General features: G+C 38.7%; 1 pseudogene; it reads left to right on the top strand.

The window, feature by feature from the left end:
- The first annotated feature begins 16,415 nt into the window (after positions 1-16,415).
- LOC127517784 (DLA class II histocompatibility antigen, DR-1 beta chain-like) lies at positions 16,416-60,620 on the top strand (annotated as a pseudogene).
- Positions 60,621-71,849: the final 11,229 nt, after the last annotated feature.

Here is a 71,849-nt window from a genome sequence, read left to right on the forward strand (position 1 = left end):
AACTGAAACTGGGTTCTGCCAAGTTATGAGTGAGTAAATAATCCACCTCCTTCTGAAGTAATTCCCTTTTTATAGGATTTACTCGATACGCATGTTGTTTTACACGTTGAGCTGTACCGACATCAATATCATGCTCAATGATATGACTTCGGGTAGGGACATCAGAAAAAAGAGAGGGGAAAGAACTTACCAATTTCATTATATAAGTCTTCTCTGATTCAGACAAATGAGACCAATGGTGAGTAAAATTAGCAAAAATTTCAGAATTGTTAAGTCATTCCTCCACTACTCCTCAAAAAGGACCATTCATTTCTTCCTTAGCTATTGGACCTGACTTTCCCACCATCTCTTCAGATATTTCTGAAGTGCTCTGACCAGCAATCGCAGTGGTTGACAACATCAACAGATAGAGAAGTCACAGGAGTCACATAAGATTTTAATAAATTAACATGACAAACCTGTAATTTAACCTAGTGTTTAATAGATAGTTGTTATTGGGAAAACATTTCGTGATCATACAAGGTCCAGTAAACTTAGCCTGGAAAGGACTAGTAAACGGGTAATAAACCCAACACTTGGTCACCTACCTGAAATTCTCTGGACTTAACCTTGCGGTCAAACAATCTCTGCATCTTCCCCTGAGACTTACCTAGTTTTCATTGGGCAATAGCTCTAGCTTCATAAAGTCGATAACGAAAGCTACTTACATAGTTTAAAACATACTCTGGTGGGTTAAAGGTCTTCCATTCGTCAGCAAGAACAGCAATAGGGCCCCTGACAGTGTGTCCGAACACCAATTCATTAGGACTGAAACCTATGCTCTCTTGTACGACTTCACGGATTGCTAATAGCATCCAAGGAAGTCCCTCTTCCCAGTCACAGTCAAGTTCAACACAATAAGATCTCAAAAGTGACTTCAGGGTCTGATGGAATCTTTCTAGCTCCCCCTGACTCTGAGGATGATAAGCACTTGAGATGTTATGTGTTACTTTAAGTTGTCGCATGACTTTAGAGAAATGTCGAGACATAAAGTTCAAGCCCTGATCAGACTGAATATTTTTCGGAATGCCAAAAATAGACATGAAACTTGTTAGAGCTTTTAAAATCGATTTGGTAGTAATTGATCTCAAGGGATAGGCTGCAGGATAGCGTGTGGACTGACACATTACCATCAATAAATAAGCATGTCCAGCTTTAGATCGCGGTAAAGGACCAAAACAAAGAAAACCAAAGAAAATAGATCTTGGAGGGTGCAATCCAACTGCTGTTCTTTGATTGGTTCATCTCGAGTTGCACTACACAGTGGAGATAAAGAACAAGCATTAACATGGTCATCAAAGTAAAATGGACTTTCAAGCTTGGAACCAGATTTTTCCACATTGTCAAAGACAGATGGTAACTCAGACACAGGGATCTCAACTTCAACACTAGTGCACACAGTATTATGTTCTGGCTGGGAAGAATTCACAGAGGAAATAAAAGTGTCACTAAGAATACTTTCCTTTTCATCTGATATCATTTTCTTGGCCTTGGCTGGGGTTATCGCACATGCAGGGAATAAGTTAGGACAGTCAGGGGAGTCATCTATTTTGCCTACATCAAGAACCACTATAGGCGGAACTCCACCATCTGACTTTTCGCACACATTTCCCCCTGCTAAATCATTGCCAAGTATAAAAGTGACACCAGGAACAGGAAGCACAGCACGAACTCCAATGACAACATTACCTGACACCAGTTTTGAGGTGAGATGTATGCGGTGTAAAGGAACTTCCATAAACCCCATCTCAAACCCTCTAACTAGTACATGAGTTCCAGTAGCAGTACTATCAGACAAAGGCAGAAGTCCTTGCAATAAAAAGGACTGCGTGACCCCAGTATCTTGGAGGATACAAACAGGAGGATACAAAGCCAGGCAAAGACACAGTCCCCTCTGTAAGAAATGGTGCATAATCATTATGACTCTTAACCTCCTCAATCTCCACCTCTCTTAACATCCTCAATCTCCACCTCAGAGATATCCCTCTGCTTAGGCTGTGTTTTCACAGATTGGGCAGGACTATGGTTCTCAGATGATGTAGAAATTAAACCGACAGTTTTAGCAGATCTCTCCGTTTTCTGAAATTTTATGCCCCACCTTTTGAAAATAAAAAGAAAACAATCTCTCCTTTTATGCGTGTATTAGCAACAGCATGATCAGTGGAAGAACTAGAAATAACATTCTGACGTACTACAGTCGCTTTGCTCTTACCAAAGACACTCATTTTAGGTCTATGCAAATCATTTAAATGGCTAGTCGAACCTCGGTGAGTAAGAACAAATTCATCGGCCACGAGAGCAGCATCGGATAATTTATCACCTTTTGCTCATTTAAATACATAGCAACAGCATTCGGTATGCAATGTTTAAACTCTTCCAAAAGAATCAGTTCTCTAAGCTGTTCTTTAGTGGTTACTTTCATCGAGGTACACCAACGATCAAACATGTTTTCTTTTTCTCTGGCAAATTCAAGATAAGTGCACTTCTCAGGTTTTAAAAAACTTCTAAATCTCTGACGATATGTCTCAGGTGCGAATTCATATGCTTGCAATAGTGCAGATTTAACAATTTTGTAGTCACCGCTTTGCTCAACAGTCAGCGCTGAATACACTTCCTGTGCTCTCCCTGTCAACACACATTGCAGCAATAATGACCAAAATTCTCTGGGCCATTTCAGCGACTCTGCGACATGAGAAAAATGAGAAAAATATTTCTCTACCTCCCTCAGAAAACGTACCATTCTAATGTTTTTAAAAACATTAAAATCAGGTACAATAGAGATTCATTAGATGGCACAGAAAGTGGAGTTTCAACCGTTTTTGCAGTCATTTCTAAAGTCTGATTTATACTTCTGCGTCGAGTGTACACCGTAGCTACGGTGTAGGCTGTGTGTAGCACGTGTAGCCTACGACGTAGCCTGACGTGCACCTCTTCAAAAATGTAACAAGGCGTCAATTCTACGCGGACCGCAAGCGCTGTGATTGGTCTGCTAGAACCCCTCCCTCAGGTCAAAAAACTGGCCCGGAGCAATCGGAGAAGAGCGAGCATTTCCAACCTCCATATGAATGAAAAAACACTCTGTTTCAGGGGACACATTCAGTCAAACTGCATCAAAAGTCGTTACCTATTTGCCGCTTCTCTGCCGCTTCTATTTAAAAGCTTCTCTGACAACGTACATGACAAGCTGCTTCTTCTTCGGCTTTTGCCTTGATCCTCAACATGACCGCGGACACTGCCTCCTAGAGCTCTGCATGCATGTCGACGCAGACAACGACACAGAAGTATAAATGAAAACAGACGCATAGCCTACGGCGCAGAGGCTCCGGCGTAGGTCCAACGCAGAAGTATAAATCAGCCTTAACACACAACAAAACGCATGTGAGAACGCCACTATAAACTACAACGTTGAAACTACAAATCCAATAAGCCACTTCGCCAGGGATCGTCGCAGGGATCAGTAGTGTAATATTTAGTTTATAATCAGAATATAGTCATTTAAATAGTCAGGCATAGCATTAATTTAGTTATTCAAACGTAAGAAGGCATAAAAAATAAATAAATAAAGACGTATCGCATTGTTCCTCCTTTGGCTAAATTCAATTCGACCATCAGTTTTCACACTTTTATGTGAAAAAAGCTTCAAAAATTAAATATGTATTGTGCACTTTAGTTAGATTAATTGAATAAAATGTGTTTTTACAAGTGTGCTGAAATCATTGATCTTGCGCTGCACTGACTGACAGCTGCTCGCTTTCTGTCATGAATCACAAGAAAAGTTAATGTTTTTCTTAAGATTTTTTGAGTATTTCATACTTCACATTGACAAAATGTATTTTTTAAACCTAGTTATTTTAAAATGTTTAATATTTAGTCAAAAACGAAGTGAAAAACGATTAGAGGAAATGGCTGATATATGCGCAAATAAATGCTACTTTGCCGCCACCTGCTGGTTAAAGTGGTAATTATTGTCTGTTTTTATTTTTAAACAAGTGTTTTCTTACGGAAGCCCTAACAGGCAATGGATTATTATTTTTTTCCTATCTTGTTTTGTCGTGATCACGACTTTTTTTTTTCTCGTGATCTCGAGATAACAAAAGTTGTTTTGTCGTGATCACGACTTAATCTCTGCTGTAAATTACACAAATGTGCCAACAGGTGTCAGTATTACCAAATATAACTGATGATGTGCAGTAAATTTCCACTTTACTGTATTAGTTCATATTGGCCCAGATTGTACGAGTTTCGGACAGAGGGAGTCTTCGTGATCGCTTTATTTTGTGCAGTATTGTGTGCGTTAAGTACTTAACTTAACTGCTAAATGCTTGAATATGATTATTTTGCTTGAAAGTGTATCTGTTATCGTTCTGACTAGTGCATGACTCACCACAGTTTCACGACCACAATAGTTCGGTGTGATACTAAACTTACTGCTTATTAAAACTAATTTTGATGTCACTGTAGTATTCTGTTTGCACCTTATTGTGTATCTTTAAGACGCCATTTTAATCATCGCAGTTTCAGTGTTCGTTTCACTCACTCAATGTATATTGATAAGAAATATGATTTATAGCCTATGTCATTTAATTCAGTGATAGTGTGTAACCTATTTTCTACATTTCTTTGTTGGAAACAACACACATACATAAACACTCTTCTCAAACAGCATCCCAAGATTGTTTTAGCCTATATCAACTGGATTAAAGTTTTGTTTTTTGGAAATCTGGAGTATTGCACCTCTTTTTAATGGAAACTGGAGGAAGACAGTTTAATGATATCACATCCTACATGACGAATAAAAATAACAAACACATTATGTAATATAATTTTATTTAAAACGAATGAGGAAAATAAAGTGGGTTTAATCGAATAATTTATAGAATTATAGAATAATCTGGCATCTTTCTGAAGGTATACTCTGGCTGCGCTTGAGATGTTGAATGCTCTGTTGATCATTAAACATGTTAATTATTACAGTTTATTTTTTTGTTAGGAAAACCCAAATTCGCGTGAATATGTTAGTTTCTTTATTTTATATGCAAAAATGTTCATCCACACTCAAAAGTGGCATAAATCTCCTTTATGTTTTCCTATTTTTCTTGTTGAATTAGCTCTAATTCCATCCCTCAGGCTTATAAATAATAAACAAACAAACAAAATAAATAAATAAATAACATGAATACTTTTTATGCATTATGATGATGTATGCAAAGATATTTAACCTCATCATAATTCTTTATGTCTGTGTATATAATCTCAAACTATGATGTATACAAACCCATATTTTTTTTTTTTTTTTTTTTCATTATTATTGTTCATTGTTAAAGATACAACCATGGTATTTTCCCTGATCTTGTATGTACTTATAGGTCCTGCAATAAAAAATAAAGATATGAGCAACAGGTGCACTAACACCTCACAGCACCAGGAACTCCACAATCCTACCTAGTGCATTTTTCCTCAGTGTTAGCAATGTCTGCACAAAGAAAACTTCGGACAGCTGCTCGAAAATCTCGTCTTCTCGCCTTTGGAGAAGACTGTTGATTTTATACTCAGAAAATCTAAGTATAAACTACTTAAAAATTAAGATTATCCCAGAATGAATTGCATTGCTAGCCCACCCCAACACTTACGCACAATAATGATGATAAATGCTGACCAAATGATGATAAATGCTGGGATAGTTCACCCAAAAATGAAAATTTACCTGCTTACCCCCAGGGCATCCAAGATGTAGGTGACTTTGTTACTTCAGTAAAACACAAATGATGATTTTTAACTCCAACCATTGCGATCTGTCAGTCATATAATGCATGTCAATGGGAACTCCTTCTATAAGAGTCAAAAAAACATGCACAGAAAAATCCAAATTAAACCCTGCGGTTTGTGATGACACATTGATGTCCTAAGACACGAAACGTTCGGTTGGTGCGAGAAACTGAACAGTATTTATATCATTTTTCACCTCTAAAACACCACTATGTCCAACTGCCTTGCGCATCCGGTTAGTGAGGTCTGAACGCACTCTGACAACGGAAGTGATGTCTCGCACTCATTGAAGTATAAGCGCGAGACATCACTTCCGTCATCAGAGCGCGTGTCTGTGCATGTTTTTTTGACTCTTATAGATGGAGTTACCATTGACAAGCATTATACGACTGACAGACCGCAACAGTTGGAGTTAAAAATCATCATTTGTGTTCTACTGAAGAAACAAAGTCAGCTACATCTTGGATGTCCTGGGGGTAAGCAGATAAACATCAAATTTTAATTTTTGGGTGAACTATAAAGTTTTGTCATATGACATAGCTATGCATGCATAGACAAATACAGCTGATGTGAATATGTCTCAATTTACAGTCAAGCAATGAATTAATGCATGAAGTAATAAAATAAATTTACTGATAATAGCATAATTAATAAAAAAAAAGTAAAAGAAAATAAAAGTAACAAAGACAATAAATAAATGCATATAAAAGTAAATAACACATGAAACAAAGCTTTATTCAAACTTATTGTTCTAACAATCACGTATTTGCAGGCGGTGAACCCCACATCCTACTGCCATCTCAACACAGCTGTGCCAATTCTGCGGCTGACCACCGTGAACACCTTCACCTGTCTTTGCCATCCATCATGTCCCTCACTGCTGCTCTTCTCAATGGGGACATTGTTGATCCAGAGGATGAGGAAGATGATGCTGGACCCCTGAACCCCACAACCTTGAAGCAAGAGTGGGAGAAGATGTGCGGGACAATCTGGCTGCCGCTGTGTCTGCTCCAAACATCTGTGTGCTCTCTATGAGCAAGACTACCTGTAAACATTTAAACAGATTAAAACATTTTACAATTCATGTCAGCATACTGTTTCTTGCCATGTTTCATTTCATATTTTTACAATTACATGCTAATTTTTGTTGTAGCTTCATTACTTTTGTGGAGTAGTGGGCTAAACCACTGAACTGGTAAGCAGAAGGTTGCTGGTTCAATCTCTGCAGCCGTCACCACCAGTGTGTCCTTGAGCAAGACACTACTCTAGGTTACTCCACGGGGATCATCCCTGTAATAAGAGCACTCTAAGTCACTTTGGATAAAAGCATCTGCCAAATGTACAAATGTAAATTTGATTTTTGTAAATGCTTTTTTGTTAGTGAGACTCTCTCTCTCTCTCTCTCTCTCTCTCTCTGTGTGTGTGTGTGTGTGTGTGTGTTGTTTTTACTACTTTGTGAGGACCAAATGTCTGCACAAAGATAGTAAAATGAGGAAAGTTTGACAAGACAACATCTTTTATATAAGACTAAATATGACTCCATAAACCATGCCCCTTCACTACAATCTCCTTAAACCTATACAATGGGTCTTAATTTTAACATTCTTATAAGAATTTATTTCTGTGATCAAAGCTGAATTGTCATCATTATTACTCCAGTCATCAGTCACATGATCCCTCAGAAAACATTCTAGTATGCTGATTTTTATTATCATCATTGTTGGAAACTACTTGGTTTTGTATGTTTGTTTGTTTGTTTGTTTGTTTGTTTGTTTTTTTAACCTGTGATGCTTTTTCAGGATTATTTGATGAATAAAAAGTAAAAGAAATCAATACTTTTATTCTTCAAGGATGAGCAAAATTCATAAAAAGGGACAGTAAAGACTTATATTGTCACAAAAGATTATATATATATATATATATATATATATATATATTCAGCAAAACAGTTTCTAACATTGATAATAAATCAGCATATTAGAATGATTTCTGAAGGATCATGTGACACTGAAGAGTATGATGCTGAAAAATCAGCTTTGATAATAAATCGGATAAATTATATTTTAAAGTATATTAAAATAGAACAGTTATTTTAAATTGCAATAATATTTTACAATTTTACTTTTTTTTCTGTATTTTTGACCAAATAAATGCAGCCATGATGAGAAGAAGAGACTTCTTTAAAAAGTGTATATATATATATATATATATATAGAATGTTAAAATTAAGACAGTTCTCTGTGATGGATAAGTGTAGTACATTCTTTGATGTTGTCTTTTTGGAGTCCAACTGAAGAACCCAACAACATCATAAATTCCTTATTTTACTATTTTTGTGGAGATATTTGGACCCCACAAACTAGTATAAACAAGGATGTGTGTGTGTGTGTGTGTGTGTGTGTATGTGTGTGTGTGTGTGTGAGAGAGAGAGAGAGAGAGAGAGAGAGAGAGAGAGAGAGAGAGAGAGAGAGAGAGTAAGAGAGAGAGGATTCACTATTTACCTGGATTAAGCCCAGGAAACAGAATAACATAAGGTTCTTGTCCAAAAAGATGCCATCAAAGTTGCCTTCATCTTTAATTTGGTAAAAAAAATTCAAGCCAAAGTTCCACACACTCTTTTCTAAGGATACCCCACCAGCTCTCAATTCTCTGGTTGGGCGTACTTTTGCCATAGATAAAGCTTTTTCTCCAGCCAGTGAATCAGCATCCCTACGTCGCAAGTACCGCTGTATATCCCTAATGGTGCTGTTTTCTGTTCCTATATCTGCTCTCAAGATTCGAGGACAGTCACCAAGACTTCTTACTGTCTGATAATAATCCCATGTTTAACACTTAAAATATGAAGAATTTCTTCATGCTTTAGACCTAGGTCATAGTAATGTTGAATTAGTCCAAATCTGTTTATCCTATAGGGCAGGGATTCCCAAAGTGTGGTACGCGCACCCCCAGTGTTACGCGAGCTGCCACCAGGGGGTGCGCGAGAGGAAAAATGTAATGGCGGTCTGTTTTTTTAAGTGGGATTTTTCCATACAATAAAAAAACATGAACAGTAAACATTTCCTTTGTAATCGCTTTTATTTTAAATAAAAAACTATAATTTATTAGTTTTTGATAGAAACGTAGAAGAAGACAGCTACTGTATTCTTCTACGCACTGCTCTTCTTTTATGCACTGCGGGCTAGGCTATATGCGTGCCAACTCGTTTCATTCATTCCATATATATATATTATAAATATGCTTAACTGGCTGAAATCAGGGAAACTGTCAAGTGGGACGTCTTATGATAAAGTTGTTAGTCACGAAGGAGGAGAGGGACCAAGAGAGAGTGAGGATTTGGAGGCAACAGAGACGGAGAGAATAGAGAAAGAAAATGAGCGGGAGTCAGAAGATGCGCCGGAGGAAACTTTCGTTTGTAACTTCGTTGCAATTTAATTCAATGTACTGTCGTTCTAATTTCCATAACCGTTGTGTTATGATGATGATGATGCTAGCTCCACGGTCATTTAATAGGCTTATTGCTGCAAAGTTTCTTTTACGCGGCTGAAAATAACCGTGCTTTCTGTTACTGAGCCTGTGTCTGTCACTCGTCCTCTTAAAAGTGGAAGCTTGTGCGTAGCTTTGTTGCATTATATTGAAACTTTGTTGATGTTGTTATTGTCATGCGTGTTCTGGTTATTTGCGCATGATTAAACATGAGTCTTTATATGGCGATAAAACAAAGCTTTGTTGCGTTTTTTTTTTTTTTTTTTTTTGAAGTGGGGATTGGGGGTGCGCCAACCCGGTTGGGACATAGAAGGGGGTGCGCAGGAAAAAAAGTTTGGGAACCGCTGCTATAGGGCAAGGAATAAATGTGAGCTCAAGGTGGATGGAAGTCTAAGGGCAGACACAGAGAGAGAGAGAGAGAGAGAGAGAGAGAGAGAGAGAGAGAGTCATTATTTCTATCTTTTAAAGTCCATTTTGAGCAAAAAGCTTAGTATAATAAAATCACCAAAACAAGTCTTCATGTTAAGAATGAATAGTACACAAACATTTCTAAAACTGTAAAAAGTTTTTTTTTTTTTTTAAATAAAGCATTCATTAATTATTTTATGATAAACATACTGTCTTAAGTGCACTCATTTATAGTCATAAATTAAAAATAATTGATAAATAAATACATTTAAAAAATAAATACAATAAATAATAATAATTGTTGTTGTTATTATTATTAGCCTATTGTTGCATTGAGGGAACGATTGTTTTTTTTTTGTTTGTTTTTTTTTCTCCTATAGGTGACGTGCCGGGCTCCGTATTAACACGTACCTGGGAGTTTGCTGTTCTTCTTCTAGAATCCGTGAGTACACTTTTTACAAACTTCGTGGGTACGGTTTATTAATCCGTGGGCATGATTTGTAAAACCGAGGGAACAGTTTAAGAATTCGTGAGCACGGTTTATAAACTGAGGGAACGGATTGCAAAACCGTCGGCACGGATTGTTTTTTTTTTCTCCTATAGGTGACGTGCCGGGCTCCGTACCTTATCCACCTTATTCCTACGCCCCATGACGCTTTGCGCGAATTATGAGTGTAACTTCCGTTAAGCTGTAAACAGTCAGTGAAAGGCTCGCTCTAAGAACGCAATAATACGTTTTTTTTTTAAACTGGGTACAATGAGATGACATTATTCTACTCACCCTTCAACCAACGAACATGAAAAGGACATTTAAAAGTGTAAAAGCATCAACAAGGTACTTTCAACAGGCCATGAAAAAGCGTGATTCTTTCCGCAGCAATAACGGATGGGTTAAATATATCTTTAGTGATATATATCTGTATTATGTAATATACGTTGCCTTAATAAAAAATGTTCATGAACTTCAGCATTGCGTGATACTATTTCAAAGTGATTTCCATCATTTTTAGATAATAAATTGTATTTACCTGTGAAAACAAACCTGGAAAGAGACGTGAGGCTTTGAGGAGAAAAATTCTTGTTATAACATGTTATGTTAAAATACCAAGCGTTACACATTATTCTCATGATGCCTGAAAATAAAACATGAAAGAAAAATTGACAGCTCATTCCAGTCAAACTGCTTTATTTGTAGGGCAACCTTATGATTTGAAACGATTCATTTCAGTCTTTTTAAATGGAAGTTCCCCAAACCGGAAGTGCAACCCATAATTCGAAACGCAGTAGGCTAGTCAGGAATAAGGTGGTGTCAGATGGGTGTGTGTAGAGTATGGTGCACGATTGTGACCATCCTGCCAATTTTGGGATTTATGGTCTCTGACACCCTTACACTTCGGTGCTCAGATCCATGATTATATAAATTGGTCACACTGAATAATGTAACAATTCATCAGACTGATAACTTGATTTTTGTCTTCAAATGAAAGCAGTATGCTGCCTAGCAACACTTGACACTTATCCCTGCACTAATAGAGAATGAGAAGGTTGCGTCACAGCATTTTCACTCGCGTTGCATTTCGGGAAGGCGTCGCCATATTAGAAGGATATGCTGTCCATTGCCATGGTTACTTTGACAGTGAGACCGAGAGAAATAGCGTGATATTTGTTTGCATTTTTGCGATACGCCGCAGTTTCTTGGAAAGAAATGGATAATGAGGAAGTGAAAGGAAAGGGGCTCTGTCAGGAGAGACTAAATAACACCGCCAAGCATCGCCAAGGGACATTCTAAAACGCTTAACGTGGCTTAATGTACTAATACAGTGATATTAACAGACCAAACTCACTAAACATCATAGGGCCTACTAATAAAGTAGCTATACTATGAAATATTATTGTGTACAGAAAAGCAGTTGAGCTCATAATGTGAACGCAATGTGTTTAAATTCACAAGCGTTTTCCTCAGAAAACTGTTATAAAGAAAACGTTTAAGGTCACTTAATGTAGCCTATAAGTGATATTAAAAGATCAAATTCGGCACAAACCAATTTTTCTGTATATTATCTTTATTAGTATAGTGTTTACTAAGTTTGGTCTTTTATTTGCACTGTCTTTTTCTTTATGGGAGGAAAACGTGTAATTAAATGTGTTGCGTTCATATTCTGGGCCTATCTGGTTTTCTGTCCGTAGTACTATGTTTTATTATTATGGTGTTTACTAAGTTTGGTTCGTTAATAACACTGTCTTTGTAAATTAAGGCACGTTAAGTTTTTTCACATTAAGTTTAAGTTATTAGCAAGAAGCATTCATTGTTGCTTATATTATCATTACCTTATATCTAATATTGCCTACCACATTAATCTGACGTCGCTAGCTTTTAATCTTTTAATCTAAATCGCTATTACAACGCGTTTGCATCTTGCTAGCTTGTTAACTTGTCGACAGTCTCTCGCGCGCTCATTTTCTTTTCTACGCGTTCATCAAACAGCTGTGGTAAGTCGGATCAGTCTATAAACACGGTGAGTCATGTCATCCTCTCCCAGTATTATATCATGTTCTGTTTGTCACATGTTCAGTATAGCTTTCTCTGTCAGTGACGAGGGATTTACATGTCATAAATGTAGGGAAATAGTCAGGCTGACAGAGAAAATCTCAGAATTAGAGACACGCATCCAAACTTTAATTGAGGATAGTAAGAATGCAAGGGCTTCAGATATTGTTTTGGATGTGACTAGCTTAGTGAACTCTGTACATTGTTCGGTTCCGGCTGTAGAGCCCGTGCAGCAGGGCACTTGGGTAACGGTGAGGCAGCCTAGCCGCGGAAAACACCACTCTTCCGTTCCAATAAGAACATCAAACAGGTTGTCCCCACTCAGTGACTCACCCACTGAGAATCCTGTTGAAAATGCCCTAGTTATTGGCAATTTTATTACACGGAACGTGAAAATAGAGACACCAGCCACCATAGTCACATGTTTGCCTTGAGCCAGAGCACCTGACATCAAAGCAAATTTAAAAGTGCTGGCTAATGCTAATCGTAAATACTCTAAAATTATTATTCACGTCGGCACTAATGATGTTCGACTTCGCCAGTCGGAAATCACTAAAATTCACATTAAAGAGATGTGTGAACTCGCAAATACAATGTCAGGAAAAGTAATTTGCTCTGGCCCTCTTCCTGTTCGTCGGAGTGATGAGATAGTTAGCAGATTGTCATCACTCAATGGCTGGCTGTCTAAGTGGTGTCTGCAGAATAATATACGTTTCTTAGACAATTGGAAAAGTTTTTGGGGGAGACCTGACCTGTTGAAAAGAGATGGTATTCATCCCTCCTGGGATGGTGCTGCTCTTCTCTCTAGTAATATGGCACATATTCTTACTACAGCCCAGGTCAGGAAGCAGACATAACGGCTAAACCGACCATCTGCTAGCTGCCTCACGTTACAGAAGCCAGATAATTCCCAACACATAGAAACTCTTACACCTAGATATTATCACATAGAGACTGTGTCTGTACCCCGAATTAGTAAAAACAAAAAACTTCCAAACCCATTTAATGGTAAAAATTTAATTGATGTTCAACAAATAAAAAATAGAGATACTGATAAACAAATGATAAAGCTTGGGTTGCTAAATATTAGATCCCTTTCTTCAAAAACACTTATTGTAAATTATATTATCACAGACAATAATCTAGACGTGCTGTGTTTGACAGAAACTTGGCTAAAACTGGACGATTACATTACTTTAAATGAGTCTAGCCCTCAAGGTTACGATTATCGACACAAACCTTGTCAGAAAGGCAAAGGGGGAGGTGTTGCTGTAATTTTTAGTAATATTAACAGTATTAGTCAAAAGTCTTTCAAATATAATTCCTTCGAAGTGATGGTACTTTATGTAACATTATGTAAGTTGACATTTGTGCTGGCTACTGTATACAGGCCACCGGGACACCATACAGACTTTATCAAAGAATTTGCTGATTTTCTATCGGACTTAGTACTAGCTGCAGATAAAGTCCTTGTTGTTGGTGACTTTAATATCCATGTAGATAATGAAAAAGACGCATTAGGATTGGCATTTACAGACATTCTTTTAATGAAAAACTTAAAAAACTTTTAAGCTGGCTATTATTAAACCTCTTATTAAAAAACCACAACTTGATCCTAGAGAATTAGTCAATTACAGGCCGATCTCAAATCTCACTTTTCTGTCAAAAATACTAGAAAAGGCAGTATCATCACAGCTATGTTCCTTTTTAGAAAGAAATGGTATCTGTGAGGATTTCCAGTCAGGATTTAGACCGTACCATAGTACTGAGACTGCTCTCATTAGAGTTACTAATGATTTGCTCTTATCATCAGATCGTGGTTGTATCTCTCTATTAGTGTTACTGGATCTTAGTGCAGCATTTGACACTATTGATCACAATATTCTTTTAAATAGACTCGAAAATTATGTTGGCATTAGTGGAATTGCATTGTCATGGTTCAAATCATACTTATCTGACCGTTATCAGTTTGTAGTAGTAAACGAAGACATGTCATATCGATCACAAGTTCAATATGGAGTACCACAAGGCTCAGTACTAGGACCGTTACTGTTCACTCTGTACATGCTACCCTTGGGAGATATCATTAGGAAGCATGGCGTTAGTTTTCACTGTTACGCTGATGATACTCAGCTCTATATTTCTTCGCGCCCTGACGAAACTTACCAATTCACAAAATTAACGGAATGCATAGCTGATATAAAAAATTGGATGACCAGTAATTTCCTACTACTAAATTCAGAAAAAACAGAGATTCTAATTTTTGGACCAAAAACTTCTTCACGTAATAACCTAGAATATTGTCTAACACTTGATGGCTGCTCTGTTAAGTCTTCGTCGTCAGTTAGGAACCTGGGTGTGCTCTTTGATACCAATCTTTCATTTGAAGGCCATGTTACTAGCATCTGTAAAACCGCATTCTTCCATCTTAAAAATATATCTAAACTACGGCATATGCTCTCAATGAAAAATGCAGAACAGTTAGTTCATGCGTTCATGACCTCAAGGCTAGATTACTGTAATGCTCTACTGGGTGGTTGTTCTGCTCGCCTGATAAATAAACTACAGCTCGTACAAAATGCAGCAGCTAGAGTTCTTACTAGAACCAGGAAGTATGACCATATTAGCCCAGTTCTGTCAACACTCCATTGGCTTCCTGTTAAACATCGTATAGATTTTAAAATCTTGCTAATTACTTACAAAGCACTAAATGGTTTAGCTCCCCAGTACCTGAGCGAGCTCCTAATTCATTATAGTCCTTCACGTCTATTGCGATCTCAGAATTCAGGCCAGCTGATAATACCTAGAATATCAAAATCAACTGCAGGTGGTAGATCCTTCTCCTATTTGGCACCTAAACTCTGGAACAATCTTCCTAGCATTGTTCGGGAAGCAGACACACTCTGTCAGTTTAAATCTAGACTAAAAACGCATCTCTTTAACCTGGCATACACATAACACATTACCAATTTATATTTTCAAATCCGTTAAAGGATTATTAGGCTGCATAAATTAGGTCAGCCGGAACCGGGAACACTTCCTATAACACCTGATGTACTCGTTACATCAGAAGAAGAATGGCATCTACGCTAATATTAGTCTTTCTGTTTATCCCGAGGTTCACCGTAGTCAACCGGATCCGGGCCGTATCCAGGTGAGACCAAGGACCTGCACCTTGACACGACCACAACGCAGCCCTGACGTATCAGCAGAGATTGAGTCAACTAGATCATCCACTGTGAGGGCCTCATCGATACGACAGCCACGACACAGTTCCTCAACAACCGTCCATACCGGCGTGATGAATACGATCCTCAATTGGATGGAACTGAAATAAATACTTTTAATGTTGCGATCCTATCGGACTTATGATAGCAACCTGAATCGTAACAAAGCACTGTTGGCCAGAGGAGAACTGGCACCCCGACTAAGCCTGGTTTCTCCCAAGGTTTTTTTCTCCATTTTAACACCTATTTGCCACCTGTTTGGCACCTGATGTCACCTGTTGGAGTTTGGGTTCCTTGCCGCTGTCGCCTTTGGCTTGCTTAGTTGGGGACACTTGACATTTGACTTGACATTTGATATTCAACAGTGCTTTGATCTGCCTGCATTGACAGCATTCTTTAAGAGCTGCTGTGCAGACAAAATTATATACCAGATATCACTCTAAAGCTGCTTTGACACAATCTGCATTGTATTGCATTGCTATATAAATAAAGGTGACTTGACTTGACTTGACATTATTTAGAGAAACTGCTTGACATCACTAACCAGTCTATGACTCAGTAGGCAAAAATATTATTTTTACAATAATAAGCATCACAACTGTAATAAAAGTGGAGTGCAACCTTCCTTAGCAAGTATGACTGAGTTCTCGCGGTTTACAGGTTTGTGGGTTTGTAATTCAGCCGCAGCAGAATTGTTCATATGCTTCTAATGACTTAAAGGGTCTGAACTCATGCATTGTGTAGGCACTGATACCATAAACCAGTTAATTGACGATGTCAGAGTATGTGACAGGTGGTGCTTCTGGGTCTTTCGTCAATTCTGTAACGTTAGCTGGCAGGTCGTATGGGTCGATGCTGTTAATGTCAAGCATTTTCTCTAAATGACGCTGCTTGGTGGTGTTATTTAGTCTCCCCCTTTCCTTTCACTTTCTCCTTCTCCTGAACAGTTATCTTAGACATCCATCTCATGAACATGAACGAAAAACTGACAGCATTCAACTGGGATTCAGTGTGAGTGAAAATGTCAGTGCAAAAGTTCTTGAGTTGTCATCTTATATTGGCACTGGCTGCATTCCTTGTAGCAGAAAGTGGTAAGTAACATGAGAGGTATCGAAGTAATATAATTAAATATCAACAATATTTCCATTATTATTGTTATGATTGATAGTAGTAGTAGTAATAGTAGTAGTGGTGGTGGTGGTGGTGCAGCATTATCTTATGAAGGATGACTCTAATGGTGATGGACCTGCTAAGAGAAAATATTACTTGACAAGTACATTTTATAAAGACAACCATGTACTGCAATTGACTGATGTATCCAAGTTCTTCTGATTCTTTCTTGTTGACATATTTATCTGACAGTCTGTTCTCTGTCTACATTCTTTTTCAGCTAATGTATATTACCGATACCGTATGTCAAGATGCATCTACAGCTCCTCTAATATCAGTGACATGGTGTATTTTATCAACTATTATTTCAATAAATATCTATTCATACAATTTGACAGTACTCTGGGGAGATTTGTGGGGTTTAATGAGTATGTAATTAAACTTGCAGAGATCTGGAACAATAGCACAATTTTGCAGAAAGAAAGAGCTATTGTAGACTGGTTCTGCAAAGGTAATGCTCAAGAAATTGACTCCCATATCTGTGATAAATCAGGTAAGTGGCACAAGACTCTTATTTTTACTGTCAACATGTAGAGCATATGTTAGTATCTAGAAAATAATTATTAACAGAAATTTTAATATCACCAGAAAAGGTAAGCAATAAATAGTAGCATTTTAAATGAATCAAATTTTAAAAACTTATTGTGAATAAAAACAATTCACATTTATAGGGATTTTTCAACTGACTTGATCCTCTCTGAGCTGGAGTACGCCCCCAAATCTGAGAGAAGAGAAGATCTCCTGTATGGTTGAGCATGCCAGCTTCAATAAACCCATGATTTATGACTTGGGTAAGAGGAGATACTCACCTACTCTCATCTTAGTACTACTTTTGTAGACAGCATAGTTTGACACACCAGTGTACCCTACAGATCCATCTCTCCCTGAGTCTGAGAGGAATAAAATCGCTATTGGAGCTTCTGGTCTGGTGCTGGGAATCACCATAGCAGCTGCTGGACTCATTTACTACAAGAAGAAATCAACAGGTTAGTGAGAATATTTTAAAATGACATTAGTCTATTTACATCATTCTTGTTAATGCATGTAACATATATATATATATATATATATATATATATATTTTTTTTTTTTTTTTTTTTTTTTTTTTTTTTTTCTTGATAGGGAGGATCCTAGTACCTCATTGAAGATGGTAGATTTCTCTATAAATGCTGATAACTTGTGCATATAATTAATAATTAGGCCTATACATATTTCAGGTCCTCATTCTGACTGCAAGGGGACTAAGACTGAAGCATTTATCCTTTATGACATAATTATCATACACAATCCTGATTTGCACAATCCTTTAGCTGATGCTTTGTTTCTAAAATTTAAAACAAGGAAAACAACAATGATATAAAAATAGCTTAAAGTCTAATACTTATTTTTTTCTGGGAAGCATTGTATGAATATAAGATCATATCTAAGTAAGATCAGTGACAATTATACAAATGATGTGACAATGTTGACAATGATATAAATGATGTGTAAAATAGAGATAATAGAGATTATTGTTCTCACTAAGTTTGTCTCTATTTGTACACAATAATGTACATAGAAGTAGAGGAGTTTGCTAATGTTGAAACTCACAAGTCTTGTTGCTATATGCTGTATACATGAAACAACTAAAGCATATCTGATGAACATATTTTACTTCTTTATTTTAAGAAAACTGATTAGAAGTGAATGTGTAAACTTGCATCTAATTGGTCTTAATTTTTAGGAATGACATACTTCTGTGTAGGAAACTGTCCCCTATATGTCCCTATAATGAGGCTGACTTCAAAATGTTGAGATAAACATGTTCTTGATTTTCATGTTCTGTATGTACATTTCTGCCATAAATGTTTCTTTGTAAATGGTTTTAAAGTTTTTAAGCAAACCAATATTGATACAAATGCAGTACCTTGTGAAGTGGTTTAGTTTACCACCATTGTTGCAGCTTTTGTTGTATGCATAGCACCTACTTTTCTACCGGTACAGTTTAAGCAGCGCGTTTTTTGTGCAGCATATATTTCTGTTTTTAGGGCCCGAGCACCGATGGTATGAGGACCCTATTGTAATAGCTCAGTCGATTATTCTTCTTCTCTGAAATGAATCGCATTTGAGGGCCTAAACATGCTCGAAAACTCATGAAACTTTGCACACGCGTTAGAAGTGGTGAAAATTTACGTCTGATATGGGTTTCAGAATTAGATGTGACAAAATGCCTCGATAGCGCCACCTACAAAATTTCAATTAAGCGCCCTTTGCGCTACATTTCACGTACAAGTATGAAATTTGGTAGATGTAACAGCCCAATACAAAACAGTCCCTGGGTGCAAAATCTGAAAACCCAACAGGAAGTGAGATATTTTGAATTTTCTCTGTAAAATTTTTGCAGTTTTTGCCATTTCCAGACATACTTTAATGAACTCCTCCTACAGATTTTATCAGAACTTTGTATGTAAAATGGTGGTGTTTAATGCAGTTGTTGATTATCAAACAATGAAATGTGGGCTGTGACTGAATATTATAAAAAGCTGAATATTATGAAGGTATATCCTCACCATGACAGTAACTTTCACATGATTAAAAGACCTTCCTTTTCACTCCATGAGCTTTTCTATGAGGAAGCATCACTAACTTAAATATCCGATGCAGGTTTGGCTGTGTTTGTGAAAGTCATGCATCTCTGGTATTTAAAAACTGGTTTACCATGATTGTTGCAAACAAATGTTCTAATGTTTTCAAATGTTCTAATGAAGGATTTGTGCAATTGAGAAATATAATTTCCTCTTTCATTTATGTTGTTATAATAAAATAGGCCTATAACTGTTTGTGCAGAATTTTGTGGGTTTTTTTTGCGCTCGAAGCGCGTCTCGCCCAGGGTGTAATTCAATGTAGAACCGCCAGTCTGGTGGCATACTGTAGAAATGTCTTTAAGGGACAAAAGTTGGAGGAAATAAAATAAGGATCACGAACAATAACAGATTTTTTTCTCAAATCATCTCATTTTGATAACAACATTACTGTTTGAGCTATACGCGCACTGAAGCTGAAGAGATGAACACCCATAAACTGAAGCGCTTTGCTAGAAGGTTAATTAACTCAACAGAACCAACGTGATCTCCTGAGAAAACGTGTGTATTTTTACGTAAATTGTGCTTCTACCACACGTACATTTACATGTGTTTTCATACACACAAAAACGTACAACATTGACGTATATAGCACTAAAACGTAAAAATACTTACGTATTAACAGCAAAAAACGTAAATCATGTAACGTAAAGTGTGAATATGAATTCCCATGTATTAATATTAAAATCGTGGCTTTAAAGATGTTTTTAGTCGAATTTATTGAAAGCAGTTTACTCATCTACTTAATGTGAAATAACATTTCTGTTCGTGACTTGTGCTGCTCGTTTCGGAGGATTACATAATGCTAAACAAGACTACAATTTGAAACCTTATGAATAAAATTTCTGTAATTGTTTAACCATTTTGTAATATTTAGTTTGTTTGCTGTGAGACACAGAAGGCGTTTTCTCCTATGCAGCAACTGACAATAGAACCACCAAAACACAACATAAATTCACAAATCACATCCATTTTATTTGTTCGCTGTACTCCAAATCTTTAGAATCCGTATGTTTGTAAGGAACAGATCCAAATTCAGCCCTTTATCCATCGATATTCATCTTCATTCTCAGCAACAGCGACCGTCACAGTCAAAGCTCGCGCTCGTTATGATCCAAATTTGAAAGTAGCGCCACCCTCGAGAAGCGTTACGACATGGTTTACGGCACTGATATCAAACGCTCATTGGTTCTCACCTGCTTCGTCACAGATTGCGACATGCCGTGTTTCAGTGGATTGACATTTGAAATGAGTGCGCGCCTTCACGGAGAGAAGCCGGATTTATCATATGTTCATGGATTGATAAGTTAAATTCTGCTCTGTACCCTATAAAAAACTATTACCGCCAGAGAGGACTGTGACTGGAACTCATCATCATTTGAACTACTTTTGGTACCACTTTTGACATTTTCGCAAAAAATAAATTATTGTGATTGCGCTTGTTTGTCTGTCATTCTTTTATTTATAACAGTAGGTAGTTTAAAGAAATGGTTATGGGTAGGTTTAGGGGTAGGTGTAGGATTAGTGGCTCAAAATATCGTTTTAATGTTATTTTTACTAAAATTGTCATTTTCATACACATTTTTGTTCTTTATGTATTATTCTTTTAACATTCTGTATAAAATGGGTAGGTTTAGGTTCAGGATGGGGTTTAGGGATCTTACATTTATCTACAAAACGATAAAATGGAAATTATACATATATCTTTATGACATGAAAGTTTTACGTTTTTTCGCTGTAAAAACGTAAGTACTTGTACGTTTTAGAGCCATAATTACGTCAATATTGTACGTTTTAGCACCTTTCTAAACGTACAAAAATGTACGTTGTGTCTTTGAAAGTTACGTATTAATACCTACGTTTTAACAATGAGACCAGGCTGACAGAACACATCCTATATAGGGTAAGTCATATATTAATACAAGATAAACATAATATTACAACTTAAATTTGCACAAAATCATGCACGCATGAACTTGAACTAGTCAGAATAGCTGTTGTGGATGCGTTCTTCCTGTAACAACACGCCGAAACACAGCAACTAAAATTCAATAGTGTATACAATTAAAATTTTATTAATATGACTGCCACAATCGTAGATAATGTTTTGTGTTGTTGTTTGAGTGCTCGCGCTGAAGCTAGATGATCATCAATACAACAGAGGGCTGCTGTGTTAGTTGCCATCTTGGACACAAATATGGCGGCGGGCATTCATACTCAACGAGATTTGGCTATTAAGTACCTACTCTTTTAGCGCTCGTTAAGTAAGTACTTGAAATTTAGTACCTACTCATTGAGTAGGCGGTTTCGGACGCAGCGACAGGCTGATCTCTCACATTCAGTTCCGGTTGATGCGCAGGCTGGCTTGATTTAAGTATTTGAGTTTTTGTGAGGATTTATAGTTTATGGACTGTTTTGATTTCGATAATCACATCTAGCAACGGAAAAAGCATCGATGGCATGGATAAAAGAGATCTTTAAAAGCGAAACTAAAGTGATTATTGCCTCGGCCAGCGACGCAATGGGGAGGACGCACGAGAGGAGAGGACTCTGCGTTTGGTATGTATAAACTGTATTACTGCATTTAATGCTTATACTCATTTTTGATTTAATTATTATTATTTTAAAATGTGAAAGAACAGCAACCAATATGATAAACTATTATTTGACCAAAAAAATGTCAAAACTATACGTTTGGGATATGGCAAGGCTACTTGCACACTGCACAGCTGTCTGCAAGTATGCAAACTTGAATAGAATTGCCATTTCAGTAAATCTACATTTTGATATTGTGAAATGGGTATTATTACAGTGCAAAAACTGTGTGTATAAACAGTAATTTCTTTGTTTCAGTTTCTGTTGAAGATTAGTGAGCAGCAGCAGCAGCTGGCACAGCTGGCATCACATCTCCAGGAGGCGGGTGATGCTGAGGTGATGCTCAACACAGGTGACAAAAATGATGCACATATAAGGAATTATACAAATCTGGAGGATGTTCTAGATTGTAATAGAGTCTTGTGTCTCCTGAAAGAATAAAACTGATCAAAATTTTTGTTTGTTTGCTTATTATAGCACAGACAAAATATACTATAATATATATATATATATATCACTTTCAGCAGTGTTTTATGTATTTTCAAAGGGTTTTCTTTAAAATAACACTGCGATATTGGATTTATACCACTGTAAATGGTATGGGGAGACTTTTTATTTAGGTATACTATATACAATATATACTATAATTTTTTTTATTACTTTTAGGAGTGTTTTATGTAACTTCAAAGGGCTTTAAAATGACACCAAGATTTTGTATTTAGAGCACTGTATGTGGGTATGGGAAGCTTTTCAATTTGGGTACGCCAAATCCAGGCGGAAATCCCCAAAATGGTCTCAGTGCTTAGGAGGTTAATGATCGGGCAAGTTTAATATATGGTGGTTCGACGGTGAGCCTGAAGTGGTGGTCCGATATCTGGAAATCTGATCTTACTATCTGGGCTTTTGCTTACAATTTGGTCCCCTCCCACATTGAAAATGTCTCCTGCGCACCTGGCAGTAGCCCTGCGTTTTTGCCATTTTGGGGTGAAAGCGACTCGGCAGTCCACTAGTTTCTATGGCAATATCAGCTGCTTTGTTAAAAAAAAGTACATTAAAGCTAAAATCCAACCTGAATGATGACATCACAGAATAAAATACTATCGCTAGTGATCATCAAATCTTTTTAACAGTTTATTTTACACACTTTGTGTTTAAGTCTTCCACTTTTTTCACAAAACCTTAGCTCTCTAGAAACCCGGTCAGCTTGGGTTAAAATTCTTTTAAGTTTAAGTATTGGCATTATAAACACTGAATTAATACCAGCATATGAAATTAAATTAAGGACATGCATCAGAAAAATTGGGAATGTTGGACAAGATGTTTCAAATCTTTGAAAAATTCCAGTCTGGTTTCAGAACACGACACAGCACTGAATCCGCTCTGCTGAAAGTACAGAACGATATTCTCTTGTCCCTTGATGCGAAAAAAGCCTGTGCTGCTGGTTATGTTGGGCCTTACTGCAGCGTTCGACACCGTGGACCATTCAGTCCTTCTGAGACGTCTGGCTCAACAGGTTGGCCTTCAGGGAACTGTGCTGCAGTGGTTTAGGTCATATTTAACAGATAGGACATTCTCTGTTATGATTGATGACCTTTCCTCCTATTCAGCTCCTATGACATCTGGTGTGGGGACACAGGGATCCATTTTGGGCCCTGTTCTATTCTCTCTGTATATGCTGCCTTTAGGTTCAATTATTTCAAATCACAATGTGTCCTTCCATCTGTATGCAGATTATTTACAAATCTATCTGCCGGTTGTCCCCAATTCTTCTGACAGTCTTGAATCCATAAACAGATGTTTAGATGACATCAAATTGTGGCTGTTTTAGAACTTTCTCTGTTTGAATGAGGACAAAACAGAATGTATTGTTTTTGGCACATCCGACCTTCCCAGCGTCTCAGCTCCTGGTCTTGTTGCGTTGACCCCCCATTTTAATCACGTTGTAAAAAATTTGGAGGTTAAATTAGACAGCAGTCTAAAATTTGATAAGCAAATTGATTCTGTGGTCAGGGCAAGCTTCTTTCAGCTCCGCCTCCTAGCAAAGGTTAAACCCTTCTTGAGCCGTTGTGACCTGGAGAAAGCTATCCATGCTTTTGTTAGTTCCCGCATAGACTACTGTAATGCGCTCTATGTGGCAGTTAACCAAGCTGGTCTTCACCGTTTGCAGCTTGTGCAAAATGCTGCGGCCCCCCTGCTCACTAACAGTCGGAAACACGAGCACATCACACCTGTCTTATGCTCCCTGCACTGGCTTCCTGTCCAGTTCAGAATTTATTTTAAAATTTTCACATTTGTTTTTAATGTAGTCAATGGCCTTGCACCTTCCTATTTGTGTGAGATTTTGAGCCCTCACCGACCCAGCAGAGCTCTACGATCTGCTGGGCAACATCTGCTGGAGGTCCCCCGGTCCCGGTGCAAACAGTGGGGCGATCATTCTTTTGCAGTGGCCGGTCCAAAACTCTGGAACTCTCTGCCCATTGATTTACGTTCCATCACTGACCTGCCTTTGTTCAAAGCCAAACTTAAAACCCACTTATTTAGAATGGCTTTTAACAATTAGTGGCCTTGTGACACTTCTCTTTTGTACTGTTATTTGTTATTATCATTATTATTTATTTATTTATTTTATTTTTTTGTTAATGTTGTACAGCACTTTGGTCAGCTTTGCTTGTTGGAAGGTGCTATAGAAATAAAATTTGATTGATTGATTGATTGATTGATTGACAATAAATATATAACAGAATATAACAGCTTGACAGTAAACTGTTTTTGCAGTGTTGTCTTATATTAATGTCTGTTAAAGCAAGACTACTGTATGTAAACAAAAAAACACAGCCACTGTGTCCAAAAGTGGCAATTAGGGGATAACAGACACAGCAATGCATCATGTTTTATAAGATCATTATGTTTGTAGCGTGATCCAGGGGATTAAAACGTATTTCAGACCTAGTGGAGTAATTTACTATTACTATATTAATCCACTAGGTCTGCCTATATACGTTTTGGATCACGTTACAAACATGAAGATCTTAACTTTATTAATTATTAATTTATTAATTTACTATTAATAGTAAATATGTAAAGTTGCATAAAATGGAAATACTCAATAAAGTAGGCTAACTACGTTACCTCAGATGTGTAATGGTTGGATTCCACAACTGAGCCCATAAAACATAGGTTAAGACAATACAACATTACCTGTAGATGTCATTTTGGGTGCGTAAGATGTGATGGATTCTATTGTCCAGTTGGCATTTTCACCCCAAAATGGAAAGTTACGTATTAATATCTACGTATTAACAATGAGACCAGGCTGAGCATATACACCAAGGGCATGGCTCATCTTTATTCATCTTCTTTGTCCTCATTTGAGGTACTTGAATCAGCATCCTTGTAAATTCCAATTTGGTTTATAAGGCCAATCCTGATAATATATACTTTGGTTGCCCTTTCCGTTATCTTGACATCTTTGCATTTCCATTTGCTTAACTGTGACTTTGATAACTAGTGACCTTAATAAGGGAAGTACACAACAAGATAATAAACCCCCTATCAATATTGCAACACATTCCTAATTTAGCAAACCATGCTCCCAATGCTCCAAACTTTGAATCAAACCACTCCCGTGGGAAAACCGCAGACTTGGCAACACTGTTTCCATGGCCGAGCAGCTGCATCCAAAGCGTCAGATGCAGTGGTGTAAAGCACGCAGCCACTGGACTCTAGAGCAGTGGAGACGTGTTCTCTGAGTGACAAATCACGCTTCTCTGTCTGGCAATACGATGGACGAGTCTGGGTTTGGCGGTTGCCAGGAGAACGGTACTTGCCTGACTGCATTGTGTTGAGTGTAAAGTTTGGTGGAGGGGGGATTATGGTGTGGGGTTGTTTTTCAGGGGTTGGGCATGGCCCCTTAGTTCCAGTGAAAGGAACTCTTAATGCTTCAGCATACCAAGACATTTTGGACAATTTCATGCTCCCAAATGTGTGGGTCATGTTCCTGTTCCAACATGACTGCGCACCAGTGCACAAAGCAAGGTCCATAAAGACATGAATGTGTGAGTTTGGTGTGGAGGAACTTGACTGGCCTGCACAGAGTCCTGACCTCAACCCAATAGAACACCTTTGGGATGAATTAGAGCAGAGACTGCATCCCAGGCCTTCTCGCCAACATCACTGTCTGACCTCACAAATGCGCTTCTAGAAGAATGGTCAATAATTCCCATAAACACACTCCTTAACCTTGTGGAAAGCCTACCTAGAAGAGTTGAGGCTGTTATAGCTGCAAAGGGTGGGCCAACTCCATATTAAACCCTACATGTTAAGAATGGGATGTCATTAAAGTTCATGTGCACGTAAAGGCAGGCGTCCCAAAACTTTTGGCAATATAGTGCATGTCCCTCCCCTCATTGGTACTGTAGGAATCTCTTTCAACTGGTTTGTGGCTCTCAGTTTCTCAGGAAAAATGCCACCAATTAAACCCAAATCAATAGATAGATATAACCTTTGGAGAGAGAAAGAGAGAGAGAGAGAGAGAGAGGCTTGTTAGTACTTGCACTAAGTGCAAATTGTCATAGGCTGTTTACACTATGTGTAAATAACATGAAATTATCTTCTTGCAAATAGCGTTATTATACTTAGTGTAAATAGTGGTCGATATTACTACCAGGTACACGTGTTTGAGAACTTGCAAGAGTCTTGGTGGAAGAGTGGAGTAACATCTCAAACTCTGTGAGACATATTGTCTGTGAAATTTGTTCAGTTTATATCTCAGTTGTTGAATCTTTTCATGTTCATTTAAATGTTTACACGTGCCATTTGCTGGGGAAAAAACTGTTGAAAGTTATAGGACATTCACATAAGTGTAACTTCGTTTCTTATGAGGAAGTAGCAAACTTTAAAAATACCATGCATGTTTGGTGTTCATGACAGTCATGGATCTCTGGGGTTTCAAAACTGGTTTAACATGATTGTTGTAAACATACAACAGTTTTTTTTTTTTTTTTTTTTTTTTTTTTTTTGTGTGTGTGTGTTTGTTTTGTTTTGATTTGTTTTTTAAAGGAAGCTTGTGTTCATGGGGAAATTTTGGGAGAACTATGAGGAAGTTTTGATCAGAACCAAAACTTCCCCATAGTTTCATAATTCAGTAATCACAACAATGGACCCTTTATACAGACTGTACTTTGTGGTAAAGTGGCATTAATGAACAGAAAACTAGTTATTTCTGCTGCTTTCTAAAACAGTAGGCTGAAGGAATGATGGTAAATTTGACAACTTCTTCTTCTCTGACTTCCGTATTTAATCTCTCTACATTTTTTCATCTTTTGGAGAGTTGTGGACACAATAATATGACTTTTTTCCCTTCATTTGAAGCAAATGGAAACGCAAAAAATCATATTTGCTGTAGTCTCACATTACACCACTATAGAGGTTTACACATGACTTCTGCTTCTGAGAACCATGGAAAAGGGTCCATAGTTGTACTGTTTTGATGAGCAATTGTGCCAGAGGTTTGGTTGCACTTTATTTTACAGTATGTGCACTTACGTGTACTTACCTAAGAAATTACTGGTTAATATAAGGTAACTACATGGGTTAAGGTTATGTTAAGGGAAGGTTCAGGGTTACCTAGTTATTACCAAGTTATTTCAATTACTATAATAAGTACATAGTATGTACATGGGGAACAGGACTGTAAAATAAAGTGCTACCGGATAATTTATTCTGAGATTTTGCAAAAATATTGCATAATGTAAATCTTTCACATAGCAAACCCTTAAATCAAATAGCTTCTAACTACAAAAATATAATTACCAATTTTCAGTTATCCAAACTTTAAAGATTCCCCATCTATATGCTTTTTGTAAGATTGCGATACAGCTGGTGTAATATTGTTACCTAGAGGTTGTAAATACAAATGACAGGCCTTTGTCTCTAATGAAGCACACTTCTGACACTTCTGAATTTTGTCAGGAAATCAGCTTATATATTGTTTTTTTTCTCTCTCTCTTTTAAAATTCATTTTTTAATTTAAAATTAAACTCTATGTAGCCATCCAGTTCTATTTTAATGGATTTTCATGAAAAATAAAACATGCAGGTTAAACGTGTACTAAAATTCACAATTTAAGTAAGTATACTTTTATCATAAAGTACTTAAAGCTACATTTTATATATTTTAATGTGGGTAAAAAGTGCTACTAATGACATACTAATAGTGTACTTGATTGTACTTGTCACAGTTTGCAGGTTCACTGGTTTACTCTGTCTCTCTGTGAGTGTGTGTGGCTTATCAGCGCCGCTATTTAATGTCTGTGCATTTTGCCGTGTCGTCCTGGCTATGTTTGAGTCTCTCATTCCTTGTTCCTGTTCTGGATAATTCGCATCAAGGCAGTTTTGGATTACCTGTTGGATTCTTGTTGGAGGACTGGTTTCTCTATTGCAGTCTCTGCGCTACCAAGAAATACTTTGCCATCTGCGTCCACGACCCCCTGAATTTTCTCTAGAACTGTCTTTTCCTTTTTATTAAAATCAATTATTCCTTCTGTTAATGAATGCAGTATTGGGAACATCTTAGTTTTGGACCATGCCTGGGTGTGTTTACAGTTGAGGCCTTACACAGAGAGGAAAAAAATTATATAGATGGCGTTATAATACATCTCTTAAAAAAATCCAGCATTCTTTAAAAACAGAAATTAATGTTTACATAGAAACTAACTGATCAATGGTATTCTCGGTGGGAGTGGCAAGAGATGCTCTTAAGGCAGTTATTAAGGGTTGTATCATTCAAATTGCTTCACATTCCAAAAAAACTTGTTGGAAGCTGAAAAATAGCATTAAGAGGGCTGAAACAAAGATGAAATGTCTAGTGACATCTAGTGGTCCTAGAGAATTAACTCAACTAAAATACATATAGCACCATTCAGTCTCAAAAGATGATTGAATGATTTAATGAATGATTTAATGAGTTGATATTTACTCCTTAATGAAAAAAGATTTCCTGTGATATGGATAGATGGCTGGAAAAATCAATGAAATTAAAGTGTTTTTTTTTTAGGCCAAACTGAATTGTCTATCCTCTTGACACAATAAAGTCACTCTCCCAGTTTCTCCTACTGCAGATATAAAGATCACTACATAGTAAAAGATTTTTAAATACAAAATTGTCTGTCTTTTAACCCACAGTTAAATTTTTGAGCTGTTGGAAATATAAGGTAACCCCTCTTTTTTTTTTTTTTTTTTTCTTGAAATTTGTGACTTTTTCTCATTTAGGGTCATGAACGTGCGTGCAAAATTTCAGCACGCTAATGTATTTTGACAAAATTAAGAATGTTAACCTGATTCAACTAAATGGCATTTAGTTAAAGGAACACTCCACTTTTTTTGAAAATAGGCTCATTTTCCAACTCCCCTAGAGTTAAACAGTTGAGTTTTACCGTTTTCGAATCCATTCAGCCGATCTCCGGGTCTGGCAGTACCACTTTTAGCATAGCTTAGCATAGTTCATTGAATCTGATTAGACCGTTAGCATCTCACTCAAAAATGACCAAAGAGTTTCGATATTTTTCCTATTTAAAACTTGACTCTTCTGTAGTTACATCGTGTACTAAGACCGACGGAAAATGAAAAGTTGCGATTTTCTAAGCTGATATGGCCAGGAACTATACTCTCATTCCGACGTAATAATCAAGGAACTTTGCTGCCATACCATGGGTGCAGCAGGCGCAATGATATTACGCAGCGCCTGTGACCCTCTGATTGCACAGGGAGTGTGCCTTGCAACCATTGAGACATTTGTGAGAGACGCTGCGTAATATTATTGCGCCTGCTGCAGCCATGGTACGACAGCAAATTTCCTTGATTAGAAAATCGCAACTTTTCATTTTCCGTCGGTCTTAGTACACAATGTAATTACAGAAGAGTCAAGTTTTAAATAGGAAAAATATCGAAACTCTTTGGTCATTTTTGAGCGAGATGCTAACGGTCTAATCAGATTCAATGAACTATGCTAAGCTATGCTAAAAGTGGTACCGCCAGACCCGGAGATCGGCTGAATGGATTCGAAAATGGTAAAACTCAACTGTTTAACTCTAGGTGAGTTGGAAAATGAGCCTATTTTCAAAAAAAGTGGAGTGTTCCTTTAACTAAATGCCATTTAGTTGAATCAGGTTAACATTCTTAATTTTGTCCAAAACCATTACATTTAATTATCCTAAAAATCCAGTTTAATTGATTAATTTATTTGGCGGATGTGTTCAAGAACAATTTTCACAACTTTTATAAAATCTTTACTCTGTAAAGACTTTTATTGTTAGGTGTTAGCCTGAAGATAGTTTAACTCCATCTATGTCATGCCCATAGTTGTTAGTGGTTTTTATTACTAAAACAACTTGAATTGTCATTAGCAGGTCCTCAACCCAAGCACATGTTCTACACTTCACCACAATGGTAACCCGAAAACTATTAACATAACAGAAACTTTTAAATACCAACATAATAGAACAGTAAACATTAAAAAGTCTCTCCATTTTCTCATGTTGCTAAAAACTGCTTAAAATAACACTTTATTTCAACTTTATTTCAACATCTCCCAGATCAGCCCCTTTGCAAAGCATGATGGGAAGTGAAAGTCCTGTTTGATTGAGTCCTGGTTGATGTAATGATGGGTCGGCAGAGCGGGGATCCATTTGCAGCTTTATTAAGAATAGTAAATACACAGGTAGACAGGGGCAAAGGCAAGAACATAAACAGGGACAGGCAAGGGTCGAGGCAGGCGGCAGACAAACAGTATCGGGTCACAGGCAGAGATCAGGGCAGGCGGCAAACAAACACAGTCCAGTACACAGGCAAGGTTCAGGGCAGGCAGCAGAGAATCACAAAGAATAAACAATCCAACTGAAACCAGGAAAACAGTCCACAAGAAAACGCTTAGTAATGATCACCAGGGCAAATCAAGATTTCGGGATGAGAGAGTGTGTGTGTGTGACTTAAATAGTCCAGGTAATGATCTGCAGGTGTGTGTAGCAATTGGTGATTGGTGTGGAGTGTGCATGTGATTGGAAGGGAGGATTATGGGAAATGGAGTCCAGGAACTGACAGGAACAGACGGTGATCGTGACATAACGCCCCCCTTCCGGAAGGCGCGTCCTCGCGGCGTAAATGGCACAGATAGGGAGGGGGGGTGGGTGCATTAGAGACGTAGACAGGAACAGGGTCTCCAATGCAGATCCAGGAACTCAGGCAGCCACGGTGGGTCATGTGCCACGGGCAGCCATGTTGGGTCAGATTCCACGGGCAGCCATGGCAGGTCAGGTGCCACGGGCAGCCATGGCGGGTCAGGTGCCACGGGCAGCCATGGCGGGTCAGGAGTGTCGGGAGGCCATGGCAGGTCAGGTGCCACGGGCAGCCATGGCGGGTCAGGAGTGTCGGGAGGCCACGGCAGGTCAGGTGGCTTAGGCGGCCACGGCAGGTCAGGTGGCTTGCGCGACCACGGCAGGTCAGGTGGCTTGGGCGACCACGGCAGGTCAGGTGGCTTGGGCGACCACGGCAGGTCAGGTGGCTTGGGCGACCACGGCAGGTCAGGATCCGTAGCCGGCCACAGCAGTTCACAGGCAGTTGAAGGCCGTGGTCGTGTAAGGTCCCCACCCGCAAGCTCAAGCAGTTCGGAGACCGCTGATGATCGCGGCCGTGCAGGGTCCCCACCCACAGGCTCCCCACCCTCAGGTATATGGCCCCCCCCCCAAAAAGTTCTTGGGGAATTCAACGGAGGCCTTGGCGGTTTCGTGGGTAAGGAGCTCGGGTGGCGCCGGCAGGGCAAGGTGCTCGGGTGGCGCCGGCAGGGCAAGGTGCTCGGGTGGCGCCGGCAGGGCAAGGTGCTCGGGTGACGCCGGCAGGGCAAGGTGCTCGGGCGGCGCCGGCAGGGTAGGACGCTTGGGCGGCGCAGGCAGGGCAAGGTGCTCGGGTGGCGCCGGCAGGGCAAGGTGCTCGGGGGGCGCCAGCAGGGCAAGGTGCTCGGGTGGCGCCGGCAGGGCAAGACGCTTGGGTGGCGCCGGCAGGGCAAGGTGCTCGGTGACGGCCTCCGTGGCCGTATCAGGACTGACTCACGGGCTGTGGAGCGGACTCACTGGCTGGAACGACCCCTATGTTCACAGACACTGGCGGGGTGGCCATCTTGCCCGTGGGCACTGGCAAAGCGGCCATCTTGTCCATAGCATCCAGGGAGCTTGAGTGCGTAGCAACCGGCGAGCTTGAGTGCGTAGCAACCGGCGAGCTTGAGTGCGTAGCAACCGGCGAGCTTGAGTGCGTAGCAACCGGCGAGCCTGAGTGCGTAGCAACCGGCGAGCCTGAGTGCGTTGCAACCGGCGGCCTTGAGTGCGTTGCAACCGGCGGCCTTGAGTGCGTTGCAACCGGCGGCCCTGAGTGCGTTGCAACCGGCGGCCTTGAGTGCGACGCGGCCGGCGGGCTTGAGTGCGAAGCGGCCGGCGGAGGTTTAGGAATGCCCGCCGCTCGTGCTGAAGTCAGCGGTGGATCAGCCACGCTGGAACGCAACCCTTTCCGCTTCCGGACAGATCCAGAGACGTGACGTGATTCTAGACGGTCAACGGAGACTTGACTTGGCTCTGGAAGATCAGTGGAGACATGATGTGATGATGTTGTGGCCGCCATTTTATGAATGCTCTCTGTAGAGGCAGCCATTACATGAGGGGACGAGGTGTCGCGTTCCTCTGCGACACCCACGGTAAAGCTAGAGCCACTCATCTGTAATGCCAGATCTATACATTGTTCTAGCGTCCCATCAGGGCATGATGGAACGGAGCGGATCAGACAGTCCCCCACGAAAGAATATCATGAGGCATACAGTGTCAAAGGTGGTTAAGTGTGCCAGTTCAATAAAGTCCTTGACATAGTCCTCTATCGTTCTGTCTCCTTGACGGAGACACATTAACTGGACGGATGGACTCATGTTAGCTGAGACAGGAACACTCACGGTAGCTGCTGGATCTTGTGTTGGCGAAGTCTTCTGTAATGATGGGTCGGCAGAGCGGGGATCCATTTGCAGCTTTATTAAGAATAGTAGATACACAGGTAGACAGGGGCAAAGGCAAGAACATAAACAGGGACAGGCAAGGGTCGAGGCAGGCGGCAGACAAACAGTATCGGGTCACAGGCAGAGATCAGGGCAGGCGGCAAACAAACACAGTCCAGTACACAGGCAAGGTTCAGGGCAGGCAGCAGAGAATCACAAAGAATAAACAATCCAACTGAAACCAGGAAAACAGTCCACAAGAAAACGTTTAGTAATGATCACCAGGGCAAATCAAGACTTCGCGGTGAGAGAGTGTGTGTGTGTGACTTAAATAGTCCAGGTAATGATCTGCAGGTGTGTGTGGCAATTGGTGATTGGTGTGGAGTGTGCATGTGATTGGAAGGGAGGATTATGGGAAATGGAGTCCAGGAACTGACAGGAACAGACGGTGATCGTGACAGTTGAGTTGACTTGATTGAAACATGTTATTTTAATATGAAAACATCAAGTTAAGTCAAAAAGTAATCGTTTCAAGTCAATTTAACATGAAGCAATTAAATTTGAACCAGAAACCTAATACAATGGTGTTGAATCAAAATAAGTTTAAATAAAGTGAATAGCATCAAAAAATCATTTTTTTGAGTGTTCGTTATGTTCACGGGCCATATTGACCCACATATTTTAATGTTCTAAAGCAACAGTACAGACCCAAAATAATACAATTTCTTGGATATATTTTGTTATTTTTGTTTTTGAACTACCCTATGAAGCTAAAAAAGGAGCTTTTCCCCCACTTATTTCAATAAAAATATTTTGTTAGCCACATATGGTAAAAATTAATTATTTTTTCAATCTCTCTGAAATACAATTAAATGTTGTTTTTCTTGAAATTGTGTGACTCTTTCTCATTTAGGGTCATGAACATGCATGCAAAGTTTCAACACACTGATGTGTTGTGAAATGTGCATACAGAAATTTTATATGATCTTACTGTTTGTGGGTCAGTTTGACTCATATAGGCAGCTATTCAAAAGCTACTGTACAGACCCAAAATACAAAACACCAATTTGTTGTTAAAAATCTTGAATACTTCAGAGCACAGTCTTAAGTTTGGTATCTTTTTAAAGGGAACACTTCACAGATTATTGTAGGAGTAAAAAAGTTGTAAAAGTAAAGTTTAAAAAAGTTATAGAAGTTTAAGTTTATGAAAATTTAAAATATATATAATATGTTAATATTTGCTTTGAATTCAATCTCCAAAACACAAAAACATACAGAAGGAATCAGAGTATGTGTTATAGTTTAGCACCACATTACAAACAGTGATGGGGGAGTAACGCATTACAGAAGTAATTATATTACAGTAATATATTATTTTTTGCAGTAGGCCTAATGCAGTAATAGAATGCATTACTAATAAAATTTGGATAATATTATCTTTTTTACAATCTCAGTAACGCACGTTACAACAAGTCATTTTAACCCGAAATTAAATGGTGTTATTTTTACCAACACCGCAAGACATTTTCAAAAAAAAAAAAAAAAAACATTGGGTAAAATAGTGTATCTATTTCCTGCTGCTGGAATTTTATGGTTGAGATGACTGCAGACGGATTCTACATTTGTGAGATGGACATAGCTACTCCCATTATTTTCAGAAAAAAAGGACAAGAACGTAATAGTCAAGTGCATTATTGCAATCTATGTGCGGCACTGAGGGAACTTTCTAGAAATAGCATTTGAAAATACACCTAAAAAAAAAAAAAAATATGCACACACATAGGGTAAGTGTGGCGTGGGCGTGGCGGCCTGGGCTTTGCACTGGGCTGGTTCCATGCTGCACGCCATGCTTTTTTAATGCATTATACACTAGTTGACAAACATATTATGAGTATAACAATGAAAGCAGCCATATTTATTTAAAAAAAAAAAAAAAAAAAAAACACAGACAGGGTAAGCGTGGCATGTGTGGGACGGATGGGGATGGATTTTGGGACCCTCGGCCCCGCAGCACCGCACCTTGATAGCTCGTTGCAACATGACGCTGACGGGGGTCTATCCTATGCCATGGCCATGAGTGGAATAGAGGCAGCTTTATAATATCTTATTATTAATAGCTGTATCAATATTACCATTATTAATAGTATTATTATTATTATTATCACTGCCATTGCAACTCCTACTATTATCATTACTATTAATGGCTGTATCAATATTACCATTATTAATATTATTATCATTATTGCTATTACTGTTATCTTTATTTTTCCTCTTCCTGATCCTTTAACCTCCCCCTCATTCCGGATGAAATGAGTATATTTCTTAATATTTATCATTACTACTACTGCTAATACTATTATTACTATTTGTCATTTCTTATTAATTGGATTTATCATTATTATTATTATTATTATTATTATTATTATTATTATTTATTATTAATACTGTTGCTATTGTCACCTTCCTCATTTTTTGCGTGTGATACTATTATTATCTTCATCATTGTTTCCTCCTCTTTGATATATATTTTTTCTTAACTCTGGTTATGTCTGTTGTACTTTCCTACATGCTCCTTTATTCATATATTTCCACTCCCACACCCAGTTACACTTAGTTACACACACACACACACACACACACACACACCCAAATCATACTGGCGGTTATGTATGTTTTGTTGGTCTTTGTATTTTGCATTTAATTTCTTTTCTGTAAATATTGTAATTATCTGTTTGCATAATAAAAAATAAAAAAAGAAAATACACCTAGACCGGTGCCATGCTAACACTAAGATAACCGAGAGAGCTTCAGGGTCGGAGAAGAGAAAGAATGCGCCGGACGAGAGCGCGGGCAAGACAAAGCAACGTGTGCAGGAATACAGTGAGCCACGAGCATATACACGGTTTGTTTGCGCATCAATAATAACGGACTCGCGCATGCCTAATGTCCGACTCCTGTATGTCACTGTAATCGTTTTTACCTTCATTACAATCGTCGTCCATCAAAACTTTATTAGTGACACCAGGGGTGCCGCTAGCAATTTTGGGCCCTATGAAAGAATATGAGGTTGGGGCCCCTACTGCACCCATTCCGCAACAAACAAACAAGTCAACCTATAGCCTAGCCATCCAAAATCTTTGTCTGCAGTTTAATAATAATGACCTATTACATTTGCTATTGCTTTTGACCACTAGGTATCAGTATTTAGTCAGAGACCTCCCATGGCTGTAGCTAGCACTAGCAGATGATTTATTATGCAAATGTAAATGTAATAGAAAAATACAGTACAGTAATCAAATATTCATATTCATACATTCTTAAACAAAACCAATTGTTTGGTCAAAAATTCAAGAAGGTCCATATTTTAATATTTTAGGATATAATTACAGGTAAGACCATTTTTTCTTTCTTTTTATAGCATTTGTTATGAAAAATAACAACACAGTTAGAAACTATAGCTACAACATGCCACAGTTGTAATATAAATCTTTAGTGAAAAATCTATTCCCTTAAAATCTATTATAAATTCTACAACTAGTCAAAATTTGCCAAAATAAATACAATAGAATAAATTCTAGTAAATGTGGTCATCATGAGAAGTTTAAAAAGCTTGCAGGGTGATGTTTTCCCCTCTTTTTATCGGTCATTTTAGTGGCTGTTTTAGATCATGTTCGACTTTCTCCGTAGCGATTTATATCCTCAATAGAATCCAAATGGGTTGCACATTTTATCTTCAGCGTCGCATAGGAACGGCCTGTGCAAATCTTAACACTTTAACTAACATTAAACTGGGCTTCAGTCACAGTCATATTGCGCAGACAATTGATCCGTTCAGTTCGTACAGCTTATAAAAGCTCCGATGTATACAATTAATTCATAGTCTGATTCTACGTTTCGGTGTGTGGGCGCTCACAGTACCGGCTACATGTGAGAAGTGCCGGTGCGCAAGAAGTGTACTGCGTTCCGGCCCACTTCGAGCACTGACTGTTACTACTAATAAAACCGATCTCTGGGGGCCCCAAAAGTGCGTGGGCCCTTAGAATCGTCCTAATTTCCTAATTTTAATTAACTTGTCCAACTCAACAAATGAAGAATCTATCTCTATTTATCTAATGATCTGTCATTTCTTTTGAAAATCAGTCACTAAATGTGAAAACTAGAGTCTGAAAGCTTTCAAATGCCACATAGTTTGTCAAGATTACTTTAGGTTTAGACTAAGATGTTATTGTTATAAATTATAACCGCTACCCTTATTTTTGAGTTTAAGTTACATAGAGTGAGGACGGAAAGCTTTAAACTAGGTACCATTAGATGAACGTTGACCTTCTTTGGTTTATCAAACAAAGCATTTGAAGCAACAAAACCCAAAACTTGCAATGAATTGCACGTATATTATATTCAACACCACAATCTGTCACCACAAACATTTACATTGCACAAAACACAACAAAACACCAAATAGCAAATATGAAAAGAAATAAAAAATAATAAAGAAATATTCAAGAAAGATTCAATGTTTGGGTGGTATGGACCAAAAATAAGAGTGGTAAATGATGATGAAGCCAACAATGTTTGGTAATGGCTAAAATTGTGAAGTCCATGCAAAAGTCAACACTTTAGGAAATCAATGTTATCCAAAGTTGACATAAGCAAGTCAAACTTGATGCAAAAATGAATCCTCCTCTCTTCGACATATAAATTCCACCAGTTCTTTTTGTTCGTGTAAAATGCCCCAAGTGTTCATAAGTCCAGCGACAAACAAAGCAGGCAGTGGAAACAAACCTTTTGACATTCTTTCTTCATAAGAAAGAAAGCATAGAAATAAAGGTCCATTGATTGACCAAAAGGAAACAAATTCCTCAATCATAGGACCTCAGAAAAAAAAGCTTGAACAGCACCAGGAAACCATTGCTTCCTCTATCCAAATGCTTGCCTACTTCTTCAGGTATAGTACCTGGTTAAATACTCATCTAAGAAAATGGTTAGTGCCCCCTAATGGCGCGGAAAAACACAACCTTTAAAGGTGACAGTGTTAGAGCCGTTACAAACCCCTCTCGCTCAAAATTTGACCATGGCAAATTTTAAGATTTTGTACATGAAAAGTTTCACATTTGTCAGGGTCAGAGATAAAAGCAACTGAATAATTTACAGGTCCTAACTTTTTCTTTTCCCTGGCCGGACCTTTCCATTTGGCAGATAATTTTGCCATAAACCCTTCCTCAGCTTTAGATAGGGGATGAGCTCGTACCCAAACCACATCTCCCTCCTGGAAATGAGCTGGTTTCCGACGCTGGTCATAGTATTTCTTCTGTTTAGCTTGAGCCCGTTCCACATTAAATTTGACAATGTTAAGGAGTTCATTCTGTTTGTCAAGTATGGGATAGGCAGGGTGGTTTGGATCTGGTGGTCGCTGAAATGCACGCTCCATTGGACCTTTAAGAACCGCTATCTCTTGCCTCTTATGTCGTCAGCTTTTGAGATCTTGCAGGGGGCTAAAATATTCACTAAACTCGACCTCCATACCTACCACTTAGTCCGGATCAAAGAGGGAGATGAGTGGAAGACGCCGTTTAATACCCCCCTTGGGCACTTCGAATAACGGGTTTTACCGTTCGGCCTGGTCAACGCTCCGACTGTGTTCCAAGCTCTTATTAAGAGAGAATTTATTGCAGACAGGGAGTCAGAACCAAATATGTATTGTGCACAAGTTTTATTAACTAAATCATGAACACATAACTAAACTAACAAACACATACATACACACAAGTCACACATGCATAGGTATTGATTAATGAGAAATGATAGAGTGGAACCGGAAATGGGAACAGGACATGGAGCTATGGAGAAAAGTCAAAAACAAGCTGGAAGGACCATCAGTTTTCTCAGTAGTAAAGCACCTTTGCTAACAAAGGGGTTCACAAATTAATACTAAATCGCTGTTCAGTGTTCAAATGTATGATACTTGCAAAATGTCTTTAGCTGTTGAGGACCATCCGGATCTGCAGGCTGAGGAGAAATCCTTGATGGTTCGGTCCAAAGTTGTAATCAATATCTTCTGCATTGGATGAAAAAATATGAAACAAGCTGTTAATTTGACTCTTGTAGTAGGAAAGAGTTCTTTCACTCCAGGTTAGTCACATGGTGGGGGCAGGCTGAGGCCTGCCAGCCTGGCCTGAGAGGCCACCAGCAGGGGTTATCTTGGGGCAGTCAAAGATGCAAGAGAGAGAGGGAGGAGACGCTGGCTTTTAACCTATGGTGCTGGCCTCTCCTCCTCTGGGTCAGTGGGCCAATCATACCCAGGTCTTCGAAAGGAAAATTTATGATCCTTTGTGCTCTAGCAGGATATTAGCATAAGACATTGGATTGGATGTTTGAGAGAAGAACCTTCTAGATTCATATAATACTAATGTGTCACAGAGTTAACATAAATTACCAAATGGGAAACATGCTACCCATGTGATTTTAGTTAACCATACAGTAGTATGCAACTCTGAAACATTAATACAAGCTGCGACAGAGTCCAGACCTTCTGATGTCAGACTCCAGACGTTCTGACTAAATTACATGTAACTTTGTACATTCACTTTTCTAATTTAAAGAAAGAGTAAAATATGCTCATCATATTATCATCAGCATTAGTTAGGTCTTTGTCTTATGTGTTTCCATTTTATCAAACTCTTTGCTTCTAAGCACATTATAGTATATAGAGCAAGAACAATTATCTCTATTATACAATAATCTCCATCTCTGTATTTCACATTATTTACATCATTGCCAGCTGTTACAGTTGGTCTTTATTAAACAAAACAAGGAACTCTGGAGCACACAGAAAAAAAGCAAACCAACACTAACCATAGACAATAACAGACAAATAACAACTGAAACAGAGACCTATAAATACACAGACTAAATGAGGAACTAAACAAGGAACAGGTGTTAATCAGTTAACATAATCAGTTACTATAAAACAAATCAGGACAATTTCATAAACCAATACAACCAAGGAAACAGCAAATAAACGCAGCAAACAAGAAAACTGGAACAACGTAATGAAATGAATATCAAAATAAGAGTCTCTGAATAAAGGTTAAAAAAAAAAAAAAAAGTTGCTCAAATACGACTTAATATTTGTACAATGTTCACAAGTGGGAAAAGTATCAGACTTTATATATCATGTTTGTTTTTCTTTGTTTTAAATTTTAGAAATAGAACATTTAAAGAATTGTAGACATTAGGATTGTGTGATAGTCATGTTATAAAGGATAAATTCTCTTAAACGTAGATTCTCTTCTTCTCAGAATCAGGAATAGAGGGATCTGTAGGTTTAACTAGTGTGTCAAATTAAGCTGTGCACAAACGTAGTTCTAATATGACACTAGGTGTGTATCTACTCCTACCCCAGTCATAGATCATGGGTTGAGTTGAGCTGGCATGCTCAACCATACAGGAGATTTTTTTTCCAGATTTGGGGGTGTACTCCAGCTCAGAGTGAATCTGGTAGCACCAGTCACCATTAGCCATCTCCATTGTGGTGGTCACTTCAGATGTCATTAGTTTACCATCTCTCAGCCAGGACACTTTGATGTGTTGAGGATAAAATTCATATGCACTACACATCAACACGGATGGATGTCTGCCACCAGACTGCTTCACTGAACTGAGAATGACCTTCGGTTTCACTGAATCAAGGAGAGCAACATCCTAAATACACAGTTTCCAATGCATCAATGCATGTCTCATATGTATGTGAATGTGTATGACAATTGGGGGTGGGGTGATTTTACAAAACCCTAGAAATATATATATATTTTTGCTCACAAAAAGGTTTTCAGATTCAGTTCTTACATTTCTAAATGCTAGAGTTTAAAACTTATATAATTCATGGTGGCATTACAACCTTTTCCCATAAATAATTATTAGTTATTAGCATATGCTCATGTAAAAATAACAAATATTAAATTCCACAAATTACAGTAAAGCAGTGTTAATTTTGACAGCAAATTTTGATTTCGTTTTAGTCATAGTCTTTTGACTAAAATGCCATTTAGTTTTAGTCATATTTTAGTCATCGGAAATTGTTTTAGTTTTAGTCTAGTTTTAGTCAACTAAATATCATAAGATTTTAGTAGACTAAATCTACAGTAGATTTAGTCAACTAAAATCTTATTTAGTTAAATTGTAATGCATTAACCTTCTCTAACAATACACAGATCCTATACACTGATATAGGTACATCTGATATTCTCCAAACTGTTTATGTTCACCCAACTGTACTTTGCTCGCCAAAGCGGACAGTTTTTGACCGTTCAAGTGCAAAAAGACATGAAAGAGCAAAAAATACTTTTCAGGGATTGACACACTTATCATTAAGGTACTATTATAGTTTTCGTTTAAAAATTTTATTAGATTTGATTTTTAGTTTTTCTGCTTTCATTGTAATTTTAGTTAAAAGTTTTAGTCATTTTTTGTATGTTTATGTCTTTTAGTTTTTGCTTTTAAATGTCTATAAGTTTTTATTTCTGTTTGTTATTTTAATACCTCAGGTTAAGCTAAACTAGATGAAATAAAATAAGTTTACATGTTTATATATATATTTATTTTTTATTTCAGTTAACGTTTATTTCAAGTAATGAAGTTTTTTTGGTTTTAGGTTTAGTTAACTATAATAACCCTTATACTTGTAAAATATATTGAATAATGTGTTAAATAATGTTCTTAGTCTTTCCTTCCTGTGACAGAAGATACAGTAGTTTACTATGAATTAAATAGAAATTAAATTAAATACAGTTTATTGTGTAAACAAAATAACAATAATGACCAGGAAAAAATAATAATTATAAACCATCCCGAAATACACTGTGACTCCTGTCTGCAGTCTGCACTGTAGCAGGCTGCTCATGAGGGTGATAAAATATGCATTCTTACAACCGTCTAAAACATACTACCATATAAACATCGTGTAGTAAACATTGTCATAATTCATCAACATTAGCTTATAATGTGCGCTATTCATACCCATTTTATACAGAATGTTAAAAGAATAAAACATAAAGAACAGAAATGTGTAGGAAAATGACAATTTTAGTGAAAATATAACATTAAAACGATATTTTGAGCCACTAATCCTACACCTACCCCTAAAACCATTTCTTTAAACTAACGTTACCTACTGTTATAAATAAAAGAATGACAGACAAACAAGCGTAATCACAATAATTTATTTTTTGCGAAAATGTCAAAAGTGGTACCAAAAGTAGTTGTGTGATGATGAGTTCCAGTCACAGTCCTCTCTGGCGGTAGGGTACAGAGCAGAAATTAATTTATTAATCCATGAAAATATGATGAATCCGGCTTCTCTCCGTGAAGGCGCGCACTCATTTCAAATGTCAATCCACTGAAACACGGCATGTTGCAATCTGTGACGAAGCAGGTGAGAACCAATGAGCGTTTGATATCAGTGCCATAAACCATGTCGTAACGCTTCTCGAGGGTGGCGCTACTTTCAAATTTGAATCATAACGAGCGCGAGCTTTGACTGTGATTGTCGCTGTTGTTGAGAATGAAGATGAAGATCGATGGATAAAGGGCTGAATTTGGATCTGTTCCTTACAAACATATGGATTCTAAAGATTTGGAGTACAGCGAACAAATAAAATGGATGTGATTTGTGAATTTATGTTGTGCTTTGGTGTATCTTATGGTTGTATTGTTAGTCGCTGCATAGGAGAAAACGCCGTCTGTGTCTCACAGCAAACAAACTAAATATTACAAAATGGTTAAAGAATTACAGAAATTTTATTCATAAGGTTTCAAATTGTAGTCTTGTTTAACATTATGTAATCCTCCGAAACGAGCAGCACAAGTCACGAACAGAAATGTTATTTCATTATTAAGTAACGTTATGAGTAAACTGCTTTTGTAAACACAACGTCTCTGTTAATAAAACACAATTCCAATTAAATATTGTTAAACTGATATTATATTATGCAAAGACAGTATGTAGGGGGCCCCTTTACCATCATCCTATGATCCATGCTATTTATCTTTTTTTTTTTTTTTTCAAATAGTAGTGTATAACTATACACATAGCACTCAGTGACAGAATAATTGCTGGCAAATGAATTGTGATATGCCTAAATAGAGCACCACAGTATCCCCTTAGACAAAAAAAAAAATGTCAGTTTAACAATATTTAATTGGAATTGTGTTTTATTAACAGAGACATTGTGCTTTGTAGTTCAAAAAATTACAATCTTTACAAACTCTACAAGCATGATAAATACAGGTATACAGGTCTGATATTTATGCTATCATCAGTTACATGTGTATAGTTTAAGAACAATACTGGATAGCCAAGTATAAGAGAAGTATTAGTAGAAATGGCACTTGTGCTATTACTTTAAACTTTCACAACTCTGACATAATAATACATTTTATATTAAAATAATAACAATAATAATAATACAAGAACTGCAAGCAGTTTCACAGGGCTGCCGTGCAATGTGGAGCAGGAAGAGCAAAAACAGCAGAAATTAAACGTACATGAAAAACAGCTGATTCAGAAGAACGGGTGAGAATGAACTCAAAATGAGCAGAAGTTCAGATGAGAATGAACACAGAATGAACAAAACACTTATGTCTAATAAAGATTAGTACAACGCTTACCTGGTTAATAGAGGAATTGAAATGACACAACTTTACAAAATTGTCCTACACAGGGCTCAAACCCACAGTTTCTGGGTCAGGCATCTGTCTCTCATCTTGTTGCACCACTGAGAGGACGTGTGTTCACACAAATGCCGAAGTTCATTAGTTCAAATGATCAACTCAAAATGACCTGAAGTTCAGATGTGAATGAACAAAAACAGACCGACTTCTAATCCTAGAGGAAGAAAGACTAGAACAGTGCTTATCGGGATAATAAAGGAATACACGACGTCTACGCCGAGCACTCTCCACTAATCCACCCACATCTTCACCAGCGAGCACTTCCGCAAACACCGCCATGTCTCCTTCACCACCTGCCATTGCCAGTCCCATGGCTAAACCGGCGCCCTTCTCTGGCTCGGCGGAGGATTGCAACGGATTCCTCCTGCAATGTTCGCTGGTCCTGGAGATGCAACCGCACCTGCACCCCAACGACCACGCTAAGGTAGCGTTCAGAATTTCTCAGTTAAATGGCAAGGCGCTTCGCTGGACTGAACCTCTTTGGTCCCAGAAAAATCCCATAACCCAGTCTCTCTCCAGTTTCATCGCTCACTTCAAAGAAGTTTTCGGAAAACCTGCCTGGGATTCTTCAGTCGGTGAGCAGTTATATCAGTTGAAACAAGGATCAATGACTGTTAACGAATATGCTCTTCAATTCAGAACCCTTGCTGCCGCTAGCGGATGGAACGAACAATCCCTCATAACCACGTATCGTCAAGGATTGGATCCACGCGTGCGGTTGCATCTCGCTGCATTCGAGGTTTCCATCGGGCTTGAACGCTTTATCCAACTCTCCATTCGCTTCGCCACTCGTATGCAGTCGTGTTTTGAAGAGCACCAGGGCCAGCCGTTATTTCCATCATCCCTCTGCCGACCAGAATCCGTCAGCTCCCCAGAACCAGCCAGCAAACCCATGCAAGTGGAAAATACTCGTCTGTCTATGACTGACGGCAGAGACGGCATTCCTTCTATAAATAAGATGAAACCACTCACCACTGTTGTAAACCTTACTGATGCCGGTGTATCTCTTCCAGTCAGTGCCCTCCTTGATTCTGGGTCAGCCGGCAACTTCACCTCCGGCGCCCTTTGCCGTCAGCTCAAGCTCAAGACCACAGCAACGGCGTCGAATTACCAGATCCACTCGGTAACTGGAAGGCCCCTCAGTCGTAAACAAGTGCGCTACAGCGCTGGCCCGATCCAGATTCAAGTGGGCATCCTCCATGTGAAGCAACTCCATCTGCTGGTTCTGGAGGAATCCACCGCTGACGTGATCCTAGGGTGCCCGTGGTTGGAGCAGCATAACCCAGTTATTTCCTGGAAGACTGGGAAATCCTGAAGTGGGGCGACAGCTGCTTTCTGAATTGTTTCTCTGAGTTTCCAGTTCCAACCTCTCCACGTTCCGAAGAATTATCAGTCTGTGCCACGTCCATAGAAAGCCCAATAGAGAAACGTTCAGTGGATATCCCTCCGTGTTACGCCCACTTCAGCGATGTCTTCTGCCCCAAGAAAGCCTCCACGCTGCCTCCACACTGGCCATGGGACAGTGCCATTGATCTGCTTCTGGGTGAGGCAGTGCCCCGCAGAAAGATATATTCACTGTCCATACCGGAGGAGAAGGCCATGGAGGAATACATCCAAGAGGCTCTGTCACAAGGTTACATCCGCCCGTCTACTTCCCTTGCTGCTTCCAGCTTCTTCTTCGTGGCAAAAAAGGACGGAGGCTTGCGGCCCTGCATTGATTACAGAGCACTCAACAAAATTACAGTGAAGTTCCGCTTCCCACTTCCTCTCATCCCATCTGCGCTAGAACATCTCCGAGGTGCCACTGTCTTCACCAAGTTGGACCTCCGCAGCGCGTACAACCTCATCCGGATACGTGAGGGGGATGAGTGAAAGACCGCATTCGTGACCCCTACTGACCATTATGAATACCTTGTCATGCTGTATGGACTTGTCAACGCCCCCTCCGTATTCCAGAATTTCATCCATGAGGTGCTCCGGGAGTTCCTCCACAAGTCTGTCCTGGTTTACATCGATGACATCTTAATTTACTCCCGGAGCATGGCCGACCATCGCCATCACGTTGCGGAGGTCCTGAAACGCCTGAGGGAATTCCACCTGTTTCTCAAGGCAGAGAAGTGTACCTTCCACTAGCCCTCAGTGCAGTTCCTTGGCTATTACATCGATAGCAGTGGCATCCGGATGGACGAGAGGAAGGTGGCTGCAATCAAGGACTGGCCCATTCCCACAACAATCAAAGAGCTCCAGAGATTCCTAGGATTCGCCAATTTCTATCGTCGGTTCATTCAAGGTTACAGCATCATTTCCACTCCACTCACCATCCTCCTACGGAATAAGCCCAAGTCTCTGTCCTGGAACCCAGCCGCAACCCAAGCCTTCGAAACCCTGAAAGAAGCCTTTACCACTGCTCCCCTCCTGGTTCATCCCGATCCAGAAAAGTCCTTCATCGTGGAGGTCGATGCCTCGACCACCGGAGTGGGAGCGGTCTTGTCACAGCAGCAGGGGAACCCAAGTAGACTCCACCCATGTGCCTTCTTCTCCCGCAAACTCAACCCGGCGGAGATCAACTATGACATCGGCAACAGGGAGCTTCTCACCATCAAGCTGGCTCTTGAGGAGTGGAGGCATTGGCTCAAAGGAGCTAAACACCCGTTTGTTGCTCTAACTGACCACAAGAACCTGGAATATCTTCGAGACGCCAAACGACTAAACTCACACCAAGCACGATGGGCCCTGTTTTTCACTTGTTTCAACTTTACCATCTCCTATTGCCCAGGGTCAAAGAATGTAAAGGCAGATGCCTTATCCCGTATCCACAGTCCCGAAGAAAGCTCTGAAACTCCTGAACCAATCCTGTCCAAGAAGCTCTTCGTCAATCCCATTGTCTGGTCCGAAGAGATCCTGCCCGAGTCCAATGCCTCCACCAACACTCCGCCGGGTTGCCCACCAGGTTTGCTCTACATCACCCGGACACGGCGCACTCCCCTCATCCACGCATCTCACACGTCACTGGGCACTGGCCACCCTGGGGTCAATGAAACCCTCTCGTTGCTAAAAGAGGGCTTCTGGTGGCCAAACATGGCATCTGATGTCAGAAGGTACGTGCAGGGATGCAAGGAATGCGCCATCTCAAAAAGTCCATGGCATCTGTCCTCCGGGAAACTCCATCCTCTGCCCGTTCTCAACCGACCATGGTCACACCTAGGAGTGGATTTTATCACCGACCTCCCTGCCGCAGATAACTGTACCTGCATTCTGGTGGTTTTTGACAGATTTTCTAATTCATGTCGTCTGGCTCCTTTAAGGGGACTGGCCAAGGCCATGGAGACTGCTGAACTTATGTTCAATCATATATTCAGATATTATGGAATTCCTGAGGACATTGTATCAGATAGAGGGCCGCAATTCATCTCCAGGGTATGGAAAGCCTTCTTCTCGCTCCTAGGTGTGACTGTCAGTCTCTCCTCAGGATGCCATCCACAGACGAACGGGCAGATGGAGCGGAAGATCCAAGAGATCTTCCTTCGTACCTTCTGTCACAGCCACCAGGACTCTTGGAACCAGTTCCTGGGTTCGGCCGAGTACGTCCAGAACTCTCTGCGACAGCCTACCACTGGACTCACCCCATTTCAGTGCGTACTCGGCTACCAACCCCCACTGTTCCCCTGGTCAGTGGAGCCCTCTGACGTACCAGCGGTCGACTACTGGTTCCGAGAGAGCGAGAGGGTCTGGGACTCCGCACACCACCAGCTACAATGGGCCCTACGCAGGCGCAGAATGACAACCGACCTTCGGCACTGCAACACTCCAGCATACCAACCGGGGCAGAAGGTCTGGCTGTCAACGAGGGACATCAGACTGCGCCTGCCCTGCAAGAAACTGAGTCCCAGATTCATTGGCCCCTTCACCATTGTCTGGCAGATCAACCCTGTCACCTACCAGCTCCAGCTCCCACCTGAGTATAGAATTCACCCCACTTTCCACGTATCTTTGTTGAAACCTCACCACCCATTTGTTTCTGTTCCCACAGAGCCTGGCGCAGCCGAAGAACCCCCCCCCCTCTCATCGTGGACGACGGTGCTGCTTATCAGGTGTGCGACATCTTGGACTCCCGGCGCCGTGGTGGACTGGGAGGGCTACGGTCCCGAGGAACGCTCTTGGGTCCCCAGACATGATATACTCAATCCAAGCCTGCTCGACACTTTCCATGTCACTCATCCAGAGAAACCTGCACCCCGTGGCAGAGGCCAACCACCACGACGTCGGGGTCCACGGCCCTCAGGAGCGGGCCGTGGAGGGGGGGTAATGTCACAGACACGCCAGGCTCTACCATCACCCAACCACAGCGCACGTCATCACCCGAGTTCTAATCACGCACACCTGCATCCCATCAGCACAGTCATCAGCAGCAGCACAAAAGGCACACGCACTCACACAGTCACTGTCCGGTCTTGTTGGCATATAGTCTTACCTAAATGCTCACCTCAAGGACTCCTTCCAAGATACTTACCTGTCTCCAGCGTGTTCCCAAGTCTCCTTCATTGTTCCTCATCTTGTGTGAGTTCCTCTGTGTCTTCTCAGCTCCAGTCTGTCACCAGCCTGCGATATTTGCAAGAGAAAAGACAAGTATCACTCCAGTATCCATATCTGCCACCTGTTATATCTGCCTTCACTTACCTGCACTCCGTTACCGCTCCTGGTTGTTCAATAAACTATATTACCTGCACTCCAGTGTCTCTGTCCCCTTCTGTATTGTAACACCGATGATGATATTTACCAATTTTTGTGCTGATATGTCAAATTGTTTAAACCAGTGGTTCCCAACCTTTTTCATCTCGCGGCCCACACAACCAAACAAATATGTTTCCGTGGCCCACTGCAAAAAAATTAAGTCAGAAGCTAGACTGTTAATGGCCTTTATTGAAAGAACTGGCAATGAACAGAAAATAACTCGGGCTGGCACCGCTCAGCAAAATGGAAAAACCAGATCCAGGCAGAGGTCGGCAGCAGGTACAGTCAGCGGAGCAATTAGTCAGGAGGGAACATGCAGAGCAGTGTTGAGACGAGCAGTCAAAATCGGCAGAGAACTGAAGCACTGGACAAAGCAAGACTAGAGTCAGACTCGAGTGACAAGTGCAAACTGAGAGCAGATATAGAGTGAAAAATCCGGCGATAAACCAATGAGCAGCTGCGCTGCATGCTACAAACTACAATCTTTGTCACTCACCTAATGTGAAGGCTAGTGTTGTTTAGCATTTATTAAGTGCTGTATATCGGGCTGAAGTGAAGAAATTTGCAAGCGGAGATCAGGCTCGACGTTAAGCTTGTTCCGGTATTTTGTCTTGAGTGCCACCAATGCACAAAATCCAGCTTCACAATGGCATCAGAAACCTCAGAGCTTTGTCAGAAAGATCAGGATACTCCAACGATTTTTGAGAAAACGTTCATTTTAAAGCACTGTCACAAGATAAGTCAATAAGGCTGTCGTGCTCTTTTGCACTTAAGCTTGCGACGGCTTCACACAAGTTTACAAAGGGATTTTCAATCCAGGCAACCTGAACATCTGGAGATGGGAAGTAGTCGCACAACTGGCTCTTCAGACCTTGGAGATGCTCTTCAATCAGCTTTGTAACCAAGGCAGGTAGGCTCATGGCTTCTTCTCTCAAAAAAAATGCAACAAATTCTCAAACGATTTAGATTTTTTAATTTGTTTCTTTATTGTGGCTTCAATTTTATTTTGGACTTGAAATGCAGTCACTGATTTGCCTTGAAGACTCAAGTTCACTCCATTTAGGTGATTGAAAATATCAGAGAGGTAGGACAATTTTACAAGCCACTCAAAATCACTGAGGCGGTCAGAAAGTGGAAATTTTGAATCGGATAAAAAAATCTGTGCTTCGTTACGTAATTCGAAGAGACAAGTAAGCACCCTGCCTCGTGAAAGCCATCGTACCTCAGTGTGTAAAAGAAGCTGAACATAATCACTTTCCATTTCTTCACAGAGAAGTCAAAACAAACGTGACTGAAGGGGCCTAGTCTTTATGAAACTGACTTTTTTTAACAGCCTCATCCAATACACATCTGAGATCTGTGGGCATCTTCTTGGTAGCTAGTGCTTCCTGATGTACACTGCAGTGGACGGATCTCATGAGCGGTGCAACTGATCTCACACGCACAACGACTCTGTTACGATGCCCCACCATCGCTCTTGCTCTGTCTGTGCTCAGACCCACGCATTTAGACCAATCTATTCCATTTGAAACAATAAATGCATTTAAAATATCAAATATGGCTTATTATTTCTTTTAATAGTAACTGGCAGCCCCCCTGCAATACCGTCATTGATACTGTGACGACCCTGAGTGTTCTCCTACCTGTTGGTGGCAGACTGTGGGAGTTTTGCGTCACTCCCCATGTTAATTAATTAATGATAATTAGGGGTGTAGACTAAATAAGGACTTTGGGTTGTTCATTGAGGTTAGCACTCTTGGTGGGATGGTTCTCCCAGGAGCAGCTCTTGACCAGAATGTGACGTCTCTCTGATTTTCTTTATTGATATACGTTTCTTATATCATGTAGCTTTAAGATTTTGTTATTGTTATTTTTGTTGTTATTTCCTTTGATTCTTTATTTTTCCCTAGACTTATGTTTGTTATTTGTGGTTATTGTTATGTTTGTTTAAAAACAAATAAATTGTTTTGATTGAACGGTGGTGTGGCAGGTGTGCTATCCCTTTTTTATGTTGTGGCTTGAAACGAGCTGGCCGTAACATAAATTGGGGGCTTGTACCAATCGCTACATGTATAAGTGAGTAGGCCTATATGATGTTTTCAGTGTTCACCTTTGTAAATGAGCAGACTTCAGGTATTTAGAGTGTTCTCAGCTGGGTTTATAATCCTTCCATCGGGACACTATTTGTTATTTTTGTTTGTTGTTTTGCCTTTCTTATTTTTGAAGGTTTTTTTCTATCCTCACTTACATAAATGAGCTATAGTGTCCTGCACACACTAGTAAAAATATATCAAAAAATATATCTAGTGTCTGAATAATTTTTGGTTTGACTGTATATTCATACACTCACAGGCCTTCCAGAAAGCAGGTTTGTTTCTCAGAGAAGATGTTTCAGGGTTAGTTTACTTCAGATAAACGTCTCTAAGCTTCAGTTCACGAGTTCACATATCCATAAATTAAATAGAGTAAAGTTATGTGTATTTGGCGTGCTGTCCGGGGAGAGGGCTCCGAGCTCAGAATTTTGGCCTGAACCCAGAGTACTGCCCCCGGTGTGGTAAAAGCAGACAGAGCTAGAAGTGAGGAGATGGGGTGGAGGAGGGATGCTGATAAACTCTCAGATGAACAGAGGTACGTCTGCTGAATTTATACCTCTTGACATTGGTTGAGTTGATTAACTGAATGCTCTCCACCGTGCTAATTGGGTTAATTATCTGAACTTGCTCCTCCCGAATTTTGTTAATAAATCATCATATGTTTTTTATGGAGCCCCGCACATGACGCACGCTTTACATAGTTGTTCCCTCGATTTATAAATCGTGCGCACGATTTAGCCTACTATTTTTTTCCTGCATGTCATGTGCGGGGCTCCGTAGTTTTCAGCACATGTGTGAAAGCACAGATTATGTGTCAGTTAATTATAAATCATTATTATTCAGCACAGCTTTTCCCATCTCACATTTCACAGATCTGCATTCAAAAGTGAAAATATTGTATATATTTATGGATTCTTTTTTTTCATGTTTTTGAAAATAGATGAAAACAACAAAAGAAAGATGAAGCACTCACCTCAAACAATATTTGAAGACTTTTCTTTCTTCTCTTCTGAACTGTCGTGTTGAACAGCAGCTCTGAAATTGTTCACTTTATGTGAAATAAAGGAAGTGAAACTGCTTTTCAAGTGTCAGTGACAGTCAGACGTCAGCAAACACACGAACTCTTCTCTGAAATGTGTGTTCTCACTAACTGTTTATAGTAGTTTTTTCAAGTTTGTTGATACAACCCGAATTCCAGAAATGTTGGGACGTTTTTAAATTTGAATAAAATGAAAACTAAAAGACTTTCAAATCACATGAGCCAATATTTTATTCACAATAGAACATAGATAACATAACAAATGTTTAAACTGAGAAACTTTATGCACTAAATGAGCTCATTTCAAATTTGATGCCTGCTACAGGTCTGAAAATAGTTGGGACGGGGGCATGTTTACCATAGTGTAGCATCTCCTCTTCTTTTCAAAACAGTGTGAAGACGTCTGGGCATCGAGGTTATGAGTTTCTGGAGTTTTGGTGATGGAATTTGGTCCCATTCTTGCCTGATATCCACCTGTTTCCGCGGGGCGCTACTGTAAAAAAGAACGTGGGTACAACTTCCGGTGAGGCGGGAAGTAGCATACCAATGGTATTTTGTGTGCTAAAAAGTGTTTTTTGGATCATTGTTTACTTTGTAAAGTTGTAAACCTTTATGAGAGATGTCGTTACGGCACTCAGGGACAACATTTCAATCTAGTACATTTATTAGTTAATAATATCACAATACAACAAACAGTTTTCGCGCCCTTAATTGTCCTTTACGTTACTGACCTTCCACAAAAGTGCTGCAGCATGACTACAAGAGCGTCCTGAAACACATGAACAAGCCGCTGTCTGTTCTTCACCTGTCACTGATGCACCAAGCCTTACGATGTGATGTTTTACTCCTACTGGTGTCGCGCGTGCCAGAGCCAGTCGCGTTTCCACTGTCATATATGCGATGCTAAAGGCTACTTATGTTAACCATTGCGATAATAAATACACGCGTTTATGGAAAATACCAGAGACTGCTTGAGGAATGTAGACAATTCTTGTATCATTATAATCGTGTATTTATTTGGTTTAATGTTTTATCTGTCTCTTCCCTGTGCCTTTGTTGATACCGGATGCATACGCATATCTTTCACAGATTCACACACTCCGGTTAACTCGTATAACTCATAACTCCTGTTTTCTTCTCATGAGCTCCCTCTGATCGCAATCATCGCATAATTTCGAGGAAAATTAATAGAAATGCTCAGAAAAGTGATGTAAACATATGATATTTTATCAATATATTTCTAAATGTGTAAGTCTTTGGATTTAAAAGCCTTAATGGAGTTGTTTTGTGCATCTTGTGATGGTAAATAAATGGAAGCAGGTTCAACTGATCAAGTATGTGTTCTCTTTTTATGTCAATATAAATATCAGTTAGATTCGGCATGATTGATGTGCACTCCTGACATAAATTAATAAATTACTGTTACTGTAACATTTTTTATTGTAAAACATTGTTCAGATATTGATGCTGGAATCTTTAAAGGTCACAAAGTCTTTAAGTAACCAAACGTTCGCTAGTTTGGGTCGCTAAATCTTGAATGACTGTCAACTGTTGAATGAATGAGTGTCACGTCCAGCTTGTTTACTTCGAACCGGAAGACACTCCCACTTTTGACGCAAGGCCTCATGGGGCGTAGGAAACTTGTGGATCGGTTTCCAGCTGCAGAAGAGTTTGTGGTCGTCTTTGATGTATTTTTCGTTTGATGATGCTCCAAATGTTCTCTGTAGATCTGGGGCCGGATTTACGAAACATTCTTAAGAATAAAATTCTTCTTAACTGCTAATTTCCTCTTATTTTCAAACTTAAGAAAAAAATAAGAATATTTTGTATTCTCAAAAACTTTTCTTAAGAATGTTCTTTTTTTTTTTTCTTCTTAAGATTGTTCTTAAGATCAAATTTAAGAAGTATTCATATTCCCGAAAAGAATGTTCTTAAAAATCATCGTAAATAACTTCTTAAAGTTAGGATAACCTCCAACCTGTCTTAAATAGATGCTCAATGAATTTATTGGGTCGTTTCAAATATTAAGCATATGACATAACACTAGCTAAATATAATACATATTATTTGTACCCTGAATGTGGACGAGCACTCTAAAGTCTGAAATTACACTATTGATCATCTGCGCGTACCTGTATATGATGCGCTAAAAGTGCGTTCACGCGGCCTCGTAATTCCTGTAGTTACGAGATTCTGCTCGTAAAAAGCGTTCACGTCCTCGTAGAGCTCGTAATTACAGCTTGTAAGCTGAGAGTTTTCTGAAAGCTCCCAGATGTACCACCTGACCGCTGTAGATTCAGAGGCTTGATAGTGGTGCCATGGAAACACATTATTCCCAGTCCAAGGACGTGAACAGCTCCGAATATAACGTCACGTGTGATCATCTCAAGATTCCGGTATTTATGGCGTGAACGCAGCATTACTCAAGCTTGTACGGAGAACGGCCCAAGACGTTAGCACGATTTACTAATTCGTTTCCTCGATTTATAAACAGTGTGCACGATTTAGCAAATCCAGGGAAAGAATTAGTAAATCACGAGCATGATTTAGCTACTATTTTTTTCCTGCATGTCATGTGCGGGGCTCCGTAAGCTAGAACCAGCGAGGCAGCACACACAGATACAGGACGCATTCACTCTAGAGAGAGCGCAAAAAAGAGAACAAATGAATGGGAAAGAACGTTGCATCTTGAGACAGGTTTTTTTAAAATAACGATTTTAACGGTCCATTAAAACATGACAGAGTGATTAGCTCCCGTCAAACAACCACAACGAAAATAGTCTGCGCGCTCATTATGGTATCTGCGGTAGCCTAATCTACAGGCGGTGACGGGCTTTGAGGTGTTTTTCATTCAGCGAGTCTTCAGCAATTACCCCCTTTCAATCAAAGAAACACCCTTCATTTTCTTCTTAAGTAAAAAATTAAGATCTTGCCAGTGGTGTAGTCTACGTGATACGCAGGTACGCGTATACCCGTACTACCACAAGGAAAGGTTAAGGATTTCCGTATACCCACTTAAAACAGCGCGAGGATACCTAACCATCCAATAAATCACAATAAGATTTGTTGTTTTGTTGCTTTTGACATGAAACAAAGTCTCATATTTCAAATTCTGCCCATTTTACTACGAAATAAACAAACCTAAATACCGTTTCGGCGCTCTTTAATGTGTCGTGACCGCTGTAGCGCCTCATCAGGTCAAGAGAAGCGGCAGCGTGAAGCGCGCGTGAACTGATCCTCTCCTCCGCTTTAATACCAGTTACAGCGCGAAATAAACATGAATGAACTTCTGAAGGTATGTTAAAAGATACAGTACAACTTAACGAAATCCGTATCATGTCTCGTGTATTCGTGTAATCAGTGTTTCAACCGCGGAAAGACGTTAATAAAACAGCTTGTAAACAATGTCACGTAACGTCACATTTAGGCTAACATTACCTCAGAACAAACAGTGACCATAAACTCGTTAGTCAGCTAGAAAAATGAACTCTAGAGAGGAGCATTTAGCTAAATATATACACCATATTAATTATATTTTTTTATAGTGTTCTTCAATAGCCTATATTATGCATGTTTGAATAAATCTGTCAAGTTGACAGCCACCATTTAAATTTTTATATTTCAAAAAACGAATTGGAGTAAAAATAATTTTAAAGTTAGTAGGCCTATTATAACTTTATTATTACAAAAATTTCCTTAAGTGTGATTTAAGTTCGTATGCAAATCAGTTTATTTTAACCTTCAATATTAATGTAGTACCAACTGATTCCTATGTATATTTTACAGTATTAGTTGAGAGATTTTTTTTCTTGAGAAAATTTGCCATGTACTGTACCTGATATACAGTATATCCAAAATAACTGATATTGAATCGAATTTCAACTTAGTGAATTGAAATGCAACACGGCCCACCAGATGGCGCTCCAAGGCCCACTAGAGCGGCGCTGTTTCGTGTACTACATACTCAAGTACGCGCGACGCTCATATTGTTTTCAGTGTTTGTCGTCTCACTATCGGAGGACATGAACACATGATCATATCCAAGGCTGCTCTGAGACTTAATGAGCATTTCATCATTTTATTTGAGAAAAGATTGTCAAACACACTCTGAAACTCAAAGCACTTCACTACAGCCTGTCAAAATAAAAGTCCGGTTTTTAACTCGAAGAAATTGACAATGTACTTCTCAAAATAATAATAATAATAATAATAATAATAATAGCCTAATAAAATTATTAAAACAACATTAAGGAATATATTTTTTTGTCCATGTTTTAATGTAGTAAATCTCTGTTGTGCAGCACTTTGCCAAAACATAAAAGGATGAAAAAGCTGTTAAATATTTGTTTGATTACATTTCAAAACAATAATTAAATTGCTAACGTTTTATGCATTAATTTCATTAGCACCATTTTTGATAGTATATAGTATTAAATAATAAAATCCAGAAGAATTAAGTCAAACCAGAATTTCTAAAATCATTTAATGCACGACGTGGAGACGAAGAACCGCCTGACGTGAAGCCGAGTGCATTCAGATCATTTAAAGCACAGCTAGCTGTGGATTATCCTGCTTATACCACGGTCATTTGCCAGTGTTGACAAGTTAAAGCTGTTATTGATGTTTGCAGTGCAACATTTGACCGGAAGGGTAAAAATGATGGTGTTTTTCATCAGTTACAGCTTGTGAGATTGAGCATCCTGTTTGCTTTCAATTCAGACACAGAAATATAGTAGTGGGGAAACATTTATTTGAGTGAATGAATTATAGCATTATAGAGAGAGAGATGCATGTGTGAACACCTTCCAGCCAATCAGAATATAGAGGGTATCCCGCCGGAACATGCCCTCCTCGGACGCTCTTAATGGGGAAAATGAGCAAAACAAACGATCATCAGTTTAAGTTAAAGGCCGATGGGCTTGATAGTGTTCCTTACCAAAGAACAAGTGTGATCCATGGATGTTGGCATGTGATCGTGATTTGTGTTTAATGACATTTTATATGTGGCTGATTTTGACGTTCCCAAACGTTAAGCAAGTCTGCCTGTTTGTTGATATCAGCCACACCCTGCTTCATTAGGGAATGCAACTTTTTTATGCTACTTGTACCTCTTCTGCTTATAAAGAATAATAATGACAACACAACTGAGATTTAAGAAGAAAAAACATTTATTGAAAGTAAGTGATTTATAAGCAATAATAATGACAACACAACTGAGATTTGAAGATAAAGAAAAAAAAACAGATGTTTGACTTATAGAGAAAAACAAGTGATAGCTGTTTATGAAGGACAGCTGTCATAAGAGATATATTGGAGGAAGAGACATGTTTGATAACTTGTTTGTGTGTAAACAAGTGAAAAGATGTTAGCTGTTTATGAAATACAGCTGTCATAAGTGACATCTGTTTATAAAAGAAAAATTATAACAGAGATAGCTTGTTGGAAATTATGTGTAAGAAAAACAAGAAATTTTTTTATATGAAAGAATGTAGAAAAAAGAAAAAACCCCAACAACAGATGTTTGTATTAAAGAATGAAAGACAACTGGTATTGTAACGCCTTTATTAAAGCATTTTATTATTATTTATTAAGGAAGACAAGACAACTGTTTATTGTAAAAGTACTTTAATAAGAATGTAGTTTATAAAGAAAGAGACAAAACACAATTGTTGTAAAGCTTTATTAAGAATATGTTTATAAAGGAAGACACTACAACTGTTGTTTTAAGATTTTAATAAAGCATGCTAGTAGAACAGTACAGACATAATGTGTATTAGTAAGAAAGGGCAATCATTACCGTTGAAGGATGTCTTGAAGATGAAGCAGAGGAGAAGAGTCCGAGAACAAAGAGACAAGCCTTTATATAGACTCAGATGAGGGGAATTCCAGAGAAGATGACCTCAAGAGGTCAGATAGTCTATGAAAGGCTGGAACGAGAAGAGAACAGGAGGGGCTGCTTCACACCTGAGGAGCTTCTCCGACACCAGAACCAACGCTGATGATGCCTCTATCGCTGATATTGCCTGGACTGAAGAACTTTTTAATACTTATACTTTATTTTATTACTTGTATAGAATGTTTGTAGAATATATGTAATGCTAGAAATGGTAGGTTATAATATGTAATGCTAGAAATCATGTGGCATTAATTTAAGTCGCTGAGCCTGAACAGACCTCGGAGAAGTCTTCTGTCTGATTGTAAGTATTTTAAAATGCTTATAATTGAGATCAGATTTGACTTGCTTACCTAACCTGAGAATAATAAAAATAAGGTAAAGGTGCTTAGAGACGCACCATAAAACACTGTGAACGCTTCATATAAACACAATATAGGCAGGTCCTAAGTCTGGGTCATCATTTATCAGTTTTATTTATCGTCCAGCCCTAAAATTTGGATGATTTTAATAAACACTAACAAAAACTGTAAAATGCAGAATATAAGATGGTAAATATTTAATTGAGTTGTCAGTACAATATGTAACAATTACAATATATATATGGTATAATTTTACCCCAAAATTCAACATATTGATAAAATGATGACTGTAAATCACATTTTTCTGACTGGAGTCCAGTTGTTTCTATGAATTGCAGAGATCCATTTGCTTCTCTTTCAGCAGCTTGTAAAAATAAACCTCAGGTTTATTGTCAAAACTATTTGTACAGTCAGTTGCACATCTCTTTCCCATTTTAGAGGTGTTTTTCACGCTGAAAACCGATGCTGTTTTTTGCTGCTCGGTGGGCGTAACCGCAGTCACTCCGGCTGTTCAGACAGGCCATGGTCAAAGTTCATTTATTACACAGTAATGGTAGATATTGCACTAGTTTCTGCTGGGAATTTCAGATTGTTCACAAGTCTGTCATCAAAACAGTCCTAACAGTCCTAACCCAAACAATAATTTAAACTGTGTTGAGTATTTTCATGTTGACCATTCTAACTCTCAGCCCGACACAAAGGTCATGTTTATTTTGCAGTATCTACAGCATGCTACTGTATTATTCTCATGTGATGTGTTGTTTTGTGCAGGTATGCAGTTACAGCAGGCAGTCAGGAGCCAATATTTCACTCTTTATGAAGATCTTTATTGGTATTTTGGATCACCTGAGCCACCTAAACTGGAGGAAGTCTTCAGACGGCCTAAACCTCGGTTTTTCAACCGTACAAGTTCAGCTTTCTGGGGTGAAGGAGGGATGCTTGGAAACTTGTCACAGGATGGAGGTGAGAGAGGGCTTTATATACCGGCTTCCACTTGCACTGATAACTTGATCCTCCCGAGAAATTATATATAAGAATCTGTGAAAATGAATAATTTTAACAACATAAGAGAGATCATTCAAAATGCATGTTATTTTTATTTAGTACTGTCCTGAGTAAGATATTTTACATAAAAGATGTTTACATATAATTCACAAGACAAAAAATAGCTGAATTTATTAAAATAACCCCATTCATAAGTATGTGAACCCTTGATTCTTAATACTGTGTGTGGATACCTGATGATCTACAACTGTTTGTTGTTGTGTGATGGTTGTTCATGAGTCTCTTGTTTGTTCTGAGCAGTTAAACTGAGCTCTGTTCTTCAGAAAAATCCTCCAGCTCCTGCAGATTCTTCAGATTTCCAGCATCTTTTGCATATTTGAACCCTTTCCAGTAGGGATGCATTTTATCAGGTGATTTTTGCTCAATTTACAGCCATCGGCTGTAGGAGGAAAAAGGCTGATATAACGAACCGATGGTTTATTAATGAACTGCGTGAAGGCGCTGAGCTATATAATGACTGTTGCTAATCCTAGTGCTGCTGTCTGCGCTTTAAAGTTAATCAAATAACAAAAGATCACCCTATTCTTGACTGAATAACTTCTGTAACTTTCATAAGTGTAGCGAATCCCATCCAAATGATGACCAAAACTTTACTGCGCGCTCTCCATAGACTGTAAAATAATATGGACGTAATGTCCGTGACGTCACCCATAGATTTCTGAAGAGCATTTTTGAAGCAAAAATGAGGCCACGGCCATCTTAGCAGCGCGTCACCGCACGTCACTCCCGGATAACTGAAAATGGGCAAAGAGGCGGGACGTGGTTGGAACCAAGGTGACTGGTTACTGAAACCACGCCGGCCTAGCTCGACACGATCATGTTATCAGGCAAAGGATTTATCTAAAATATTAATAAAGATAACAAGTTATAGAAAGTTCTAAAGATTTACTGTCAATCTACAGTGTCTTTTTTAAGATACAGATGCTCCAACACCAGTAATTTATTTGTGTCAGGTGTGCAAATAACAACACGAAAAATCAAATGGGACTCCATACCTTTATAATGAAATAGCGATCGCGAGATCAATCCAATCCGTGGCACTTAATTGGGTAAAATTTCCATAAGTGTCCATTGCAAAACAAAAACTGTACTTTTTGTCCACAAAAGCGTTAAATCCATGAAATATTGATATATTATCCATTGTTTGCATCACATTTCTTCTGAATGATCTGCTCTCTATCATCGTTCTTCAAGAAATTATGCAACCTGAGCAGCGTTTATGTTGTAAAACTGTATATGATCGTATATATCTCACAAACAAATGACGTCTAAAGTATAATTTTTCAAAATGCAGCAGTTTTATTTATAATATCCAAGCAGTGCTGTCATATCCTCCCGCCATTGTCATTGCAGTAAATCTCAGGAACAAAACTTTTAGCCGATGCCACGATCCAACAACGTGTGTTCTGTTTATCTTCCGCATGCGAGCACATCTACACAGACACACATCTGTCTCGAGTCTCGACCATTAATGCAGCAAGTCATATTATTTTATAATTGTATAAAATAATCCAGAAAAAAGCACAAATACGGCAGAGATGCCAAATTCAGCGGCTGGAACGATGGCTCACAGACAGCAGCGCAATCTACCTGTCACTCAAGTGACCACGCCCTTAATTATGCAGAACTTTAAGGCTTAATATAATTTAAAACGGATGATTTATAAAAAAAATTCACCCCCCTCAGAGTTGTCATGAAGGGCAAATTTAGCAGTATAGACCAAAACCACAATTTGTACCAAGCTGTAAACATGTTTTTTTCTGCTGTAAAGTTTGCCATTTTAACATGGGGCTCAATGAGATTCTGCTCTCTTTTGCAGCCTGCCCCTAGCGGCCAGTCGATGAATTGCAGTTTAAGTCAGTATTGGCTTCATTAGAAACTGAGGGAGGTTGCCGCTTGGCGCTCTCCTTGTCAGTCTGTAGACTAGAACACCCGTCAAAATAAGAGTCCATTCAACCCAGATACTTTGCGTAGTAGAGGGCTACCTTTGGGGAGCAGTTAGGTAAATAATTTTCTTTGTCCTTATTTCAGGTACTTGAATCAGCATCTTGTAGAATCCACTTTGGTTTGTCAGGCCAATCCTGATAACATATGCTTTGATTGCTTTACCATCATCTTGTGGTTTTATATCCATATGCTTAGGTCACTTCTTGTTTGTTGCTGCCGCGCTGTTTGAGTTAGAGCTCCGTCGAGTTGATTCCTAATTGCTTGTTTTTTTCTTAAAATCAAATTTATAACCTACCATTCTCTCTTTTACGGCGGGGGAACACATCCCCGACACTATTTTATATAAAAAACACTCGGATTGTCTTGATATCGCTAGTTTTATCCGACTTCTCGAACATTCGCTACTAGCTTTAGCCCGTTAGCAATAGCGGCGTGGTCACACTAGCGTTTGTACTCTTCTCACTCACAATATTATTGTTCATCTATACTAATGGCGGGCGTACCGAATGTATCTCTATCTTTGAGTGCAGGTGAGGACACGTTCGAGCTGCATGCGGTGCAGTTGGAGCTGGAGGCTGTGGAACGACAGATCCGGACCCTTCTGGAGAAACAGGCCGAGCTACGGGAGCGGCGAACAGCGCTGGAAACATCCCGTGCTGACGCTCACCAATCCTCGGTAAGTTTGCAGCGCGATATTAACATTCCTGCTTCCTCTGCGCCGTGTACTTCTCTGCACAGGGCCCGAGAACCCAGAACGCGTTCATCCCAGCCCTCGTTCACTCCGGCGCCGTCACACCAGGGACCTTGGGTTCTTCAGCAACGGAAGGCGCGAGCCAGGCCTCGGACCAGGACCTCTCCCCCTCCGCCGCCCCCGGTCTTCGAGGTCTCGACGAGGAACCGCTTCTCCCCTCTTCGCGAGGCAGAACGAGACGCCGTGGTCATCGGAGACTCCATCGTCCGTCACGGCGCTGAGAGCATCGGAGCTGTTGTTCTGCACGTGGGGGTGAACGACACCAGGCTGCGGCAGACGGAGGTGCTGAAGCAGGACTTCAGGAGCCTGATCGAGACGGTACGAGCCACATCGCCCGCGACGAGGATCATCGTGTCCGGACCGCTTCCGACGTACCGACGTGGACATGAAAGGTTCAGTAGATTATTTGCTTTAAATGAATGGTTAATGTCTTGGTGTACTGAACAGAAGCTGCTCTTTATAAATAATTTGAATCTTTTCTGGGAGCGACCTAGGCTCTTCCGTGCTGATGGCCTGCACCCCAGCAGAATCGGAGCTGATCTTCTGTCGGAGAACATCTCCAAGACGCTTCGCACCGTATGACTAGTAAGTCAAACCTCAAATCACAGTCTGTGTTCTACCCACTTAATTGATAGAAATGTGAGTGTAGTACAGTCTATAGAAACTGTGTCTATTCCCCGAATAGTGAGGTTCAACTATAAAAATAAAGGATCTAGAAAAAATCTGATCGTGATCAAACCAGAAATTCGCAAAATTACCGAACAAAAACAATTTCTAAAGCTAGGGCTACTAAACATTAGATCGCTGACACCTAAGGCGGTTATTATAAATGAAATGATCACAGATAATAGTCTTGATGTAATTTGCCTTACTGAAACATGGCTTAAACCAAATGATTATTTCGGTCTTAATGAGTCTTGTCCACCTGGCTACCATTATAAAAATAAATGCCGTCCGGTTGGCCGTGGCGGTGGTGTTGCAACTATCTATAGAGAGATTCTTAACGTTACCCAGAAAACAAACTACAGGTTTAACTCATTTGAAGTTCTCGTGCTAAACGTTACACTCTCAGATATAAGTAAAAAGTCGCTACTATCTCTTGCTTTGGCTACTGTTTATAGACCTCCAGGGCCTTATGTTGATTTCCTAAAAGAGTTTGCAGACTTTCTCTCAGACCGATTGGTCAACGTTGATAAAGCGCTGATTGTTGGAGATTTTAACATTCATGTAGATAATACAAATGATGTGTTAGGGGCTGCGTTTACAGATTTACTAAACTCGTTTGGGGTCAAACAGAATGTCACTGGACCCACTCACCGTCTTAATCATACACTAGATTTAATTATATCACATGGAATCAGTCCTACCGATATAGAAATTCTACCGCAAAGTGATGATATCACTGATCATTACCTTGTAACATGCGTACTGCATACTGCGGATATTTGTCAAATTGCGCCACGATATCGACTAGGTAGAACAATTCTTCCGACAACTACAGATAAATTCACAAATAAACTGCCTGATCTGTCTCACCTGCTCACTGTACCCAAACACACAAATGATCTCGAGAAAATGACTAGCAGTATGTGCACCACTTTCACTAGTACATTAGATACTGTTGCACCGATGAGATTAAAAAAGGTTAGAGAGAAAAATACTGTACCATGGTACAACAATATTACTCACGCTATCAAAAGAGAAACTCATAATCTAGAACACAAATGGAGACAAACTCGTTTAGAGGTCTTCAGAATCGCGTGGAAAGACAGCTCGTCCCGTTATAAAAAGAGTCTAAAAGCAGCCAGTGCCGAGCATCTCCGCAAACTCATAGAAAATAACCAAAACAATCCAAGGTTCTTATTTAGTACAGTGGCTAGATTAACAAATAAACAGACATCACCAGAACAAAACATTTCATTACAGTTTAGTAGCGATGACTTTATGAATTTCTTTACTGAAAAAATCGAAAGCATCAGAAATACGGTTGTAAATGTACAACCCTTGACAGAGTTTTATGATTCAGCCTCAATTATCGTCCCTCAAGAACAGTTGCAGTGCTTTACAACCATAGGACAGGAAGAGCTAAATAAACTTATCACAGCGTCTAAACCAACAACATGTTTATTAGATCCAATACCCACTAAACTACTGAAAGAATTGTTACCTGTAGCAGAAGAGCCTCTTCTCAATATTATTAACTCGTCTTTATCTCTAGGTCATGTTCCAAGACCGTTCAAGTTAGCAGTTATTAAGCCTCTCATTAAGAAACCACAATTAGATCCAAATGTATTGGCAAATTACAGACCCATTTCAAATCTTCCATTTATATCGAAAATATTAGAAAAAGTGGTGTCGGTCCAATTGTGCTCCTTCCTGCAAAAAAATGCTATCTATGAAAAATTTCAGTCAGGATTCAGGTCTCATCATAGCACAGAAACTGCGCTCGTTAAAATTACAAATGACTTACTTCTAGCTTCTGACCAAGGCTGTATCTCAATACTAGTGCTACTTGATCTCAGTGCTGCGTTCGACACTATAGATCATAAAATACTCCTAGATCGACTACAGAATTACACTGGTATCCAGGGACAGGCATTACGGTGGTTTAGGTCGTATCTATCAGACCGTCACAATTTTGTTTATTTAAACGGGGAAAAATCTAAGATAACGATAGTAAATTATGGAGTGCCGCAAGGATCTGTGTTAGGCCCTCTGCTATTTTCAATATACATGCTGCCACTTGGTAATATTATAAGAAGACATGGAATTAGTTTCCACTGCTATGCCGATGATACTCAATTATATATTTCAACACAACCAGATGAAAACTCTAAATTATCCAATCTGACAGAGTGTGTTAAAGAAGTAAAACATTGGATGACCAGTAATTTTCTTCTATTAAATTCAGATAAGACTGAAGTATTACTTATTGGGCCAAAAACCTGTACACAGAATCTCTCAGACTACAATCTGCATTTAGAAGGATGTACTGTTACTCCATCCTCGACAGTTAAAGACCTGGGTGTTATATTAGACAGCAACTTGTCCTTTGAAAATCATATTTCATATGTTACAAAAACAGCCTTCTTCCACCTCAGAAACATTGCTAAGATACGGAATATGTTATCTGTTTCTGATGCAGAAAAGTTAGTTCATGCTTTCATGACGTCTAGACTAGATTACTGTAATGCATTACTAGCTGGTTGTCCTGCTTCCTCAATAAACAAGCTACAATTGGTACAAAATGCAGCTGCTAGAGTTCTTACCAGGTCAAGAAAATATGATCATATAACACCAATTTTATCATCTCTACACTGGTTACCTATTAAGTTCCGTATCGATTATAAAGTACTGCTAATGACCTATAAGGCTCTAAATGGTTTAGCTCCTGTGTACTTAACCGATCTTTTGTCGCCCTACAATCCTTCACGCTCTTTAAGATCACAAAACTCTGGACTTCTGGTTGTACCTAGGATAGCTAAGTCCACTAAAGGAGGGAGAGCGTTTTCACATTTGGCTCCTAAACTCTGGAATAGCCTTCCTGATAATGTTCGGGGCTCAGACTCGCTCACCCAGTTTAAATGTAGATTAAAGACACATCTCTTCAGCCAAGCATTCACATAATCCATCTCATATCAGATCAATTGCACATGACTATCTTTGCTTAATGTTATGAACAGCAGCTATGCTAATTATTCTCCATTTGCTTTTCTGTTTTACCTCGGGACTAGAGAGTACATCAGTTTCAGTTTGGATCCAGCCTCTTAAGAAGACCTCAGATGACTAAAACTTTGGAAGAGACGGCGCCAACTCCTGCGATGACTTCAGAAGATGCAACATCTGGATCAACACGCACATTCACATTCTATAAATCCTAATTATTGTTAATATGTAATTCATTTTTCCAGGAGCTCTTTGCTTCTACCTCCAATTACATTGCTAACAGTGATTGTATGTTAATCGCCTAAATTATTACATTATTAGCTAACTGCAGTCTCCAAATTGTAATGTTGATATGCTTTCTCTGTAAAGCTGCTTTGAAACGATATGTATCGTGAAAAGCGCTATACAAATAAATGTGAATTGAATTGAATTGAAAATTGAATTAGTTGTGGCTTGGACAATTAATGATCATAATATAGGAAGTATACAACAAAATAATAACCCCCCTATTGATACTGCAACTCCTAAAAATATTCCTGATTTAAAAACCATGCTCCTAATGCTCCAAATTTTAAATCTAACCAATCCCATACTTTTTCATCTCTTCTAACATTTTTTGCAACTTTTGCTCTTAAACTTTTTATTTTAAGCATAGCTTTGCTAAACTTTCCTTCTGGTGCAGTATTATTTGGTATAAAAGTGCAGCACTGATCTCCAAACATAACACATACTTTGTCTACTAATAGTCAATTAAGAGCTTGTCTATTTTGCCATGTTATTTTACTTGTTTCATGGAATTGTTCTCCTAACGCAGTTAAAGCATCATCAGTTTAATTGATAAATCTTTGCTGATTATAATAAATATAATTAATCCATTCTGTGTTTTTATTTTGTGAAATCCATATAAATATTGATTCAAATCCTGATAAAACTTCATTTCTTTATATTTTTCAGGTATTCCTCTAGGTTGACCAGTTAGATCTATTGTCACCTTAGGGTCTGGTTCATAAGCTCTTTTGGTTCTATTTTGTTTATTATAATCTATTTTATACCATTTTAGGATTTCTATTTTTCCTTCTCTTAATTTAATATTTGCATTTACATCCCAATATCTACACCAATCTCCCCAATGTGGTTCTACTAAAACGATTCTGATGTACAGAATTACCTATAAACCCTAAACACTTAGCTGAGCAATGAGGTCTCATAGAGGCACCTGCATGACAAAAGTTTCTATTAAATACAGCACATTTTTGATAATCATGTGGATTTGGAACTACTATTACCTTATTTAAAGGTGATTTAGAGCATAACAAACAATTATCCATTCCTTGCTCTATTACTGTAAATGTTGCCCATCTATACCATTCGTTGTTTTGTGCTATTTCCCAGAAAATATCTTTAATTCTATTATCTTCAATTTGTTCATCTTTAACATTTCTATGTTGTTTTGATATTTTTTGCTCATTAACCAATTCCTGTTCTATTTGGGTTATTATTGAGCTGTTGTTAGGACTATTTGAGAGCTGAAAAGTCAATAACTGGGAAATCTGAGTGGTGTTGATACCCGTAGCTTGAGCTTGAGCTTGTATCGTCAGATGCAATAAGCACATGATGATCATCAGGTGCATTAGTGGACGTATTGCTCTCATTTTGTTGGTTTTCTCTGCTGTGCTCAGCTCCCTGCTCATCTTGCTCTGAGTTTTCAGCATTCTCCATCCTTTCATTCTGTGTCTCTGGTCTTTCTGTATCACCTGTTTCACTTTGTTCTTCTTTTCTTTCCTTCCTTTCTTTGGGAACTCTTGTGCAGTGATTTAGATGATACCAGGCAGTTTTTCCTTCCACTTGAACTGCTGTTGGAGTTGCTGTCACAACTGTATAAGGTCCCTCTCTCCTAGGTTCATTCCACTTTCTTCTGAAGACCCTCAGATATACTTGATCCCCTGGAACAACTGGACAAGATGCCTCTGTCTCTTCACTAGGCTGCTTTCTCGTTTCTTGTAGATATATAGCTTTATGTATGGCAGTTAGTTTCTTCATGTAAGATCTTAATTCCATTTGTAATTGTTCTAACGGAGGTCCTTTATAAGGACCTCTGCAATATGGCATGGGTCGACCCGTAAGCATTTCATGCGGTGTTAGATGTGTAATCCTGCTAGTTTGCATGCGATAATTCATCAGTGCCATTGGCAAGGCATCACCCCAATGGAGTTTAGTACTTTCTTCAATTCTTTGTAATTATGGCCTATTGATGTTGATATTCCGTTCCTTTTATTGTTTTTGGTACAAACTTCACATGTGGACAAACAATTATTTACCATTGCATATGAATATGGAGACCAGTATTCCTGCTGCTTAATTTTCCTTAGACTATCACTTCCCCCCTTGCGCAGTGGTGAACACCACTCGCATCTTGAATAAAAATATTTAAAAATGCAATTGGCGCAACAATTTGTCCTTCATGTGATCATCAATTACCTTATGCCTCTTTTTTTTTTTTTTGACCTCTCTTTGATGCTTCATAGAGAGTTTGTAAGGGTCAGCTTGTTGTTGAAATAATTTCATCTCAGTGATGTTTTAGTTCTATTTCCTTTTTATGAGCTTGACACATGAGAACTGCTAATCGTTTTGATAGCATCATATCAGACATTAATTGACCTATTTTTTCAGCACACTGACTGAGAATACCATCACTCAATATTTGACACCTTTCTTTTTCTTACTGCTTTAAGTGAATTGCATACACCATGAGCTTATGCTATTGTAAAAATATTTCCTATTTGTTCTTTTGCTAAGTGACACACAGTTGTTAGAGCTTATCGAGCAGGCTGTGCACAATGTTAGAATATTATAGTTAAATTATTTATGCGTCTTCTTACCTCTGAATATCCTGTATGATCTTTTATTCAGTCTTTAAAACTAGAACTATTTACATAATAAATAACTTGTTTCAGAGATTGGAGTATATTCAAGATCTGGTCGTAATTTATTAAATGGCAGTAAATTGTATGCACAATATTGTGGTTCACCTTTAAAATGTAAAAGAATCAATTCAGTTGGTTTACCTGTATTACATCATTAAACAGTAACATCGTAGTATGTTACCATTAAAACTCCTTAGAATTGCACTGCTGCCACCTGTGAATGAGACCTTAAACATTTCTGTTAGTGACAACATGTGGTAAATCATCTGCTTGTCTGGCTCATTGTCCTTCTTGACGTAACCTGTGGGATGTTCATGTGGGCTGAGTGCTGTCCTGGCCCTGTTTGGGGCTCTCTGCTTTTACTATCAACCAATTACACAATATGGATTTTTATCCTCTAATTTGCATTTTTATAATTTCTGAATTATTTGTTTTGAGTTGTATTATCACTACATAATTTCTTAAGCATTTGTTAAACACTCAACCCACTTTGATTCAGTTAAAACAATATTTTGTACTTCTGATAAAGAATCAGCTCCTTCATGATATGCTGAAAAGAAAGTTAGATGTGGGGTGAACAGAGCAAGCTTGCTTGATCTGCTTTCCCATGTTATACGCTGCGCAAGTGTGGCATTGCTTTTTTCTTTACTTTTCTTTTCTATTTTTTGCCACAACAATTATCCAGGAGCTGACCAGGATACTTGACCCACTTCATCCATGGTCTTATTTTTTTCTTTAATGGGCATAATTTGCCCTGTGGGCCCACATATTAAAACTTTATACACAGCTGTTTTGGCAAAGTAATTGATTTGCCTCATTGTCTCTTCAGACACCTTTTCTCACTCATTCATACCATCATTCACAATCTTGCACACCCCCCAATGGCCATCATTCATCTTTTTGTTTCTGCCACAGTAGATCATGATCTAAATAGGGAACATACACTTTTAGCAGTGGAATTCCAACATCTCTGTATTTTTTAAAAAGAAAAAAAACTACAGGACATAGACACTGAATCATTCCCCATGCAACAATGTCTAAACTTTCTCTAATTACTTCTAATAACTCTTTTAGAATGATCTGCCTAGGCATACTGCAATTGAGACAGCCAAATGTAATTTCTCAAATGCATTTTATCATTTTCCTAATATAGATTTTATTTTTCTTTCTTGTTGTTGCTCATGAGCTACTTTAAGAATAAGATTAGAGATCTCTGCATCTTCCTGGATCCATGGACAATAACATTTCTATCTCATTACCCCAGTGATGACAACAGTATGATTTCATAATAATGTTTGGAGTTCTTATTAATATTCTAATAAATTACTTGTAAACAAGATGGAATGACCAGTAAACTTTTTTTTTTTTTTTCCTAAATCAAATTGTGCTCTTTCCCTTCAATTATAATTTTAATGTAACAATTATGTTTTTAATATAATAGCCCTCCCTATACCAAATCCAGCCTCAGTTTGTGAGTCAAACACTCACTGCTGTCTTTCAATGAAGTTCCTCTCTCTCTTTTTACACAAGCTGGATTGGTTTCTACTATAAAAGCAGACAGAGAGTGTTAGTTTAGCATAGAATACAAAGAACTGCTGTAAGACCAGTGACTTCTCAAGATGAATTAAGTTAATATATATACTTAACAAAATTTGAAACGGTCTCTAGTGATCGTGTGAAGATGCCACACCTGTGCCCGTAAGGGAAGGGTTGTCAGAAGTCCTTCAGTTCAGACCATCAGTCTGTTGAAGCTGCTTGGCTGTTGGTCTATATGCGTCTTCAGCCTGTGAAGTCACTCAAAGGCATGGTGGTTTGGAGTGGAATGTAAGTTCTGCTGTTTCTTTGCCTCTTCTCGTGTTTGGCTGTGGATTAATCTTGCCACAGTTTTGCATCTCAGGATAGCCTCTTTGTCCTCAGGAAAAGTCTCCAGTGAACATTTCACCTTTTCCTAAATTAAATCAGTCTTTCTCATGAATCATGAATCAAATTGAACTTTTGTAAATTCTAATCTAAATAATGTCTGAGCAATCAGCTCTTTTTCTAAATTCACTAAATCTTTTATATCAAAAATCTCACTGGTTGAAAACAGCAGTTCCCTCATTCTGGGGTTTAGTGAAGCAAGTTCTTCATTTCAGGAAAAAGCAAAGCTAATTCTTCTTTGCAGTATGCAAAAATCTATCAGTAATAATCTATCTTTGATTATCTAAGTATACTAAAATTCAACAATTTTTCCTATTATATTATAATTATAATTTAATATAGTGGATAAAATTTTCCTAGCCATCATCAAGGAATTCCTTTCATTTTAATCAACAAATCTCATTTACTAAGATAGCTGTAAAATGTCTATGACTATTGCAACATTTCTTATACCTTGGTCATCCAATCTTGTTCTCATTCAGCACAAGTTATTTTAGTTAACACAAACCTAAATTTCTGCAATGGAATCATTTTTCATACTGTCCTCCTGGAATAATGAGATACAAATTTTTAACATCTGCAGATATATGACATAATATTTTAAGCATGTGCAAACTTATTATTTATTCATTTAGTTATTCAGTTATTTATTTATTAAATAAATATACATATATTATTATTTTATTTATTTTACTATACTATTCTTTTAAGCTAATATCTTGCAATATTTTCCTTTTTTCCTGCAATTCTCACAATTTTATATATAACTTTCTTTGTGAAATTGTTAATGCTAACCAATAAGTCTTTTTCTAATCTTTATTTATTTATTTAGTTCTTGGTGCAACTACACAAATTATTTATTTTATTAATAGTTTATTTTGCAAACCTAGTATCTTAACTAATTCTTGCTCACATTCACAACACTCACCACAGTCATCACATTCAAAAATTAAGTCCTTAATTAAGAAATGGGTCAACCTTTTTCTTTCACACTTGTCCCTATAGGGCTTAAAATCTTTTGTCCCCACAGGGCTCATACACTCATTTCTTTATTTTATCTATTTTTCTATGGACTGTAACTATTTTTCTTCTCATAGACTCTTTTCATTAACCAAGTATCAACTGTCACAATCCAGAGGAAAGGAGCTTATTTATAGATATTGGTATGCACACCTTCCACACACACACATAGGCCTGTCACACAGACACTAACACAGACTCCTAACTCTACACTCCCTGACACAAACTCCTGATTCTACATGCCATAAATAATACCATATATAAAAAACCATTATCTATCCATTCAGACCTCTGCTGATCAACAACAAAGCGGTATCATAGATAATCCTAGTCTCAACCATGCAGTCCTCTGTCGTCACAGAGCGGTATCTTGAGCTGGACAAGTCTACTACCCTTTGATCTTTCACAAAGTAATATAATAGTTAATGCATGCACACGTTTTTCCATCCGTGTGCATGCATTAACACAGATCCACTGATATCTTTATCAGTAATTCCTTTACCCAGGCCTGACACACTACATGCAAGTATTCTAGAATCAAAGATTATTTTCCTTTTAGTTCTTTGAATTTGGTGAAGCTTTCAGTAACTCACCACACTGAGCATCTCTGATGACCAACACAAGTATTTAAATAAGCATAAAACTGCTCACCTGTGGCCACTTTTTTCCTATGTTGGTCAATCAGCGATGCCCCACTCTGTGGTTTTCCTCAGCTGGTAGTTTCTTCTTTTTGTAAAACAAAACACTTCTCAAAATCTTTGATTCAGAATACACACTTTATTACAAAGTGGAGCTGTTATGTCTGCAGAGGCAACAACTGTTCTTCCTTGC

The sequence above is a fragment of the Ctenopharyngodon idella genome, chromosome 8 (assembly GCF_019924925.1).
Source record: "Ctenopharyngodon idella isolate HZGC_01 chromosome 8, HZGC01, whole genome shotgun sequence".
Classification (NCBI taxonomy): domain Eukaryota; kingdom Metazoa; phylum Chordata; class Actinopteri; order Cypriniformes; family Xenocyprididae; genus Ctenopharyngodon; species Ctenopharyngodon idella.